Raw genomic sequence first — 72089 nt, forward strand, 5'->3', positions numbered from 1 at the left:
ACTTTATGAAAATGTTTTCTCTTAATAAAGTGAAAAATAGGTTTTTCTAGTTCTAGCAAAAAGTGTACATTAAAGTGAATCAGTCCAAAATTAAGAGGACCTTTTTTGCTTGTGATTTCTGTAAAGAAAGAAATGATGTCTTTTAACAAAAGTTTTTTTTTACAGACCTTCCTTTCCTACAGTGAGATGCACTCTTTCATACACATATCATTTAAATAATTGTTTCTACTCAACTCTGCAGCAAAAAATAACTATAAAAATTGCCCGAAATTTACCACACCACTAACTTTTTAAGTCACTCATTTTTCCAAGGCAACCCTAGTTCCAAAAGAAACACAAGTCATTAATAATAATAAAAAAAAGACTACTTTCTTAACCATAAATAATTTATTACTCAGGAGTGACATTTTGAAAAGTTACAGACATTGCATCTCATGGTCCTTAGTCTTTTCCTGACAAAAAGACAACCATTCTCTGGGAATCCCTTTACATTCATCCATTTATTAATAATTAACTGAACATCTTCTATGTGATAGCTCCTAGGCATATAGCAATGAACTAGATACACAAGGTCCCTGCTGCCACGGAGATTACATTCTAGAAGGGTGGACACAGATAATAAACAAATAAACAAGGTAATTGCAGGTAGTGATAAATGCCTTGATGAAAATAAGCCAAGGAGATATGACAAACAGTAACAATGGGTGTGGATAGACTTTTCAAAAGTTTTTCTTCTTTAATTTCATTTAAATGTAAACATTTTCCAAAGTTATAGATGTCCATCGTTTAATCAAATAGTACTGTAACTTTTTGGTATTTGTTATAAGAAACAGAAATTTCCATCTTTTCCCCTGAATTCTCAAAGCAGGTTACTGATGGGGTTTTCAGAGGCAGCCTCTGAAGTGACATTTGAGCAGAGAAGTGAAATGACAAAAAAGAGCTACCCAAGTAAGATCTGGAGAAAGAGCTTTCCAGAGAATGGCAAGTGCAGGTCCTAAGACAGAAATGAGGTCCTCAAGGTTGCTAGAGCACAAGGAGCAAGGGAAAAGGCCCAGGAAATGATGTGGTTTATCTTTTTAAATGACTGCTATTTTCCATGTATGGAATGGATTGTGGGTGTGGAGTGGGGAGAGTGATAGCAAAGAGATGAAATAGGAAGAGACTGAGAGATGCTGGTGGCTTGGACAAGGGTGTAAGTAGTGACAAGTGCACAGTTTCAGGACATATAGCAGTCAGAGAAGGTTGATGGGTTGGGTATGGGGGTGAGAGAAAGACTCCAATTTGGGGGCAACAGGGCGAGATGAAGACTAGGGATGTGTGGATATTTGTCACTGCTCAGCATCTCCATCCCTTCTTATATTTATAGAAGCTACCACTGTCTTAAGTTTCGGGGAAATGATGCTAGCCCATCGCTCTCTGACTCCTGGAAGCTGGGGCACAATCTGATGCTTCTGTCAGGGCCTTTGAGTCAGCAGTGATGCAGAGGAGCAGGGACGCTTTATAATGAATTCCAGTGCTGTATATGGGGACTATGTTTGGGGGCAGTGGCGGCAACAGCAGTACCCTAACGTTGCATAGCCTTGGTCGCTGTCATTCTGATCACCTAGCTTCTCTTAGTTCTGCTTATTTCCAAGTCTATTTCTCTAGCTTTCCCATTAAAAAAAATTACTCAAAAAAATTGAGGTATGACTTCCATAAAGGGCACAAATCTGAAGTATGTAACCACCTATGAAACTTCCACCTAGATCAAGATACAAAATATTTTCAGCGCCCTAACATAGCCTTCCGTCTGACACATTATTTTTTTCAATAAATACAATTTCTACCTGAGTTAGTCAGTTTATAGCTGAGTCAAATGCAACCAAGCACTCTGATTTCTGGCACCTCAACGTCTATCAAATATGAGCCTTACTGAATTCAGTGAGCATGCGGCAAGGAAAAGAGCCAAGGAGCATTCCTCTTTGTACCAACGTCCTAGGTCAGTAAGTAAGACTCAAGTTATGACTCTTTCTTATTAAACATAATAATTAAACTTTATTACTATCTAAGTAAATAAAAATTGATGTTTTTAAATGATAAAAGCCTACGCCTCATAGTCACTCTGTGGTCTGGAAACAATTCTTTTTAGGAACCACACCACTATCCAAAGCTGTTTCTTTACAGTCCCTAACATAAAGCTACACAATCGGAATTTTCCAAAGACAGCTACAATGTGGAACTTTGCTTAGATCCATATGAAGTCTTCCTGCTTTCTTATTCCTGCAATGACTCTACGGACATCATTACCAGTGCAGGAGCATTAGTACTTACAGTTAACAGGACACTATAAGGCATTTTGATAACTAATATATTAATAACAACATCCACTACAAGGAGCTCATTTAAAAAATACGAGTCATCTCCATGTCATCTGATGGTAACTCCATCCTTCAGATGCTCAGGCCTTACTTCTTTCAGAGTCCACTGGCAGATTCTTTTGGCTCCTACTTCCAAAATATACGTAGAATACAACAATTTCTTGCCACCTCTATTGCTTCTTGCCTGGTCTGAATCACCATCTCTCTCGCCTGAATCACTGCAAAACTGGATGCTAGAAGATTAAAGAGGAGAAATGCCTTCAAAGTTCTAACGGAAAATGAGTTTGAACCTAGAACTGCAGGTCCAATCAAAATGAGGTAAGGGGAAGAAATAAAGGCCTTGTCAGACATGCAAGGACTCAGAGTTTATCTCCCATGCACCCTTTTTGTGTGTGTCAGGGGGGAAGTACTTATAATATACTTCAGCAAACAAAGAAAACGAAATCCAGAAAGAGTGGGATACAAAACAAAGCAGAACATAGGAGTGCAAAAAATATATATCCCAGGATGACAGCTAAAAGTTACTTTGTCCAAGTCTGATAGACTTGATTAAGAACCTTAAAATGATCTCAGGGTTATAGTGAAGAAGATATTTTTCTTCTGTCAAAGAAAAATATACAAAGGCAAGAATATGTATTAGAAATCTCAGGTTGAGAGCCAAAAGCACTCTGAACAAATCTGGTAATTCAATAGTATAAAATAAGTGTTATAGTGAAGAAAGCATTTTTCTTCTGTCCAAAAAAAGGAGCAATTTATTTGCTCCAGGAAAAATAAAAATCTGCAAAAGTCATGACCCAATTATGAAGCAAATAACACACAGCATGATTTAGAGAAGTTGATGGCTGTAAGATAAAATAACCCATTTGACCTCTGGCTTGGAACATTCTGCTTAAACCAACACAGACTTCAGGATGTAAGACCGGATATACAGGAGACAAAGTCACCTGGTTTACCTGTGAATACTTTTGCATAATCTAGCACATAACTGCTAGTTGTCAATTTGCAGTTTTTAGAATCAATATATAAAGGAAAAGCCTAAGTCAAGTATAGTTTCCCAAAATAATATACATCTATTAATGTTTATTATATAAACTAAGAGTGTAACTTAGAGAAGTTAGGAGGTAAAGGACAGTAATCGGTTGGAAAGAAAGCAGAGGGTTGGTCATTTCCACAATGGTGGGGAGTCAAGAGACACTGCTTAAAACTGATGGATCAAGAAATAAAGATTACTAGCTAAAGTTACAAAGGAAACCAAAAGAAGAACTAAAACCATAAAATGGGGAGGAGGAATGGAGAGAGATACACTGCTTATCATCCATAATGGACAATCAACAGACAATGACAAACCAAGAAACAGTGGCAATAACCCTGGAGGGAGGGAGGCAGCTACCCGAAGAACAAGAAGCGGCCATTACCTCGGAAACGTGAGCTTGGCGTGGAGGGCAGCGAGAGCACTTCTACTTTTTATTTTCTATCCGTCCGAACTGTTTTAAGATTTTTCTTCAGGGACATGCACTAAAATTAAAATTGTTTGAATCCTTAAAAACATTAGGGCTGGTAGTCTTGGAAGGGAATGCCAGTTGACAGCCTAACAGTCTAGGAAGACCTCAGGAGTTTATAAAAAGCAGGTATAAAAACAAAAAAGATTTGAAGTGAAAGGCCATTTAAAATAAAGGCATAAACTTATTGAGCACTACTGAATACAGGTGAGTCAATAAAAGGTTTATAGTTACGACTTGGTGATTTAGACAACAAAAACTGTGTAGTATTTTCTATGTAAGAGAGCAGAGATTCATTTTAAAACTATTCCCATCCAAAATTATATAACAAAGTAAGTGTGGCCCTTAAAGTATTTCAGATTCTGGAAAACTCAATTTTGGACAAAAAGATGTTATTACATACATTTATGGATACTAAATGATGGTCTAATACTTTAACATGTTGGTTTAAAAAGAAGGACCTTAAGAGAAATGATCCTTAAACTCATTATGATAATTAATAGCATGACACCAAGCTTATAATATTTTAATAAAACGTTCACATTGCTGGAACATCGTATTCAGTTCATCCAACAGACATGATAAAGCAAACAAAGGGAAGAAGACCGAGACAGTCCTCCCACAAAACACCTGAAGTACATTTCTTTTGACTGTTTACTCAACATACATACCTGTCACATACTCTTTTGGTATTCTTCTGAATTGCTATACAAAGCTTTAAAAAGTGAAAATTTCATATAAAAATAGTTCTTTATCTGTTTTTTTAACAATTGAGTTTTCAAATTAAATAACGAGGTGTTCCATTTACCAACCTATATTGCATAGAAATAGTTAAATACTTCAATGTTTAGGAAAACATCAAGAAGTCAGTTTTTTTAATGGCTGCTATGTCTTTAAGTTGGTAATTCAAATTTTATTTATAATTTAAAAAAATTACACATTCTGTGGGTATAAAAGTTAAAAAAATACATTCCAATTTAATAAAAAAGACTTCTCAGTTTACATTTTCAAACACTGCAGTGATTACTATAATGACTACCTTGTAGATATACTTAGCCAAAATAAGTTATCTTTTAAAAATCAATAACATGTAGTATGCTGGCAAGATTTCTTTAGAAACAAATGAGGGTAATTATAAAGTCATTGTTATAAATGCACTACTACAAATAAATACATTTTAAGTATAATTACTTTGTTTTATAAAGCAGAACATAAAAATGCATAGAATAGGTAAAGATTATTTTAATCTAAGTTCCTAGTGCAGAAATCTGGGCACTTAATCCCTTAAGAAGTTAGAGGATTTCAATTTAAAAGATGACTTCTCACTGGGGATATTGTGACTTTCAGTGAATCAAAAAAAGAAAGTCTATTATTTCTATTCAGATGCTTCTAGTGTTTTGGTTCAAGTGTTTCTGTACAGCTCCTCCTTTAACTTAAAAGTTCCTTCCCTGAAAAAGATATTTTAAGCTAATAATTTTGGCCTCATGACATATATACTTTAAAGATACATGTGATTCTGCAGCAAATCCCTCTCCCCATTCTACTACCTTTACATATAGGCACTTATAAATATATACATATTTTCAGGATTATAAAAATATTTAATTTTATAAGCATTTAAATAATTACGGAATGTTAATACATTAATATTTGTATAATTTTACTTTTATTTATAAGAAGGTTTTCTTATAGCAGCATTTGCATTGCAAATGAAATCTGATCAATGATGTTGCAGTGTACATGGACTCATACCGCAAATCAGACTGCGCAGCTGCAGCATTCCCCTAAAGGAAACATCTATTTCAGCTACAGAAGAGCAGTTCCTAGAAAGTACAGAAATCTTAAGGGGCTAATAACTTCTCTGAACCTTACAAGTGCATTTAAAAGTTATCTCCAAAAAATTGGCAAGATTCATTAAAATACCCTCAAGAAGTCCATGTTATCTTTACCCCAAGAAAAATTTTCTAATGAGATAAGTAAAAATTCTAATAATGAATAGTTGTTAATTGAATCACATGAACTTAGAAACTAATTGAAGGTTTCAAGAGTAAAGTAAGAAAAACGTCACTGTGAGAGGTATAAGAAAGTGAGAAAGATTGATTTGACAGGTTAAAGTATTATGAAAAACCAAATAAAAACTCTCAATCTCACACACTCATATTAAGCTTGTTTTTGTTGAGCTCACGCTCCAGATTTCCAATCAAAGTGTCAATACTTTCTTGTAGATCTTTGAGATTGGCTTTTCGATCTGCTGTAGACTCAACTGTCTGCATTGTCAAATATGTCTGCAATGTGCACTCCTTGGACACGGGACTTGGCTGTTCAATCACTATACCTGGTCCATACATTTTGCTACAATTTTCTCCATCTTCAGAAGGGACATCATCATAATCCACATCATTTAAATGTTCTTTCGTATTTAAAAAGTAGTTCTCTCCACAGCTGCTCCAGTCCCCTGCATAGCGATTGCTAAGAGGACTGTCTAATCTGGTTTGCCTGGGCCTAAGTACTCTTGATGACTCAGTACCACTCAAATTTAACAGGTAAGGTCGTTCTTTCTTCTGCCTCATATAATTTAGAGAAGACTTCTGCTCTGGGAACAAATTGTCTGTTGATTCTTTAACAGTTAAATGCTGCACTGGAAACAAACAATAAACTTGCTTTAGTAACAGTAATCCAACGGACCTTAAAAAAACAGAGCTAAAGATAAGCCATTTAATAATCAACTACAAACATGCAATAAAACAAAAAACATGCACACTATCAGAAGAAAGCATTCCACAATTATTTTTTCTATCACCAGACATAATTAAGATTAGGGACAGAAGCTAGTAGAATGTTCAGTGGTGCTAATTCATGCTATATCATAACATCCCAAAACAAACCAAATTTCCAACATTGATTAACTTCCTGTGCAAGTTAATTATTATCTAGCTATAATTCAAACAGTAGCTAAGCTGGTAGCTCCTTCTAAATTAAAAGCCACAGCAAAAAGCAGGCAAGGCATGTTGGTGTACAAACAAAACAAAACAAAGTTCCTTCGTCTGCAAACATCTAAATAAGGCAAAGGCATCTAAAGTGCTCACTCTAAAAGTTCTGACCTTTGTGTTTTTTTGCAATTCTATTAGCAGCAGAGTCATAATTTACTTTACTAAGCAGCCCAAATTTCACTTTGATAAAATGCAAGAATACTAGACTTGACTACTTATTACCTGAGTTTGATTATACAGCATTAGCTACTAATAGTCTTCATTTACGGCCTGAAAATAGTACAGATATTTTATTTTCCCATTCTGATTAGGTATCTAACAATCTCAAAAAGCATTCCTCATACTAAGACTAATTTCTTCTAAGAGTATGCATTGTACTGGCCACACAGATTACCACTGAGACACATGTTACTTCATAACAAACCAAGGCTTTACCACTTACTTTTTTGTTTAGTATATTGAACACAACATTTGTCTAAGGCTATTCTGCATATAAAATGGACTTAATTTAAATGTTGAGGAATAGTTATTAAATGTTGTCCATAATACGTTTCTCTTTCTGCTTGTTTATTCCCCATTAATAAGTGCCTCTCCATTTATACTTCCCTTCACTAAGATAAAGGGAACATATTATCAGTGATAATGCACCAACTTTACATTCCAACATATAACGAATGCTTGCTGCCTATTGTACAAAATAAGATAACTGAAAAATAAAACAAACATGTATGAGGTTCTAGTTTTCCAGACTTGCAGTTATATCCATAACGTTTTCCAGAGATCAAGTAATTTTTTTTACTTAGATTTTATTAAAATGCTTGATACTTGTATACAGGGATGTTTTTAACATTTCTATTTATCTGCATTTTTATGATGGTTATTGTATATCATTATGAATAGCTACAGGCTCTTGATCTAAAGTTTTCTAGAAAATAAAAGTCTGATATTTACTTTAAACTGATCTTTAATAACCGTATTAATGCAGAATGTCCCATGCCATTCACTGATGTAACTGTAGAATGGATTCCCCTGCTCAATTATTCACACTCCTTTTTCTCCTCTAGCTGCTTCTCTCCACTAAGCCTCCTTGCTTCTCTCCCTTCATTTTCTGTGCTATTCCTGTTCTTCTTAGATAAACCCAGATTCATTTTGTTGCCAGTTGCTTAAAGTTGTTTAACCACGTCCCTATTCGAACATTCTTTTTGTATATTTTCTTGGAAAACATTAAGAAACCAATTATGATATTTTATATCTTTTATATTAAAATTCAATTTCTGAAAAATCAACTTCACTGGCTTTTTAAACTAATGATAGTGGAATGGTTTCCTATTAAATAATGCAGAGAAAATGGCTAATCTTAACCCCAAAAGAAAAGTTCTGGTTTTCCCAGCGCTGTTGACTACTCCTCAACAGAATAAAATGAAAAATGTAGTCTATAAGGTTGCTGAAAAAGTTTCAAAGTCTAATGATAACTACTAAGAACCTTAATTTTCTTATCTTTTCTACCAAAAGATTTAAATTTTTAATTAACGCTTTATTAACCTTTTCTCTATAGCATAATTACCTTATTTAACAGAATATATTGAATGTCTAGTTAGTGTCAAGTATTCTGTTAGGATCTGGGAGTACAAGAATAAGCAAAATATAGACCTTGACCTCATGAAGCTTAGTTTACTGAGAAAAATAAAACAAAAAGGATTAGCAAAAAATGTATAGCTTTTCCAAAAAATCCTGCCCTAAATCTACTCATCATGCAAAAGGTGACACAGCAAACAGCTGGTCTAGGAGTTACGCTCTCTCTAAAGCTATTTCCCCATCTGTAAAGTGAAAGGTGGCCTACTACTAATTTTCAATATTCTTCTTAAAATAGAAAATCCATTTTCAAAAAAGCAACAATTTTGTAAAAACTCAATGCATAAAAAAGATTAAATGAGACTGTTCTGGTCAAAAAGAAAGTGTGTTTCCACTTTGTTCCCCTACCTATTGTCAATCTGACCCCAAAGCTGCTTCCGAAGAACCTTAGGGTTTGGCAGAAGACACTCTGACAAACCAATGGCAGGACGGTTTTCACCTTTCAGCGCCAAGGTACTAGGGTTCTACCTCATCACTTTAAGACAAGATTTTTCAAATAGAAAGCTCAAAGCAAATTATATTCTTGCCCAAAATTAAAAAACAGAAAATACCACAAAAAGAAAAACTAAGAAAATAAAAAGGAAGGTGGGCGGGGGAAGGGTGGAATCAACTCTTTTTATCTTGGGAGTGGGGGAAATTCCAAAAAGAAAAATAAGTAAGAGATGCATAGCAAGGAGAGCCAAAACCTTCCACTGAATGCACAGAGGTGGGCGCTCGCCAAGTTAACATGCCAGGTATGGCCCACTCTCTACAGCAACATCAACTTTCTCAGGCTCAGTGACTGCATTACCTCTGCTTGATTTCTGCCTTTTCTTGACTAAAAAAGCAAATGATTTAGAGGGCAAAACCAACTGCTGTTCCCTCTCATCTTTCTGCCCTGTCTGTCCTTTGTCTCAGGTACTACAGCTAAAGAAAATAACCGGTTATGGAAAGGCAGCAGTTATTTTTAAATCCAACAACACAAATCTTTGGAATAAGGTGCTATTCGCTAGCAATCAGTTGTTTAAGGTTGTCATTGAAATAGAGTGAATCTGAAATCTGAACCTGCCTTTTCTATAACATAGGATATAAGGTGAGTTTTTGCTCCTATACCCCAAATTAAGGCGGCTATTACAAAATAATGAAATGATATTAACCTCTGATACAGAACTGATAAAGAACTCAAGTACTGACGGTAAACTTAATGATATTAACTTTTATTTTATTTGTGATTAGAATGAGAAGATGGCTCCTCTTGCAATTCCTGATGTTTATTAGAATTAAAGCAGTTCTAGGAAAAGCTAGGAAACGTACATTTAAAACTTTAACCTGACAGATCCCTTATCTTGAGTACCAAATGCAGAAATCAGATCAATTATCCAGAGAATCTTGATTCAGGATTTTTAAATAATTAAAAATATGCACTACTTCAGTTCAAATATAAATTAGAAATACTTTTTAAGCTTGTGTTTAAAAGAAAGCAAAAATTTTCACTCTCCAAACTTAAAAGTTGAAAACTTCTATTAGCTTTATTTTTAATTGACTCTTTAAAATTAATTAGATTTACGTATTTTAAAAGAGCAAATCAAGCATTCCTTTGTACTTTGGTCTATCCTTCGCATATAAACAAATGAGTAACAAAGCACATTTACTGAGGGCTCACTTTACACTAAGCAGTGTGCTCGTTGCCTTAGATGCTCTATCTAGATAATTCTTCAACACTGAGGTAGGCGCTATCTATAGAGAAGCAAACTGAAGCTTAAGGAATTAAATATTTGCCTGAGCCCACACTGCTGGTGAGCGCCACAACCCAGATCTGAATTCAAGCCTGGCTCCAGGGCCCAAGCCCTTTACCACAGTGCTACACCAAGCATCTAGTACTTTCACCTCTGGGATTATGCTGGGTGGGGGAGGGGAGCAGAGGTTACTAAAGGATAAAAATTTTGGAACTTAGATACAGCATCCTTTGTAAAACATCTAACTAAATCCATATTCCTTTTAGCTCTGAAACTATATAAGAGATATATTAGGAAAATAACTGTCCGTCTTTTGTTATTGACTGGAATAAGGGATGAATAAGAAAGAGAGAAAGATCAAAAATAACTGTTAATTTGAGCCTGGATAATAGGAAGAATGACCATGAATACAGTACAGATGTCAGGAAGAAACGATTAAAGGAGAAACACAAATTCTGCTTCATACCCATTGGACCAAAAATGAGAAGAGTAAAGAAATTAACATTTTCTGAGTACCTATTAAGTGCCAAAAGCTGTTCTGAGCACGTTACGTTTTTTCATTTAATCATTTTGTAAGCCCTATAAACATATTATTAAATCCTTGTGACAAAAGATGATACTGAGGCTCTAAGATGTTAAGGAACTTGCCCAAGGTCAGACTGCTAATAAGTGACACAATCAGCATTCAAATCCAGATCCGACCAGATCCCAAATGTGTACACTGATCTATATGTTTATAATATTATCAGCAAAAGCAGAAACTTTAGATGGAGAAATCTAAAGGGCAGGTATCAATTCACAACTGTTTGAAAAAGCAAAATCTAGAAAAGATTTTCTTCAAACATATATGGGCATATTTAATGCTAATTCAAACTAAGGCTAATTTAGTGCTAATTAATATTTAAAGCTAATTCAAACACCCTATCATTGAAAGAGAAAAATATGTCCATAGAAGTATTTACCTGGCCAGAGTTGAAGTAAGTAATGAAGAACTTCAATATGTTTTTTAAAATCCAAAGCACTTGCAAGTTCTTCTGAATCAGTAAAGACTCTGTTGTTATGGGTGGAAGTCTCTTGCCTCTGACTCAATAATACTGGTCCAAAGCACACGGCCAGATTCTGACAGGTCATCTTATTCACTTCATAATAAGAAGCCACCAATTTCAAGTGATCCAACAACATCGTTAGACTCGCCTAAATTAAATTAAATTAAATTTCACTTAATGGAGTTATACAGGGGCAAATTCAAGGACACAATTTATAGCAGAAAATACAGACAGGCATCCTGTCACTTTTAAAAAGTTTGTTTCAAAGATGTGCTTGTAAGTTGGATTTTTGGAACTTGAAATATATTTTCTTATAGAAATGTTACACAGGACCCTTAGGTTCCAACAACATAATCTCATCTATTAAATGGTTAAAATATATATTCTTTATAAAATGCTCATGGGGCCAGCCTGGTGGCCTCATGGTTAAATTCTTGCACTCTGCTTCGGCAGCCCGAGGTTTGTGGGTTCAGATCCCAGGCACGGACCTACACACTGCTCACCAAGCCATGCTGTGGCAGCATCCCATATACAAAAAATAGAGGAAGACTGGCACAGATGTTAGTTCAGCAACAATCTTCCTTGGGCAAAAAGAGGAAGATTGGCCACAGATTTTGGCTCAGGGCCAATCTTCTTCACCAAAAAAACCCCCAAAAATGCTCAAGAAGGCATTCCAAATTTCAGCTAGAGTCCCTAGGAAAATATACCATTTTCCTCTCTCCTCTCCTCTAAAATGACCACAGCAAAGGCTGTGATGGAAAGGGAACTAGGGTAAGAGTGTTCATTTTTAAGTACAGATAAATTCTGTAATCATAAGTAGGGGACTACTATCCTTAAATCTAGGAAGGTAACCATTTCAGAACATGGCCAGGTTCTATCATGATCCAGATTAGGAAAAATGCCAATGTGCTTCTTAAGTTATAAATAATTTTAAGTAGATAAACCATGGAAAAGGGAAGAATAGTATAGTTTGAAATGAAAGAAAAATTTATTAAAAAAATACTCTATTTTTTAATCATTGAAGAATGCTTACTCATTTGCTCAAGTAAGGGGTGTTTGCTCAAGAAGTAGAATGGTTATTAAATTAGGTTTACGCAATTACGGCACGGAATGTTTTTGAAGTAGTGGCACATAATCAATCATTTAACAAATAAAATGAGTGGGTAATTTCTTCTTCATAACTGTATTGAAGAAACAAATGACAAAAACTGTAACTTTAAAAAATCATAAAAAAAGAAAAAATCAAAATGACATGTTATTTCTGGAGCCAAAAGTGACAAATGGATTTGGCGATTAGAAGGTCATTAGTAACCCTGGCAAGAACAAGTCCAGAGAGATGGGGTGGAAGCCAGGTTGCAATGCACTGAGTAGTAAATGAGTGGTGAAGAAGTGATGTCAGCTGGGATAAGCATTCTTTCAATGTTTGGCTGTGAAGGGAAGGAATAAAGAGAGAATGAAAGCTAGAGAAGACTATAATTGATATTTTGAAATCAAAACCAGTCAAATATGTGAATCCAAAAACAGTGTAAATAATATTTGTTCCTCTTTTCCATTCACCCTACATTTCCTAACACAAGTGGGACTCCACATACATTGACTTCTTAAGGCTATTATCACCATGTTATATTGTGAACAGCACACACACACTCAACCACAACTGGTTAAATATATTGAGTTCAATCTCAACAGCAAACCAAGAAATGCAACTTTATTTATTAATAAGAAAATCTTCTTCTGATCTACTAAATAAGATGAGACAAAAAATGTAATTGTTGTGTTCCTTTTGAAAAGTAATATGAAAACGTAGTAAGACGCTTAAAATGTTCACATCAGTTAAATCAGCAATTCCACTCTGAGATTCTAAATAAGTAATTCTAACTGAAAAGAAATCTCTGTGTACAAATATATACAAATAAGTTCAAAACCTAAACACTATACAAAATAGTGACAAATTATGTCAAGTCCACTCAATGGTATATTTTGCAGCCTTTTTAGAAAGGATATTAATAGCGTGAGCTTTAGGGACGGAAAGACCTAAATTCATGTGACAGACTACAACACTCAGAAAAGCTATATAACCTTAGGCAAGTGACTGAAATTCCCTGACACTCATTTCTTCACTTATAAGTAAAATGACACTGACAATTTTACCCTGTATTGGAGACAGAATATTTCTACCCCTTCATCCCACCCTTCTGCTTCTGCCCATCTGTTTGTAGCTGTTCCCCTCCCCCCACCCAAAGGAGTAACAATTGCTAATTTAATTGGACAGAGCAAGGACATTCAGAAGACTACAGTAAACTTGTGAATGAAGTTTCTGGGCTTATGTTCCTACCTTAACATTCCTGCACTCACTCTTGCACTTTCTACCCTCACATGATAAGAAATATGTGCAAAGTGAGTCTCATGTGGACAAATCCAGCCTCATCTCTCTCTCTTACTTTCCCTTTTGTCCTAAGAAACAACAGCTAAAGTTAGGCTAAGATTGGTTCCTCAGACCCAGCCATCCTTCTGTCTCTGTTGTAGGCATACCTAAAGATCCTGGTCCCAAGATTTAGATTGTGGGGAGGCGGCAAATGGGAAGAGGCAAGAAGGAAGGAAATGGTGGTGGTGAGGGTTGCTTAAATTTTGAGGCCAAGCCATGTGCACTAAAACAGTTACCATATTTTTAAAATATTAAAAGGAAATAGACCAAAATGTTAAGCATAGTTGCCTTTGGATATTAATAATTGCAATTTTCTATTCTTTTCTATATCTTCCCAATTTTTCTATAATAAACATATATTATTTTAATAATAACTATTCTCTTTAAAAATTTATAGGGAGTATTGTACGTAGACTAAAATCATATACAGAAAAGATAAAATTATTTTCTAGATTTATTCTGTTTAAGAAGTAGTTTCTAGATTTATGCTGTTTAAGGAGACTTTAGTAAAGGCAGAGCTTAAATTCATGAGTGCCACAAATGTCAAATACCTAAAAAATTATTTGTAGTTCTGGAGCTGACTACATAATTCATTAACTGGCTTTCAGGAAAAATGTACAACAACTACGCTTACCTTCTCAACATCAGGCAGACGATCCAGCAGGTCAACAGTGTACTTAGAGTCGCTGAGGTCATTCTCACAACCACTTGATGACATTTTCAAAGGATTTTTTGCCATTGCATCTAATACAGCCTCATAAAGCTGCTTTGTTATCAGAGGAGAAGGAAGTTCTCTTAAATAATCCTTAAGAACACCTTTAGAAAAACAAAAACGACAGACAGTCGGCAACTGGTCTTCAGAGTGAAATAAAAAACTGCAGTGAATTTTTTTTTAATTTAAGTATTATTATAGCCAACTTTTAATATTCTGAAAACAATAAAAGCAACAACATAAAAAAGAAACTATTATAACAAACACTAGCATTTTGTATTGTTATAAACTGCCTTGGTAATCGACTTTTTGTTTTGAGAGCATGCTAAAAATGCACACACAAAATTTCCAATTATCATACGTTAGGTTTGTTACTCATAAAGTAAGCAATTCTTGATACATATACCCTATTGATTCTGTCCCCCTATGAAGAGCTCCTCTAAATGCACATAAAACAAAAGTTAAGAAAGCTAGGCATACTAATGGCAAATTATTCCAATTACATGAATTTTGAATTTCTAGATTTTTAATTGATAATTAAAGAATACCAATGGTCCATGTACAACATGGTGACAACAGTTAATAATACTGTGTTGCATTTTTGAAAGGTGTCAAGAGAGTAGATCTTTTTTTATTTACTTATTGACAAGATAAAGAATATTCTTCCTAACACTGCTTTGAAGATTTTAGTGGGTGTTGCATCCAAAGAGGAAGCTGGATCAAAATACCCGTCTGAATAAATTGGAATCACATCTTCCTTCTATGCCATACAATTTTTAAAACTAGAGATGGGAATTTTGATAGCTTTAGAGTAATTTATCTTGCGAAAGGATAAACTTAATGTCTGTTTTGTCTTTTTTTTAATTGAGATATAACTGCCATACAAGAATAGCTCTTAAAAGTTCTCATCACAGGAAAAAAATTTTTGTAACTGTATGGTGATGGATATTAACTAGACTTATTGTGGTGATCGTTTCACAATATATACAAATATCAAATCATTATGTTGTACACCTGAAACCAATATGTCAATTACACCTCAATAAAAAAAAGAAAAGAATATCAATGGTCCAAAGCCCTTGCAAATAAGTGAGCTATATAAATATATTTCCTCTTTAATACAGAAGATGTGTTAAACATATATACTGGATGGCTGGATAATTTCTAATGCTACACTATTTTTAGAAGAAAAAAATCATTCCTAAAACCAAACAAATGAAATCAAAAGCCAACAGCAGACATCGTCAGACTTGTTACTACATTAGGAGTGAGGGAAGTCAATTCCAAACACACCACAAGTGGTTATGATTCTAGAGAGATGACCTGTGTGGCACAGGAAACAGGAAAGGTTAATTAATGGTTGTTACACATAAGCAAGGTAGGTAAAATACTAGCTAAAGGCTGGAATGTGATCACAAGAAAAATAGGAGATATTCCTGACATCAAAAACCTAAATATAGACAACACTGATTCAGAACATGCTCTCAGCTTAACTGAGAACTTACTTTGAAAGCTTGGTTTGAACTTGAACATGATCACATAAGAAGCTTCCCATCTGATAATCTGTCTAAATTTTGACAGTAACGTGGTTCATTAGTTTCTTCCTCATCCTTCCAGTGTTTTTTTTATGCAAATATAATGTATTACCATTTGTTCCCCTTTATTAAATAAAAGTATATACCTCCTGTTTTGTTTCTTGCTTTTTCATTTAACATCATATCCTTCAGATCTTTTCAGTACACAGAGAGCTTCCTCAATCATTTTTACAGTCACATGATAGTATTCCAAAGTACAGATGTCCCATTGTTTTATCTAGTCAGTCTCTACAGATGCATACCTCGGTTGTTTCTAATCTTTTGTTATTCCAAAACATGCTACAATGAATAACCTTGCACATCATTACTTTGTATATATGCAAGGATGTCTATAGGATAAATTCATAAAATAAGACCACTAAGCCAAAAATGCACTTGTAATTTTGAGGGAAAAGGAGGAGTAAGAATGTTTCCTAGGTTTGGGGCTTGAGCATCTAGGTGGATAGTAGTGGCTTTACTTATAGGAAAAAAAGAGGAAAACCAAGTTTTAGGCGATAGAAAGGAGTTTCATTTTGAACATGTCAAACTCAAGGTATCTATGGGACATTCAAGGCTGCTGGATACAAGAATGTGAGGCTCAGGAAAGGGATGGCTGGAGACACAGATCTGAGAATGATCAACTTAGAGATGATAACTGGAAACCTGGGAATGATTGAGATTATCAGGGAGACATACAGAGTGATACAAAAAGGCCCTTCAGAATATCAGCTCTTAAGGGTGAATCAGAAAGAGGATCTTCCAAAGGTGACTAAGGAAGAATGGCTAAGGAGGTATGAGTGGTAAGAAGAGGCGGGGATGGGATTGGGGGAGACTGGCAAATATGCTGCCAAGGAAGTCAAGGAACAAATGTTTCAAGAAAGAGTCTATGGTATCAATTGATACCCAACAATGGTTAGATTAGGTAAGAACTATGTTAAATATTATGGAGAACTGTATTTCTCAAACTTGGCTACATACTGAAATAACCTGAGGAACTTTGAAAAAACGGATTCTAGAGCCCTACAGCAGCCCTACTAAATCATAATCTCCAGGGTCAGGGCTCATGTCCCTGTATTTTTAACAAATTCCTGTTGTGCTTCTAAGGCAGCAGGCTTTTATAACTAGGAATAAGAAACAATGAGATAATTTAAGACAAGGACCAAAAAATGTCCACCAGAGAAGAAAGTCAGCCACCTTGGTAAGCATAGTCTAGGGAATAAAAGACACAGAAGTCAGGTTGCAGTTTGTTAGGAAGCAAATGGATGTTAAAGAAATGAGAAAGAGAAAGAAAGACAGGTAACCTGCTCCAGAAATCTGGCTATGAGAGAAGATGATAACCACAGAGGATCAAAGTAGGGATTTTTTTTTCTAAGATGGGAGAGACTTGAACATTTAAATGTTAATGTAAACAAGATATTACTATGGTTTTCAAGGTCCAGGAGAGAGGAATATAGTCAATTGAGCAAAGACTCCAAAGAGAAAGGAAGAAGAGGCTTCTGACAACACATGAAGGAATTAAAATTAGTCCAAAATGTACAGATGATCATTTCTATACTGTTACAGAAAGGATAGTGGAAGAGTGGAAAGGATGTATGCCAAAGAAGGCATGTTGGCAGGTTGGATCACAAAGTAGAGGAAGTTCCCATCTGATGGCTTCTATCTTCTCTGTCAGGTTAGGAGGCAAGGTTATCTGCTAAGGGTGACATGGGTGAAATAAGATTTGAGGAATAACAAGATATTAAATAGACACTCTGGAGAATGAGACAAAGAGAGTGAGTGAGCAGATAAGAAAACATAATTATTAGCAAGTGCCACTGAGAGCCTAGTCAATTTTGAAGTTCACAGATTTATACTGCTACCAAGATATACCTTTGTGTGATGCTTTTCTAGTAGCAACTGGCAACCCAGATACAGGCTAGAAAAACAGACCAGTGCTTCCAGCCAAGATGGAGCGATAGGGACTAAATTTACCTTCCTGCCTGCAACAACTGGGAACACTAGACAAAATAGCTGAAAAAAACTATTGGACATCAGGCAAAGGACAGTGATCTCTGAGGTATGGGAAACAAACAAGGTGTGCCCATAACTACCCCCAGCTTACTCCCAGGAAAGACTTTCCAGGTCACAGTGAGGAAGTGGAAACCCAGGAAGCTAAGAGGTCTAGACCTGTTAGATAGATACTGATAGATATAAGCTGAAGAGAGAAGGCTAGAAGTCTAAGGAGGTCAAAGTGGCAATAGCTTGCAGGACAGAGTATTAGAGAGTAAGGAGATGCCCAGAAAGAACTCTGGAGATCTGCAAGGATCTCCTGAGTCTTCGTCTAAGTACTGATCAGCACATGCAGGTGAAGAAACCACCCAAGGCTGGGGAAAGAACCACGCGAAAAGGATTAGAGGGAACAATTTTGGGAGCTTAGCAATAGCTCCTGTTCTGAGCAATCAAGTGGAAAACTTGATAATTCATAGGATTTGGGTACAGTCCTGTTATAGGCTGAATTGTGTCTCCCACAAAAAGATATATTTAAGTCTTAACCTCCAGTGCCTTAGAATGTGACCTTGTTTGAAATAGGATCTTTACAGAAGTAATCAAGTTAAAATGAGATCCTTAGGGTGGGCCCTAATACAATATGATTGGTGTCCTTATAAAAAGTGGAAATTTGGACACAGAGACAGACATGCATAGCGGGACATGCACACAGGAAGAACACTATGTGAAGACAGAGGATTGGAGTGATCTATCTACAAGCCAAGGAATGCCAAAGATTGCCAGCGGAATACCGAAAGCTAGGAAGAAGCAAGGAAGGATTCCTTTACAGGTTTCAGAGGGAGCAGGGCCCTGCTGACACTCTGATTTTGGACTTCCAGCCTCAGAACCATGAGACAATAAATTGCTGTTGTTTTAATCACCCACTTTGCAGCACTCTGTTACAGGAGCCATGGGAAACTTATATAAGTAAACAGAAGGGTTTTGCTTCAGAAGTGAACCAAAGAAGTAGAAAAAGAGGAACTTCATTTAAAAGCTGCTCTCATTCTGCTTAAAAGCACAACTAAAAAAGAATCAAACTCTTTCCAAGTAACGTAACTGCATACCAGAACAAAGCTCGAAGTATTTATAGGAATACAAAAGTATCCAGCACCCAAGAAGGTAAAATTCACAATGTCTGACATCCAATACAAAACTACCAGGCATATAAAGAAGCAGGCAAAATATAACCTACAATGAAGAGAAAAATCAACTGAAGCTGACCCAGAAACAACAAAGAGGATAGAATTAGTAGACAAAGACATTAAAACAGTTATTGTATGGTATTTCATATGTTCAAGAAGGAAGAAGAAAGACTGAACATACTAAGTAGAAACATAGAAGGTATGAAAAAAAATCAAACTTCAAGTAAAGAAAACTAAAATGTCTGAGGTTTAAAACACAGTGGAGGAGACTAATATCAGAAGAAAAGATTAATGACTTGAAGAAACAGCAATAGAAACAATTTGAAATGAAACAGATTAGAAACAAAGGCTGGAAAAAATGAACAGAGTATCAGTGAGCTGTAGAGCAAATTATAAGTGACCTAATATATGTGTAACTGATGTCTTTAAGCAAAAGGGGGTGCTAGAGGATGGGTGGTGGGTGAAAACCACAATCACAGTCAGAGATTTCAACACGCCTCTCTCAACAAGTCAAAAGAAAACAAGTAAAGACATGGAAGATTGGAACAACATTATTAATCAACTTGACTGCATTGATAATTATAGCATATTATATCCAAAAACACTACAATACACCTTCTTTTCAAGGGTTCAAATGGGACATTTACCACAAAAGATCATACACTAGGCCTTAAAATAAGTCTAAATAGATACAAAAAGATTCAAGCCATGTGAAGTATGTCCAATGATTTTAATGGGATTAAATGAGAAATTAATAATAGACAGACATCTGGAAAATTCCCTAAATATTTGACACAAACTAACACACTTCTAAATAACCCATAGATCAAAGAAGAAAGCAAAAGGAAAATGACAAATATTTTGAATTGAATGAAAATGAAAACACAACACACCAAAATTTGTGGGATGCAGTTAAAGCAAAGTTTAGAGGGAAGTCTAGAACACTAAATGTCTACATTAGGAAAAAAGGAAGGTCCCAAATCAATGGCCTGTTTCTACCTTAAGAAACTAGAAAAAGAGGAGCATATTATACTCAAAGTAAGCAGAGGGAAAATATAAAGATCAGAGTAGCAATTAATGAAATAAATAATAGAAAAATAGTAGAGAAAATCAATAAAACCAAAAGCTGGTTTTTGAAAAAATCAACTAAATTGACAAATCTTCAACTAGGCTGACCAAGAAAAAAAGAGAGAGACTCAAATTATTACAATCAGGAATGAAAGAGGGGACATCACTACCTACCTTATAGAAATAAAAAGGATTATAAGTGAATACTATGAACAACTGTATGCCAATAAATTAGATAACTCAGGTGAAGGTTAGAACACAGAAAGACATAAACTACTGAAATTGACTCCAGAAGAAATATAAAATCTGAACAGACTTATAACAAGAGATTGAATTAGTAATTTTAAAACTTTCCACAAAAGAAAGCCCAGGTCCAGACAGTCTTACTGATAAATACTACCAAATACTGAAAGAAGAATTAATACCAATTCTTCACAAACTCTTTCCAAAAATAAGAGAGAAGAGAACATGTCCCAACTCACTCTACAAGGCCAGTATTACCAGACAAAGACATCACAAGGATACTACAGACCAACAATATCTTTTAGGAATATAGTCACAAATTTCTCAACAAAATACTAGTACACTAAATCCAGGAACATATTAGAAAATAAAAAGAGTATACATCATGACCAAGAGGGATTTATCTCAGGAATGCAAGGTTGCTTAACATCTGAAAACCAATTAATATATCAATAGACTAAAGGACAAGAACCACATGATCATTTCAAAAGACTCAGAAAAGTCATTGAATAAAATTCAACACCCTTTCATGATAAAAAACACTCAATAAACTTGGAATGGAAGGGAACTTCCTCAACTTGATATAGGAGATCTATGAAAAACTCAGTTAACATCATAACTAATAGTCAAAGACTGAATGCTTTTCTCCTAAAACCAGGAAGAAGATAAGGATGCTCTCTCTTGTCACTGCTGTTCAACATTATATTGAAGGTTCTAGCCAGGGCAATTAGGCAAGAAAAAGAAAGAAAAAGGATCTACTTCGGAAAGACGGGAGCAAAACTATGAGTCTCTATTTGCATATGACAATCTCAGATGTCTAAAAACCAAAGGAATTCACTAAAAAGCTAATAGAACTAATAATGAGTTTAGCAAATTACAAGATCAATGTGCAAAAATTTATTGTATTTCTATACACTAAAAATGAACAGTCCAAAGAGAATATTAAGATAATTCTATTTACAATAGCATGAAAAAGAACTAAATGTTTAGGAATAAATTTAACAAAAGAAGTACAAAGCTTGTACTCTGAAAACTAAAAATCATTTATGAAAGAAATTAAAGAAGACTTAAGCAAACCGAAAGCCATCTCGTGTTCATAGATCCGAAGACTTAATGCTGTTAAGATGGCAACACTCTCCAAATCGATTACAGAGTCAACACACAAGCTATCAAAACCTCAGCTGCTTTCTCACAGAAACTTACAGGCTGACCCTAAAATTCACATGGAAATGCTAGGGACCCAAAATAGTCCAAAAAATCTTGAAAAAGAATAACATTGGAGGACTAACACCTCCCAATTTCAAAATTTGCTACAAAGCTTCAGTAATCAAACCAGTGTGATACTGGCATAAGAACAGACATATAGATCAATGAAATAGAATTGAGAGTCCAGAAATAAATCCTCACGTTTATGCTCAGTTGATTCTTGACAAGGTGCAAACATAGTTCAACGGGGGCTAGTCTTCCAATAAATGAATTCTGGATTGGTCATTTGTATGTTAAAATCACTTAGGATGTGGCAGAACATTGGTTGGAAATATAACCGCAGGCGAGATATCAAAGTCTTCACTGAATAAATGGGAATGTCCAAGAGTTCTGTAGATGACGTTAAATAGGAAAGTAAAGGTGGTATAGGAATATGCCACGAGCTTCAAGAGAGCTTTATTCCTCAAGAGAGTATAAGTTTCTACTCAACAGTGAACAGATAATAATCTGGAAATAGAACTGGGGAACCAAGAGAATACTGACCAAACTTCTTCCTTGACGTATATGAAGAGATATGATCAAGTGCTTGGCATATCATAACAATCAACACATGTGATAACGATAAAGCCTTTTGTACACAGTAGGGCATGCAATAATTGTTTATCCCTATTTCTTAACTTATACCATGTGATCTTTACTACTATCATGAGTTTTGCAGTCTAAACCTACCCACACTGAATAACAACATTCAGCGTAAAGAGGACAAGTGAGTTACAATTAGAAAGTGGAAATGCAATTTTCTGTAGCTGCCAAATAAAGAAACTACTAACCCTCTAGTGCATGATTTTTAAAAAAAGGATTCCATATTTGTTCCTTGACAAAGCTCAACTTGTTAGTTCTAACAAAACTCAGTATGCCCTGGTAGTCTGAGACATGCCCTATAATGCAATTACATTAAATTAAAACCTAAAAGATCTCCAGAAAAGATAACTTTATAACTTAGTGAAACATATATTTCAAATATCATTATCTTTTATGTAATTAATATACTAAACAACCATAATATAAATGGAGCTTTAAATTAATCCAAATTCAAGATCGTTTCACTATAATTTGCGGGCAAATAAAAAAGAATTATTATTAACAAATATTAAGCACTTAAAGTATGCTCAATGCAAATTATGTTCAATGAAGTAAAAGTTATAGTTCCTTTTCTACAAGCAGACAAAGAGTTTATAGGAAAAATAAAATATTTTATAAAATGATACAGAAAGGAGGTATTTACACAGTGTTTTGACATATACTAACTACTCATAAACGTAAAAATTAGCTATATGGCCTTATCCCCAAAACTTAGCGATAGACAGGAGCATCTTAAACCATACTGACTTCTTAGTATCTTTCAAACACTTTGGCGACCTAAAAACCTTGAGATAATAAGTTTATGGTGATAATCTTTAATGCTACAGGAGGTACTTAAGGGAGACTTGGGGAAAACTTATAATGGAGAAGCTTAGTGCAACACAATAAATCTTGCATCATGTAATTGAAGAAAATGCAGGCAATAATTGGTAAATAAAGAACTGGTTCTGGCTATACCTCTGAAGCTGCTCATAAGTTTGCTGTGTAATAGATAATACGAAACCATATGTCTCTCACCTTCATATGCAGAGGGCCAACTACACAGGAAAATTCTATTCATCCCCATGATGGGATATACATGTATCATCACAGTAAAGGAAACAAAACATTCTAATCACTAAAACTACTTCTACCTCTCAGAGGCTGGTTTGTAGTATCTGTATTTTATTAATTCTCAATCACAAAATTCACCCTGTTCTCTGTGCCTAGAACTCTGGCCCCAGATCCTCCAACAGTTAACCATAGGTGCTCCTCCTCATATATTATAATTAGCTATCTCTATGTCTGTCTTCCTTTTTAGACTAATATTCTTGAGGGCAGAGATTATCTCTTGCACATCATTGTATTCCAGATGCCTTAGCAAAGTACCTAGCATATAGTAAGCATTCAATATGTGATGGTTGGATGGATGGATATCATCTTTCTACTAGTAATAGCAGGACTATGAAGATTAATATATTAAATAACCTCATTCTTCAGGTGAGACTCTGTCCCCTGGGAAAATGGCCCTTATCCTCTACCGGCACCTACCATAACAAAAGATTAACTCACTAAAACCAGAATATTGAATATACAAGTAGAGAACCATGAGAATCATTCTTTCTCAGGTAAAACTTACATAGATAATAAAGATACACTAGAGTAGGTAGATCTGAATGTAGAATCATTGACATTTCCTGAAGTTAGTACTACAAATTAATTTTTTAAATCCATTAATCTACCCCACCCTACCTCACGTACACTTTTTGAACTTACTGCTTTCTTTAGGCATACTCTATACGTATTACTCAGATCAAATGGCTCTCACATACTGCCTCAGTATATTTTCGTTTCTAAATCTATGACCATTCCTCAATGTTTTGCATTCCTTAGTGTTTACATACTTGAGACGTCTGTGTTCAACTCAGATGAAGACAAACAGAAGTAATTTGGAAGTTAGTGTGCCAGAGATCAGAGAACATATACTATATATGATGGGAAAAATGTATATTAAATATGTGTAAATGAAGAAAATTATTAATGATTTGAAGATAATTTCTGGCTTATTTCTGATCAAGTTTTCTTTCAAAGGAAAATAAAAGAATTGAGGTAGGATTAAAATCAGAAAAAGGTATGGCCAAATGAACTTTTAAGTACTGAACCCAGATACTGATTGTGTAGCACTGACATGTGAAGTCTATTTTACAGTGGGCAGACACATTCAAACTGAATTTTCCTCCTCAAGAGATTTATTCTTTTCTAATAATCCCTAAGTAATAAATATTTTGACTTTTCTAATTTCTTCTATTGTTCTGGTAAGTAAGCCCCATAACAAGTGTGAATAGATTTCATATCTTAAATTTTGCATCTGATTGAAAAAATCTGGTTTGTCAGGAGCACTTCATTCTGTATTCCAGACTAACTACTAAGAACACATTAAACTGTAAGTAAACTCTTTCATTCACTTCATTAATTTCTCATTTTTTAGACCTACTGAACTGTTAATTATATTTCAAAGTTTACTCAGAAATGTGAGTTCACATGGAAAAAACACATGAGGCAACACCATTACTGGCCAATTTCCCAAATCAACAATACCCTTTATTTTGAGCCAAGATGAGACCTTCTGTATAATTTATTGCATTTCCAATGATCCTTCTCAGACAAATATTAAATCATTTCATTGGTTTTTTATCAAGAAAGAAAACAGCTCTATGTTCTTTTGAAAAACAGCTTCACTGAAATGGAACAGTACAAAAAATAGAGCCACGAAATAGCCAATTCATAAATTATGGAAACTCTCAATTTTAGATAAGAATGATATAAACCTAATGTTCATTGACCTGTTGTTCATATCTTCTGCATACGCTGTAAATTTCCAACTACGGACCTTCTCTTATAGCAAGTAATCAATTCAAACCACATCACTTCATCTTTTAAAATCATACATGTTTGACATAATTTTTATTTCTAAGATAAGGCTTCACCGAGACAAAACTTCCTTTCATTTAGTTGTAGAGTGTAGTTTCCTGAGAATTGCTATTTATAAAACTTCTCTTCAATGAATTTATAAAATGGATTTTGTTAATTACATATTATTAAGGAAAAATTCTACTATTTTGTAGAAATGATATTTTTCTTATAGAAACGATAAGCCTTCTTCTTTTACAAAAATAAAAGTAACCATTATTTCTGATTGGCTAACATTTATAAGAAAGAAAAAGTGCCTTGGTTTGTTTTCTCTTAGAATTAAAATGCTTAGGATCAAAGTTTTGGTTATCCAAGAGTATACATTAAATATTCTATGAGAATATAGTCATTCAGAGTTCAGAGATTGAGAACCTCAACTGTTTAGAAGGCCTCAATTCCAAAAGTAAGGTTTAAGAAGATTTCAACTAAGAAAAATCTCTTCAATATGTGCAAGTGGAACTTTCCTCAAATTCTCACCTAGAAAATTAACTGTATGTAAAATAAGAAAGCAAATTAGAAGAGAGAAACACCCTATAACATGGGAAAAAAATGGCAGTTGACAGTAGAGAGAAGGGAAAGAGCTATCAAAATACACAGAAGATCTGGAGATCCATAGCAGAGCATCTGTAGGGGAAAGGATATGATATCTGAGACATGCTTCATAATAATCCAAGTTTGCAGAGAATCAAATGAGAGGTATAAATGAGACAGGTTTGGTCATGTGTTGTTTATGGAAGCCAGGTGATGGATAAAGAGGGTTTATCACAGTATTGTCTCTACTTTTGTACATGCTCAAAAACTTCATTAACAAAAAGTAAAACAACAAAAACAAATATGGAATTATAAGCCAGTAGTCCCTGAAGATATCAATTAGTTATGAATAATCTCCTAATAGCCCAATTCAAAGGTCTTTTTTCTGTTCTCATCTTACATGATCCCTCCACAGAATGACACTGCATTACACTTTTCCTTAAACTCTGTTGTCTTGTTCCCCAAACTTTCTGACTCCTTTTCTCTCAGTCTCTTTAGCTGTTTCTTCTTCCTTTGCCTGCCTCCAAAGTTAGGAGATCCTCAAAGTTCCTGTCTTTTCAAACAAATGGACAATTGCAAGGCGTTAATTACAACTACATCCCAATGTCCCTCAAACTGCCATTTTCTACCCCCAGCTCTCAGGTGCACTGGAAGCGTGTTTCCCATGCTCACCTTGGATTACGTTCACCACTTGGGTAAATAAAAAGACCCCTCAAATTCTACTCCATCCTCTTCTTAGCTGTAGATGAGTACTCTCAACTTTGCTTTATATATCCACTTAGGTCTCCTATTGGTACCTCAAAGTCAATATATAAGTTTGAAAAGAAACCCAATTTATCATCGTTCTCTCCATTTCTCCACTAAAAGCAGTAGCTCTCCTCCCAGCTTTCTTCTTTCTTCTAATGGTACCCAATTACCCAGGTGTCAAAGTCATGTTTGTCGGGGCCCTCTTTCACTTCTATTCCCCCTATTGCTACCGCGACGGGACTCCTTCAGCTCTCATTACCTCTTTGCTGGGACTACTGCCAAGGCTCCCTCACTGGTTTTCCTTCCTCTGGTCTCTTCTAGCTTCAACCCATTACATAGAGTTACCAGATTAATATTCCTGAAGACTATCTCTAAAGATTTCACTCCCTGCTCAAAAATCTTTGATGCATCCCTGCCTAGTAAATAAATCTAAGTTCTCTGACCAGATAGTCAAGCCTTTACATCACCTAAGCTCCAGTCAAACTGAACTCTGATGGCATTTTATTTATCCCTCTATGAAGAAAAGGTACCCTTTTCCTTCTGCTAGCTACCACAGCTAATTCACTGTGGGTCTTACTTCTGCCCAAGAATTGAAGCTGTTGAAGGGCGGGGACCTCCCCAGAGAAAATAACACAGTAGTGTTTGTGAAAGAAGGGAAATAAGACTTCAGAATAAAACCAAATTAAATTTAGGCTACAAAATAGTATTTCAGTTCTCTCTCCTACAGATGTTGTTTTTCCAGTATGTGTACATAAAATCTATTTCTTACCTGTTATTACATTTATATCTGGGTACTGGTTTTCACAGAGCTCAACAGCTTTACTATCCTTCTCAAAAGCCTCTCGAAGTTCTTTCTTGACTGCTGCCGAACCACATAATCGGTAAAGGCCTACTACCTAGAAATAAAATTATGGCCACATTCTGTAAATTTGATAAAAAGAAAATGTAATTGTACAGTATGTATAAATCACATAAACTTGGCAATCAACTATGTTCTAATGGCATTTAATTAAAAATACCTCAAACACAGCTTTTGAAATCTCACCACAGACTATATTCATTAGTTTAATTAGAACATTCCGTTCTTTCATTTAAATTCAAACAATATACTATGATTTCTGTAGTGCTGGCTGTCTTACCTTAAACAAAGATAAATCTCTTCCATTTAGTTTTATATGTTCAACCAATATCTCCATGTCCCAAGATGCCCTTTTATATCTTTTGCTCTAGACTGAAGTAACACAGCACAGTGGTTAAACAGGGGTTTTGGATTCGTAAAGAAAGCCCCACTCCATCACTCCTCGCTTGGTGAATTTGGGCAAGTTATTTAATCTCATTAAAACTCAGTTTATGTATCCACAAAGAAGTATACACTACTTGACATAAGGTTCCAATATACTATTTGCATGAAGTTACCTTTTTAGGGAAAAAAAAGATTCTCAGGAGGAAACAAAAGCAAACCTAGGATTTTTTAACTTATCAAATTAATTGACTATAAAGTGATAGAGGAAATTCAATTAAAATAACATATTAAAGGTAAAATAAAATCTCTAGTTCAAATGTATATAAGCTGCATGACACCATCCACCTTCCCCTCAAGCTACACTAAAACAATTTGTTTTTTAAACAGTTCATACAGGTTCTAAAATAGCAAGTCTTAAGAAGTTCACTATGAATTCTTGAGAAGAAATCAACACGGTATCTGTAAAGAGAAAACATGCCTGATTAAGCAATTGGAGTTTTTCAAAAGAATAAACCTTCAAGAAAATTAAGGAAAATAAGTGGGTGTCACCTATACTTCATATTATAGACTATTTAGGAAGTTCAATCACCTTGAAGTGAAGGAAGTTATGGATAAAGAAGTTATTTCAAGATAGAAATAAAGTAAAAACAAACAACGGGGATCCCCAAGGATTTGAATTAGGAATCACTTTAAAATGTTATAAATGATCTAGAGGAAGAAATCACAAATGAACTTTCCAGGTTTACTTATGACACTAACTTCTTCTGAGTCATCAAATAATTGATAGAATATACTATAGAAGGTGGGAAATACAGGATATATAGGAAAACTGTCAATATGGATACAGGGATATTTATCCAAAATATTTGAGATGATAACTATTAAGTATTAATTGAAAGATAGTAAGGAACCTACAGTTATTTCTAGGAGAAGGTAATGCAAGGTGCTGCTACATTCAAAAGGATCAGTATAATATGGGAAACCAGGGAATGTACTGAGGAAAAAAAATTCAAATTTCCTACTCTTATCCACATTCACAGTGCATTCACATTGAGAACAGCATGTGCTATGCTGGTCACATCATCGCAAGAAAGACATGGTAGAACTGTAGATGATCCAGAAAAATGAAACTAAAATATTGAACAGGATCAAAGGAAACGCTATCACATTAGACGAAACTAACTTGAGTAGAGCCTTTCTGGTGTAGGCATACTTAAGTGTCACAAAATCCCATAATAAGGATGTATCCCTTGAACTTGAGAAGGAAACGAGCCTAGAACAAATTGAAGAAAGGAATACTTCAATAGTAAGTAATAAATTATGGACCATGTTATCCCAAAAGCTGAAATTACAAATACATATTTTTTAAGGTGAATAAAGGAAGGAAGATCTAATATAGATATTCCAAGGAAAGGATATTTTAGGATATATCCCTAACTTCAGAGGCTGACTTTTTGAATCAAACACTTGAAGTACGTGCTTGATGCTTCCATCAGAGAGAGACTCTCTACTGGGTAGACCACGAGTATGATTTCTATAGCAATTTTTCCCTTTGGAAGCAGGAGATGGGTGACAGTAGCATTCAAAGCATTTGGAAGATGCCACAAACTATTTTGGTATGACTATCAAAACCTGATTTGCATGGTAAAAAAAACAAGAATAATTACTGACTAAAAAGGTAAACAATAGATGACTGGAAATATGGAAGGAAGCTGGAGCATTAGGAGAAGCCGCTCTTAATAGAATGCGGCATACACTTAGTAATTGTTGAGGAGGTAAACGGAGTGAATGTATTGTTCTTCAAGCTTCCAGTTCTCCAACTAAGTAACGTGTGCACAGAGTAAAGAGCTTACTGTGAGAATCAAATAAGAAAAATGCAGGTGAAGCCTCTTTGTATACTGTAAAATACTACAGAGATAGGAGAGCTTGCTGTTACAAAAGGCTGATTGAAATCTATAAAGATCACTAGCCTTAAAATCAGAAAATTTAGTTTTAAATTCCAGCTCCACCATTACTAAGTCTGTGACATGGGTATTACTAATAATAACTAATATTTATTGAGTGCTTAAAAAAAAAAGGCAAACAAGAGCCAGCCCTGATGGCCCAGTGGTTAAAGTTCGGTGCCCTCACTGCTTCAGCGGCCTGGGTTTGGTTCCTAATTGTGGAACCACACCACCCACCTGTCACTTGCCATGCTGTAGTTGCAGCTCACACAGAAGAACTAGAAGGACCTACAACTAGAATAGACAACCATGCACTGGGGCTTTGGGGAGAAGAAAAAAAAAAAGAAAGAGGAACATTGGAAACAGATGTTAGCTCAGGGTGAATTTTTCCCTGCAAAAAAAAAAGGTAAACAAAATTTAAGTAGTGTGCTGTTCTGTAAAATGCAGTGTAAAATGCAGGCACAATAAGCCTCTTTCTGTGTGTGTCAGAGTGCAGGGGGCTTGGAGAAGCAAAAGAGATAAAACAAAAAAGGTGTTTAAAAAGTGCAGTTTCAGGGCTGGCCCTGTGGCTGGGTGGTTAAGTTCAGCATGCTCTGCTTTGGTGGCCCATGTTCACAGGTTCAGATCCTGGGTGTAGACCTACACCACTCCTCACCATACTGTGGTGGCAGCCCACATATAAAGTGGAGGAAGACTGACACAGATGTTAGCTCAGGGTTAATCTTCTTCAGCAAAAAAAAAAAAAAAAAGTACAGTTCCAACTGTACCTTTTTTACTTCACAGGAAATAATTCTTTATTAAAATAAATCTTTCTAAATGTTAAGTATAGAAATAAAAAGCACTGTTTTCTTGGCATTTAAAATAAGTTTCAATAGTCTTATACACCTGCTCTTTTAAAATATTTCAGAAAATAGACTGTAAAAGTACAGTGCTATTTGAGTTACTTAATTTAATATTCAATTGTAAAAGTTTCTGTTCAGTAATTAGCTGTAAAACCTGCCTAATCTCTGACTTCTCTACACGCTGCCTGAAAAAAATATGGAGGAAAAATAGAACTTTATGAAAAAACTAACTGGACCCAATGTTGGATTGCAAACTAAAGGCCTCATTCCCACCGAGACAACACAAACTCAACCTGATAGATTCACATATCTGAGAAGACATTTCAAAAGTTTAGGTGTCCTACTTAGCTTCAGGAACCTATTGCATCTATTTTAGAGATACAAGCAAATAACGCCCACAGAGATTAAGTGATTTGCCCAACATCACACAGCTAATAATCGGAGGAGAAATCAGAATCCAAGTCTCTTGCATCTTAATACAAAACTCCACTAACTTATGCTGTTTCTACAGTTTCCATGTTAAGTTCAAGGAAGGCTATTTTAAAATCCTTTCTATATATAAAGAAATTCACATTCCAGATTTTGTGATATTTACCCTTGACATTTATAACGAATGTTTTAAATTCTGATAGCACTAAAGTAGAAATGTCTCAGAACATGGTGATTTTTAGGCTTAATTTGTGTTGCAAAAATGAGTATAAACAAACATTAATGTACAATTGAAATTTCACAAGACTGTAACCTATCAATAACTCAATAAAAAAAAATGAGTATAAACAATTACTTGTACCTCAGAATAATATCCTCAGTGATATGCTGATTCTCACTGTCATAATCTATACGTATTAATGAAAATAAAGAAAGATAAGGTCTACTAACTGGTTAATATTTACATATCTTGTTATAAATAAGACCAGGTTTTCTGTTTGTTTTAATGGGCTGTTTTCACCTTATTTAAAAGGAAAAGAGAATGAGATGTGTTTTATTAGTAGGACCTCTCCTCATCCTCCATGCTATCCCAAAGTTAAGACACAGATAAGCTTCTGCTTTCCAAAGATGAGGCAAAGTAGAGAATAAGGGCAGGGAGTCAATTTTAAAAGTGAAGAGGAGTTACAAGATTCACTGTTGGAACTCTCTACCACAGGAATGTCAAACCAGCAGAAACATTCCTTAAATTAATTAGTTTTTGCCTATGTTATCAGCTCTGGCTTTTCCCAGGAATGCCATTGTAAAGCAATCTTGATCTCTAGGCATATGGTGCCTGCAGCTCTGTATCAGCATAAACTGTGGAACCATCTAGCCTGCTCTCCATCATTGACAACATAGGAGAAGGTATGAATTACACCCTAAACAGTAACGCAATAAAAATAAAGAATAGGAATGAGAAAATGTCTACATTAGATTTGTTATACCTTACCTTGAATTCCTTCCCCTAAGACTTACTATAAATAAATTTAATTAACTAATTAGGCAAAGAGATAAGGGGGTAGTAGAGAAACACAGTGAAATAATACCTGACAGCCTCTTTTTTCAATTTCCATAACACATTTCTGTATCAGGAGTGGCACCATCAATCCTGTATTCTCTTTCTCTACAACTTTTCGAATATCAACACCAAATATTTCTGGCTCTCGATTTATATCTAGTCCATGAAGAGAATTCTCCCACTGTTCCAAAAGAGTCACTTTCACATAAATAAGACCTCTCGGTTCAAGTTTGACAGCCAACTGATGTGTCTTTGTCACTCTGAATAAGGTGGGGAGAACAACAGTCCCGTGACAACACACTCGATTTTTTCTTGGAGTGGGTTCCCAACTGAATACTACTAATTTCAAATGCTGCGCATTTTCAATTTCTATGTTGAAAGTGTGATCCATGTCTAAAAACGTTGTCCGACACGTGAGCAAAGCTGTTCTTGCTTTGTTTACTGAATCCACCTGAATTGCACAAAAGACATCTTTCGAATCTATCCGAGGTGGTTTTAAATCCTCAGCACCATAGAAATGCACACTCATGAGCCCAGAAATATACTGTGAACACTTAGGTTGATCAGAAAAGCTATAATGTCTAAAAGCATCAATGTCTATTTCATTCTTGCTACAGATGTTTGGAATTATTTCTTTTCCTTTTCCAAATTTGTTTTCAGATCCATGTTTGCTAGATTTAGTTATAAGCTCAGGTGAATCTCCATCACTGAGGTAACCTCCTTTGCAGGAATACTTAGAAGTCACAGAGGTTTTCTTCTGGTAGCTGTGCTGAGAAGATACACTGGTATCTAGATGATATCGACTGATAACATTCCTCCTAGCAGCTGTGGTTGTGTTCCCAGAAGAGAGAATCACACTACGATGAATTCCTTGACAGTTACATTTAGACAAGGAAGGGGCACTATCTGCACCGTGTACGTAATTCAAGGTTCCCTTAACGCTCAGTTTTCGGCTAAGTTCTGGCAACCTTTTCATTTTCATGGAAAGTTTCCTCACAGTTCGTGGAGATTTTATTTTATCTGGGAAAGACCAATTAATTGGACTGCCTTTTTTCATAGGGCTAGGGCTTGGAGAAGATGGTTCTATAACTCCCAAATCAGTCTTACTTGTAGCAGCTAGGATCCCAGGACCTTAAAAAAAAGAAAAGATATTATAAGTTGATATGTTTTCATTCCTACTTTTACTCCTACTTTATAAACCATCAACTTAACAGACTCACAGGGACAAAAATTCCTCCCTTGTCTCATCTCAATAGGGAGACTTAGTTATCAGTTTAGGTGCCTCTCCGTTAACATATTTAAGCAGAATATCAAGGATCTCCAAATGGCTTACAGTGAGCAGCAGCATCTTCCTCTCCATCTGCATTTCTATTCTGAAGGTCTGGAGGAAGGGTAATACAGGCACCTTTTTAAAGCTTTCCCACTGCAATATACTTCAGTGAGTACGTTATTTTATAACTGTAAACAGCGAATATCAGGGGAAATTTGGAAAGCTTCTTATTTTAATGTTTATTTTAACATATTAAAACACTTATTTTAACACATTTCCTATTTTAACATGTTTACTTAGAAATCCTAAATCTTACTATAAGAATGTTTCCTCTACAATCCTCTAAAAACTAAATTTTATCGCATAACAGTGCTGGTTTCAAAGAAAGTTAAAAACAAGTTTATAATTTTGACAACAATGAGCCCCTCCTTATTCTAAAATTCTATTAGAACACTTCACCAAATATTATATAGAATAAACTCTAGACAACCAAGAATAACCAAATATTGAACATCATAAATCTAACTAAATAATTTTCAAAACGGTAAAGACATTTTCTTTCTTGTTTTATTTGTATACAATAATTCCCTAGAATTTCAAAAGCTAAATTAGGGCCTTTCCTTGTAATTTCAACATATTAAACAACAATGCAGAGATATAAATAAGTTTTCTTATAATTTTCAGTTTTCATAAAGAACAATGCATTGAAATGTTTTTGAATTTTTCTCCACACAAAAATAGCTTCATTTTTTTCTTAACGTCAAAATTATCGAGGTTTACAAAAAGTTTTTAAAAGATACAAAAAAGTATAAATAAAGTAAATAATAACCTAAACTGCACTACTAAGAGATTAAGCATTGTAAATACCATGGTAAAATACTACTACAAGTAGTTTAATATGAAATGATTAATATTTAATTATTAAAAATTAAATATTTAATTATTAAATTAATATTTAATTATTAAAGCCAATAACACCAGCCAACATTTATTGAGCTAGACAACATATGAAAAATTAATTTAATACTTAGTATCCACAGATTCTCATTTAATTCTCATAATAACCCTATGAGTTAAGATACCACTAGCTCCCTATTCTCCAGATAAGGAACCTACGCACAGAGGTGTCTAATTTGTCTAAGATAACATAGCTAGTAAGTGGCAGAACCAGGATTCAAACCTAAGCATAGTTCTTCAGAGCCAGTGCTCATAAATACTACACTTTCAGCCTCTCCATCCTTCTAAACATTTTTCTGTCCATATTTTTAAAGACGTTTTCTCAACTATTATTAAGAAGTTATTCTATTTAACCTTAAACTTTCAATCTCCCAGTAAAAAAAAAAAATGTACAGACTAACCAGTTTCATTTTTATATTTGAACCTGTTCCTAGTAAGCTTTCAAACAAAGCAAAATTAAAAATCTTCTAAAACCTATTATTATACAAATTTAAACTGTTGCATTAAAGAAACAAGCTAGTATTATCCCAATTATTTAAAGTTTAAATTAACTTTTCCTACTTTATCTAACTATTCGTTATAAAGATCCCTAATGACCCTAATATTGGAGGCTACTCTACACTATACTAGAAATGAGAAAAAAAGCTTTATTCATTTTAAAAATCAATAGGTTAAATACCCTTTCCATAAAGTATCAATACAATATTCTCCCTCCACCCCTCTTTATGTGTCCAATAACAAAGAAGTGGTTTCTTTAGAGAGAAAGGACTATTTTAAGTATGCCTGCTAGGCTTTTCTGGTAAGCAACTAATAAGAAATGGAGTGTTTGATAAACTAGACAAAGCATTGCCTTGTACTGTAAATTGCAGTACAATTCTACTGGTTTACTGCTCTAAAAATTCTATGGTATCAGAGACCTGCTTTAGTCTACAAGCTATCTATTTTGTCACAGCATAAAAAAGCTCCCCAGTATACTGAATTGCTCTGTTTCATTAAATTATTAAGGAGTTTAATCTAACATTCTGACTTCTATTTTACACATTGTACATTAAATATTTCCATTGAAGTCCTTAACTAATTATTAAAATGAAATACTGTATATGTTAGCAATTTCTACTGCAGACAAGACTGAATTTATTAAAACATAAATGCTTTGTTTTTAAAAAGTCCAAGAGGGAAAATATTACCAAATTCAACAATCACTTAAAATTAAACTACAATTGTACTAATCAAATTACAGACTTGCTATATGGGGAAAGCACAAAATGAAAATATTTAAACATAAACTTATGACGCAGGCTAGAATCAAGTGAAACTGGCACACTCCTTCAGCACCTGGAACAGTAACGGGCAAACCGCAGAGACTCAGCATTTATTGAATAAATGAATTATTCAACCAACCAACCAATTGTTGGCTGCCTGCAAATTGGTAAACATTTTAGGAAATACAATAAAGGAATTACCAATAGTAGTTACCGGCCATAAAGACCCAGTAATGAATCTAGTACTCAGTCCCAAGGAAGCAAAAAAGATCCTAACGAAAATCATTGCCACAGTAGTGGAGGAAACAATCTATTAATGCCCAACATTAGGGAACCGGTCAAACAGACTAGGGCACGTCAACCCAATTAAATACTATAAAGACTGGGAAACAATAACATTAATTTTCATGAATAATACAGGATGAAGATACAAGTAAAAATAGCAAAAACCAAAAATAGTCCACTATGATTGCAACTAGACAAAAGACACATGTACATCTAGAAGTTAATAAGCAAAAAACAAGTCCTAATTCTGTTATGATTAAAAAATTGTTTATATTCAAAATACTTTAGCTCTCCTATTCCTTGATCAAAAATTTATTTTGAAATTCGACCATTCTCTTTGCCGATTTCTCAACAGTCTTCTGCCAATATTGCTAAAGAAAACAGATCACTAGATAACTTTTCTGATCAAACTTAAACAAAAGGAGACAGCATATAAATAAACTGTCTAAATACTTCCTTTGGTTAATTTAGGATTGTGCTTATTATATTTTAATAATATGTTTAAGAGAAGAATGATAGTAAGGACACATAAATGACAGCCCTACTGTACTTACAAGTTTTGGGGGGTCTTTTTGTAATGTCTGTCAGCCTTTCCAGCTTCACAATTTGCCACAGACATAAAAAAAGTTTAAAGGCAGTAACCTAAATCAAAGTGTGTATCACTTTAGACAGTGGCTTTCTAGCTTTGCTCTTGTCCTCATTCCCTCTTGCCTTTTAGCAACATTTCACAGGCATCACTATCTGCCATACCCCTGCACGCCTTCCCATCACTCCATCCTGATCACAGCCTGTGTTCCAAACTGTTATTTTACATAGTATTTGTTCCTCTCTCCATCCAGACTACAAAAGAAACAAACATTAACTCTGGAAAATCAGTCTACAATTAGAAATGCACACACACACACACACACACACACACAGTTTTAATTACCTTCAATCCCAACACCGCCGGGAGGGGGGTTAGACTAATATTTCTAGTATAGTTTTCAGTGCTTCTTTTAAAATTGACATCATACGGGACACACTGTATTATAACTTGCTTTTTCTCTTAACATAACATTTACTCCGCCTCCTCATATCTCAGAGAAAAGGATACCAGCCACAAATACCAGGTGAAATTCAAGGTGAATTATCAAGCCTGCTACCACTATGGGCAAGTGGAGCCTAAACGCATGAGAAAACTCTGAGAAACAATGCAGATTTATCCCACTCAAGGGCAGAGAAGCTGGCGTAGTCCTACCCAACTCCTGTCAGTCCTGGTTGAGAGGCCCTCCTAGGCTCCCTCTACCACTTCCAGAGAGAGCCCTCCAGCAGAGATGCAGATACTGATGGTTGGAATAGGCTGTCTCCATTTAAATAAGTAATAAAACCCAAGGGATATGGACACGGTACTGACAGCATCTGCTATACCTCACATCTTCGAATATTCTGTATCATTTCAAATTTTATAAATTAAAATGACTTCCTATAAAACATAATTACTTTCTATTCAACATCTGATATTTGCAACTAAATGTGCCATATGCTTTGTTTCCTGGGTAGGGTACCTGGGACTAAATTTGAAAAGAAGCACATCACAAAACCGCAGGCAATCAAGGAAGAATAAAATCATTAGGATGAACCACATGAAATGCTGTTTTTTGCAGATCAAAAACAGTTGAATATTAGCAGCTTCATATGGTTCAATGTACTATGAATCAAACTTCAATTACTTGCTTTCTGGGTTCCCTAACTATTGCAGAACCCATCGGCAAGGTATTTACTTCTACCTCTCATTTCTTTTTCTCTTCTCCTTTTCCTTGTTCATGAGGAAACATAGGCGTAAAAACACAAACTAATGACTACTGGTACACTAAAAGTACAACTTCTCACCTGTGGCCAGACTAAGTGTGAGCAAATGAATGAATGAATGAATGAAGCAAAATATGATTTACATAAAGAATATATCTTTCTCTTCTACTCCTCATGTTTCCATTCTTTCAACTAAAAGAAAAATTACTATCTCAAAAGACTGACATACTGGGGCTGGCCCCGTGGCCAAGTGGTTAAGTTCGTGTGCTCCGCTGCAGGCGGCCCAGTGTTTTGTTGGTTCGAATCCTGGGCGCAGACATGGCACTGCTCATCAAACCACGCTGAGGCAGCGTCCCACATGCCACAACTAGAAGGACCCACAACGAAGAATATACAACTATGTACCGGGGGGCTTTGGGGAGAAAAAAAGGAAAAAAAAAAAAAGACTGACATACTAAAGCACACCAGAAGACAAAACCAAGACTGTGATAGGAATAATTAAACCACCACATACATAAAAATGTTTATAAACTTTTTTGAGTTTATTTTCATGAAAATACATTCACTTTGTAAGATAAAGTACATAGCTATGACAGACATCTCTATTTAGTTTTAGCTACTACCAAAGATTTGGAAAACGGAGAAGAAAGAAAAGGCAGATACATGCTCATCTTTACCTGCAAATGGAGATTTCACCAAGGGAGTGTCCTCCACCGTTATACCTTCTTGCGTCTTGTGTCCAAGCCTTTGCTTGTACTGCTGCCCAAACCCTGTGGAATGGATGGAATCTACAGAATTCGTTCCATTTGACTGTGTGGTCTGAACATCGCCTGTGTGTTCAGAGGAGCAGAGCGAGTCTTCAGTACGCTGCTCTACTTTCATTAGGTTGCTACCAGGTAATACTCTCAAACCGACAGCAGGAAACTTCAGAACAGCAGAGTTGGCCTCACCCAAACTCAAAGCATTTGATATCCCAAAGTCATCATCCTCAGGAATGGGGTTGTACCATATTTCTCCTTCATCATCTGCATCATTTTCCTCATTAAAGTCTAGAGAACAGTTTCCTGATAATGAAGAATTTGTAGCATTACACACCACATATGTACAATATTCTTCAGATGATTTGAGGAAAGGTCGTGATAGCTGATGTTTAGGTAGAGAGAGGGGGGAGACAGATAAATTACTTATATCTTGGCATTTCTTATTTTCTTCTTCCAAATTAAAAGATCTCAGAGTACTCTGATATAGCCAATTGCGTTTCTTTGACACAGTAATGCTGTTAAGTGGCTTATGACCTCTGAACCCAATATTATCCTTGAGATCTTCAAGTTCTCGTCTCTTCATTGTAGACCCATACATATTTTCAAATAAATCTGTTTCAAAGAAAAAAGGAAGGTAGAATGTAACGCCTGTATACCAGGAAAGACATGTCCCTTGAGACCGGTTATTAAAATACTATCTTTAAAAAGAAAAAAGAAAAGTAGTATTAATCACATTCAAAGATTAAAATTGAACAAGAAAATTTTTGGATTTTTCTACCTAAAAATGACTTCTATTATTTAGAAATCAGATTGCTGGTATAAGTGTCACAAGAATTCTAAGAAAAAGGATGAACAAACTCTGAGACTGCCTTTATAAACAATCACGTTTATAAAGAGCTAACAAAGCCTTCTCTAAGCAAAACACACTTTGTAAAAAGCTTATATAGGATGCTTTGTATACAGCATGGCTTCAATTAATATTTAAATAATTTTAAACTCACTACTACAAGGACCAGAAGTCTTCAGAAAACACAGGTAATGTTCTTACCTTTTCAGACAAAGATTAACTTTGAATAAAAATAAGTGTGACTTACTTCATACTAAATGCCTTACTGATTACTAAAATTTCAAAATAACATTTATTTCTTAACCATAAAGTACAGTAGTATCTTATGCAGGGTTTAAGTTCTAAATATCTAGGGCAAAAATAAAAATAAAAATCCCTTAAGCAGGCCCAGATTAGAAGCAGGTATCCTGTCTCATGAAGCACAATACAGCTATTGCTATTGGCCAGGCACACACCTAAGCAGCAAGAATATATGGATGAAGAAAACAGTCTCTGCCCTGAAGGAATTTGCAGGGGGGAACATCAAATACTGAGATATGTGTGTGTGTTAATATAATGAGATAAGACTCTAATAATGTATATATAACATTAATTCCACATAAAGAGGAAAAATATTTATGCTTCCAAAGAGTGGTGTAAAGCTGGCTCCAATAACAATCAATAAGCTAAATATATATCATAATACTAATTCACTACATACAATTAAAAAAAAATAACATTTCTTAAAATTTAAGATCATGCCAGGCTTGTGAATTAAGGAATTATGGTCTTATACTACTTCGGGAATGTGGTTGATTCATCTTAGTATTACAGCAAGTAAAATATAATAGTCTAATACCACAGAGTGATAAAAACATGTTCAACTATGAGGAGCTTAATAACAATAAAAAAATCAGCTTCATGCATAATCATGGCTTTCAGTAACCTCCCTTCTACTGAAAAAAATCCTTTAAAACATGTACATTTGGGGGGCCAGCCTGGTGGCATAGTGTTTAAGATCGCACGCTCCACTTCAGTGGTCTGGGGTTCGTGGGTTCAGATCCCAGGCACAGACCTACAGGCCACTTATCAAGCCATCCTGTGGTGGAGTCCCACATACAAAATGGGGGAGGACTGGCACAGATGCTAGCTGAGCAACAATCTTCCTCAAGCAAAAAGAGGAGGATTGGCAACAGATGTTAGCTCTGGGCCAATCTTCCTCACTGGAAAAAAAAAAAAAAAAGAGGTAAATTTGCCCTTTTTTAATCCTATACATTACCCAACCAACCAGATTAATTACAAAAAAACCCCAAAAAACCTTAAACACAAACTAGTTTTCAAGTTCAATTAGTTCCAGAGGCAGGAATAGACTAGGAATCAGAAGGGAAGGAAGCTCCCATGAACAAACACCTACTATGCCAGACATTTATTTACTCAGCAAATACTTACTGATTGCCTATTACGTGCCAGGAACAAGAGAGAAAGCAGTAAGGAAGCCCTTAACCTCATTTAACCTCCTCAACAATCCTGAGACAGGTATAATTATTTCCATGAGCTTCAAAAAATATGAGGAGTATGGTCAAGGTGTTAGCCCTAGGATTCAAACTTAAGCCTGTCTAACCCTGAAATCCATGCTCTTACCCATCTCCCCACACCATGATATCCACTAAACATAGGGAAGTAGGCAACCCTCTGAACATGGCAATAATGTCAACCAGTTAACCCTGTAGGGTGGCTGCTGGTAAGGATTAAGTGAGATAATGTTCAAAATACTTTGAAAACTATATAGTACTATTCAGAAAAGTCAAGTAACTTGCCCAAGATCACCCAGATGGTGAAGGGAAAAGGCAGCACTCAAAATAAACTCTTCTGACTGCAGAGTTCATAGCTGTACACCTGGGCTACCACTAAGGGATACCCACCTCTCTCTCCAGGATTTAACATGCAAACACGTAACAGATATTCAATAAATATCTTGAATTGATTTCGTTTGATTTAATTAATGAAAACCTGAAGATTCAAGTCTTTCTTTGGTTCTGTGTCCTTTACACTTAAAATTCAGAACTGAAAATCAACACATACTCAGGCATCATTGAGGCTCCTGGGTTTTAATGACCATATCCTCTTGCCAAATGCATTAAAATCTAGATCAATTTCACATTTTAGCCCAAATCCCATATTATTTAGTACCATTTCAGACCTTCGCAGAATACTATACGTAGTTTTGACACAATTATAAACTTGAAACAAAAAGTATAAAATCATACAACTTACAATGGCTATGAGCCACATCTAACATTACCTTTTTCTCAGATGTCTCTCAAAACATGCAAAATTTTATATAGACACATTATTTTGAGTTCTATTAGAGTTTTTTGACATACACTATATATAAAATAAACAGACTTTTACTAGTACTACACTCCAAGGAACCGCAATGAGAAAAATAAAGCTAACAGCATCCCATATTTAAGCCAACTGATACTTCTATTGACATAAGCATTTAACGAGGGTGTAATATTAAAAGGCATAATTACACTGTGAGATACACTGCAACTATTTTTCATGAAACTCCAAACTGCAAAAACTTGAAACCAAATAGTCTGACTGCTATTGCTGAATATTTCAAAATACATGATGCTGAAGTTTAAATTTAGAGACAAACAGGTGCATTATTAAAATTTCTGATAAAGGCCAAATTGATTTAGTTATTTTAAGTGAATATAAGCAATACATTATTTAGGGCGGCAAATTTTACTGAGAAACTATTTATAAATAATTTAAAGCTTTTCACTTATATCTCAGTTAATTAAATAGATGCATATAAATGTAAATTATACAGAAATGGAAAGCTATTTGCAATCTTCCCTTCACTCCCTTTTTGTGCTAAAATTAATCTTAAACCCTACTGGCATAAATTTAAAAATTACCTTTAGCTTCAGATTTTACACACACACATGCATGCTGAAAGAAGGCACAAGTAAAAAAAATATAAAAATAAATGTGCAAAGTTGCAAGGCAAAAAAGTCTATTCTCTTGCAACTACACATTACAGTATAATTATTCAATTCTATCTAAAGTCATTTTACTTTGAAAACCTAAAAGAAAATGTAGAAGTGGCAATTAAAAGTTTTCACTCAAAAAAATATTCTAGGGGCTGGCCCAGTGGCACAGCAGTTAAGTGTGCAGCGGTTAAGTGCACACGTTCCACTTCGGTGGCCCGGGGTTCGCCGGTTCGGATCCCAGGTGCGGACAGGGCACCGCTTGGCAAACCATGCTGTGGCAGGCGTCCCACGTATAAAGTAGAGGGAGATGGGCATGGATGTTAGCTCAGGGCCAGTCTTCCTCAGCAAAAAGAGGAGGATTGGCAGCAGTTAGCTCAGGACTAATCTTCCTCAAAAAAAAAAAAAACTCTATATAGTGGTGAACTACTCAAGCCAATTTTATGCTCTCAACTATTATTTCTTAATAAACCTAGATGACTTACTATTACCAAACATTTAACTAGTGAGTGCCCAGCTCAAAATCATCAGCAAACTTTCTGAAAAATTATGTACTTGAACTCTCATTGAAAATGTACAGTATCTACAGACATCTTTTCATCATTTTTAACTTTCTACTGCAGAAACAAACTCTGTTGCTTTTGCTTACTTCTCATTAAAAATCCTAAATAAAAGTATTCTTATGAACGTCGTGTTAGAGTTTAAATAAATACAAGCAGTGCTGCTTACAGAGTCAAGCCTGGCTGCCCAGATGAAATGACTAGAATAAACTTAAGCTTTAGGTTTATATGAGTGTGTTCAGACATATGTCTTTATCTTTCCTGGATAAATCTAAATGGGGTAAGGGGTACAAGAAAAAGGAAAGAAGTGCTTTTTGTATCTTATTTTTCCTCCCTTGTGACTAGCAATAAAATCCCTTAAGAAAAAAGCTGTGTGCTAGCTTTGGGGACAGGAAAGTAGAGAAGAAAACTTTGAGACTGTTTTTAGTTCCACAAAAGTAACGGGGAGGAGCAAGACAAAAGCAGCACAGAAGGAAAGATGAGCAGAATTAATAAGTGTCCCTAAAGGGGGGAACTCTAGTTCAATTCCCAAAGCTCCTCAAGGCAGTACCCCGCAAGTGATCCTTTCATTCTCCATCCAGAATCCTGCTGATGTGGGGCAAGGCAGTACTCTCCTCACAAAGTCGGCTTGCCTTTCTCCTGATAACAGTTAACTAAGCACCAGGCATGGAACCAAATGGATTATCTTTCTTCATCCTCACAGCAACCTGAGGACTGAGGCAAGGCAGGGCTATGCCTGTCCAGTAACAAGCCTGGTAAGTGGTGGAGTCTGATCAGAAACCAAGAAAATCTATTTTGTTAACCACTGTTCTACGTGGCCTCCTCTCTTGCAGATTCCAAAATATCACTTTTCTTAGTACCAGATGAGACCAATATGGAGGGAACTGCTTAAACTTGTCACACACAAGTAGTAATCATAAATTCACACAAATAAAATTGAAGCAGAAAGAGCTCAAACAGTTTGCTCTAATAGAGGTTAGTATAAGCATCAAGTATCAGAATAAAGTAGAAAAGTAGAATGCTTTTACAAAACTTTAACAAACTTATCAAGATAGGTAACTGGCGGCACTGAGAACCTTAGAACCTTACTACTCAAAGCGTGTACCAAACAGCAGTACCTACACTGCCAGTTTATTAAAATGCTGAATCTCAGGTCCCACCCCCATACACACTAAATCTGCAGTTCAAGATTTTCAGGGAGTTCATATGCACATGGATTTGAAAAGCACAGCTCTGTAACAGTCAACCACAGTTTGAGTGGCACAGGTCTGGAAAATAGCCTTAGTAATTCTCAAAAACTAAACACCACTTAGAAATATAGGACTTTCAAATCAACACAACATTATTTTCTGCTGAATTTGTAGTTCTCAGAGTTTTCCTGCCACCAGCAACTCTAATGTTCTATGGCACTCTTCCCCCCGCAAAAAAACCCAGAAAACTGGACTTGCGTCTAAGGCCACAATGACAGAATTTCTCAGAGAGGAATTTAACACTAGAAGACAGTCAAAAATTATATGCCTATTGCTACTACTCTTGAAGAGGGCTAATACATAAAAGAATTAGTTGGAAAGGTTCATCAAGATAATGCAGCTCACAAAGATAATAAATTAGAGATACAAATAATTGAGAAAAGAGAAATAGATGGCAATCTGCATTATAAGTGTCAACTTTCTTTAAGATATAATGCACAAGATCACACATCTAATTAATACTATTTTACAAGAACTGTCTAAAGATTTTAGACAAAATATTAACAAGTTACATGCCCTAAATTTTTTCTTTCATAGATCATGAAGCAAGAAAAGTAGAGTCAAAGCAGGCTCATTATTTTCTGAAGTAGTAAAAGGCCAAAATAGCTCAACCTGGTACTTTTGAATTTATTTCTGAGTACTATATGCTAATTAAAACTTATTTATAAAGACATAATGAAGTATAGTTAGCAAATAGGTTAAAATTCCTTTGTAACCTTAAGACTTGCAGAAATTTGATGATACTTACTATGTGTAATGACTTTAGATTTCTTAAATAATCATCTCAATTAGGAACAAATTGGCCAATCTGTGAACACTACATACCCAACTGCATCAAATCACTGACATTATTACAATATCAAAAGTTTTAGTGGCTCTTAGTAAGAGCCAGAAATCAAAACAAATTTTGGCTTCCATTTGTTAAACAGTCTCAAAAGTTTCCAAAATATCTAAGTAGATTACGTATCTCTATCCCATTATATAGTTATTCTGTTTTACAAATTCTAACTATAACTTTATTTTGAAAAAAATACTCACAAATGATATCATATAGAAAAATGTGATATAAGCCTTTTAGGCTATTTAACATCTTTATACAACCAAGAATGTACTGTTTCATCTGGACTGCCCAATTAATTTTTTAGAAAACATGGTTTAAAAGTAGAATCCAAGTAACATCAATTTGAACTAAGTAAACACTTAAAGGTAAAAGTTTAAAATGGATGTAGCATTAATTAAAAAAAAAAGTCTTAAAACCTATTGTAGGATTCCTCCATCTTCTTTGCAACTTTGGGGGAGTTACTTACCCCTCTAAACCTTGTTGGAATCCATCCATCTCCTCAATTCAAGCAACTTAGCAGAATTAAGTGAATCAAACCTCTAAAGAAGTTTAGAGTCTCTTTGACCTTATACAAACAGGGGTTTTGGAATCATAAAGACCGGAGTTTGAATCCACATAATAGATGGAATTCAGATACTAGCATATACAAACCACATACTAGTTTGAGTGGCCTAGGGCAAACTACTTACCCCTCTGTTTCTTTTGTTGTTGTTGAATGACATCTGTCATACCTCCATTGGGGGGAGTAATAAAGATTATATTCGAACCACAAGAAGTATCCAGAATGGTTTTAATAAGTACAACTAACCTTCATGAAAAATAGTGTAAAAAAAGTAAATTCTCCAAATCTATACTAGATAGACATTGCACAAATTATTTTTACTTTTTCCTAGAAGATGAACTGGTGCTAGGAAAGGAAATAACATCTAAGAAAGTTGTTTAAACCAAAGATTATTGAAGCTTTTGCTTAGATTTCTTGTAAAATATCTAAAATACTAAAATGGGGTAATTCTAATGTTTCATTTTAATTTCTTTTAAAGTTAGTTTCACTTAATTAGTGTCTCAATGAAAAAAATCAATGAACTCATTCTTAAGAGTTACTACATTTATTATTACTTGAAAATCTTTGAATGTTTACACTATAACTGAAGGCATTAAAAGTCATCATATGGTACATGTTTAACCTTTGCAACAAGAGTAAAAAATACCTGACTAAAGTTTTATACAGATTTGTGTTATGGCCAACATTTAACCATCGTACAAAGGGTTAACTAAACCAAAATCAGAGAAGGTAAAGATATAGTGGCAATAAAATGTAATAAATGATTACAAATACTTGACTCTTGGAAATGCACATTTTAATGTGAACTTAGCAAAAAGTACATGTCTCGTCGCAAAAAATTTACATTCTACTACTCTTTTATTCAAGTGAAATGGAATAAATTTGAAGGAAAAAATTGACAGGTTAGATTGGATTAGAGATTTATAGATTCGAAAAACCTTTTCAAGTCTGTAGACACTTTAAATGAATCATTTGAGAGGGCAGCCCGGTGGTGCAGTGGTTAAGTCCCAGTGCTCCACTTGGTGCCCAAGGTCAGAGGGTTTGGATCCAGGATGCGGACCTACACACCACTGTCAAGTCCTGCTGCTGTGGTGCCCCACGTGAAAAATAGAGGAGACTGGCACAGATGTTAGCTCACAGACAATCTTCCTCAAAAACAAAAAGAGGAAGATTGGCAACAGATGTTAGCTCAGGGCCAATCTTCCTCACCAAAAAAAAAATAAAATAAATGAATCATTTGATTTGTCCTCATTGTATAATTAGAAGTTTTGTGAACTTTGTTTCTCCCCACTGTTTTTGTGTTTACTGGTTAAACAAGGTTAATGTGTATAAACCCAGTCCTGTAAGATTTCTAATTCTTACCAGAGAAACTGACAAGTACTGTGAAAACTTTTTACATTTCAGCATTTAATATTTTTAAAATTATCACTGACACCTCAGTTATTATGTTCACTAAAAGTCTTTACATTTAAGAGTAGTTCGAAAGATCATGTTGGTTTTGGCTCAGTTTGAAGGTACTACTTTTAGAAGAGAATTTTTGCTATTTAGAACATAATTAAGAGATTTCCAGAATTCATAACCTAAATCTGGGAAAATTAAAAATCACGACATACAAAATAGGCAGCAAAATCCTATTGGAAGGACATATATACTTAAGTTTACAAATGACTTTAAATGTCTGCACTTTCTTAACAAGTACATAAGGGCCATTTGTCTTTTGATTAAAATACTAGGGCCCTTGATTTTCCACAATAAAAAGCTTACTGACTTTGCTGGGTTTTTTGTGGGGGGGGGGGGGGGGGGGGTGAGGGGATGGAAAGGTGGAGAAAAGAAGCACAGGAAATCCTACCTGACTAAAAAGAAATTTTACTCTGGTAGATTTTTGGTTTGGTTTGGTTTGGGTTGCGTGTAAGTGTCTGTATGTGCGGGTGCCTGGAAGAGACAGGGAAAAAAGGTGTAATGAGAAAAATGACAGTTTATGAAGCCCATAAAGTCTACCTTGGATCAAATTCAAATGCACAAACTTTACAAAAGTCTATGGATTTGCCTAGAGCTACAAAGAATAAAAATCAAGGCGGCCCCGCCCAACTCTAAACCTACTAAAAGCGTGTGATGAACTTAACCTTTACTCACTGTTGTGCTTAGGAGTAGAAACACGGGTTCTTAGAGAAGAAAAAACAAAAACTCCAAGTTCCTCATGCCACTGTCTTAAAAAAAAATAAAAGGCAAAACGAGTGAATGCATTATCCAAGTACCCTCGACATCGAATTAAGCTGCCACTTACCTGACACTTGCTTTGGCACGGACACCCACCTGTCTGCAAAAACAGAACCTATTCTTCGCTCTTTAGCCAGAAGCCCAGTTGGTAAACACTACGGCTCGAAGTGTGCGCATTTTGATTGCAAAGTGTCCTACCTGTCAGCGTAATTCTTTGGTCTGGAGGCACCGCGAGGACATGGCTTTCTCGCATTTTCAAAGCGCCCAGGTGTGAAGAGCTTGCCTGCGTTCCTGTGACTTCGGGGGCTGTCCCACGGGCGCGACCCTTCATTCCCAGGGACAGCAGGCGCCCTTTGTACATCCACTTCTGCAGCTTCTTGACTGTCACCGCGGGCGGCCTGAGGAAGGGCAGCCCCTCCTGGCCGTCCCCTTCGCCGCTGCGCAGCCCCGAGGACCCCGCAGCGTCCCCGAAAGGGCTTCCCGAGGAGCGCCCGGGCTGCGAGGAGCTGGGAGGCGGGAGGCCAGACGGTGCCGCGGCCCGGGCGCTGCCTCCGCTCCAGCCGTGCATCCCGCCTCCACGTGGCGGGGGCTCGTCCCGGTCCCCGCGCCCGCCGCACCTGATCCAGCTGTCGCTCGGCCACCGCTGGAAGGAAGGCGGCTGGGCGCCCACCCGGAGGCTCTCGAGGCTTCTGCTGCAGGACAGTCGCATCCGAGGAGTCCGCAGGCGGCCTCCCCCCGACTCCCCCGGAGGCGACCGGGGCGGGGACACCTGCTGCCAAGGGCGGCCGCCGCCTCCCCGCTCCCAGTCCCGAGGGCGGGCGGGGCGGTGGGCAGCGCCGCAGGGGGAAGGCGGCTGGCCCCGCGCCCCGGCTCCCGCAGGGCAGCTGCGATCCGCCCAGCCGTGGCCGCCCCGCCGCGCGCCCGAGTCAGGGGGCAGGTCGTGCATGGCCTGGATCAGCAGATAATAGGCCTCTCGCAACTGGGTCTGCAGCCTGCCCGTCTCCAGGCGGCCGCCCTCCGCCCGCGGGGTGGAGCCCGCCGACGGGGGAAGCGGGGGCCGCCGCTCCGCCTCCGCCCCCTCGGGCGCGGGCTCCGGCGCGGGCGCGGGCTGGCAGCCGCCGGGCAGGTTCTCGTAGTAGTCGGCACCGTCCTCGTCGTCGTCGCGGTCGTCCTCTCCGCTGCCCTCGGAGCCCGGCGCGGGGTGCGCAGAGGCGCGAGGGCGCCCGCGGCCCGGGGGGGCGGCCTCCTTCCCGCCGCGCGGCCGAGGCCCGGGCGCCCCCGCCTGTCCCGCTCGCCCTCCCGGCCCCCGCGCCTCGGGACCCCACGCCTGAGGCGACGGCGGGGGCTGCTCCCGGCTCGGCCGGGCTCCGCCGGGGTGCGCGCGCGAGGGGGCCGAGGAGGCCGCCATGGTAGCTGCCGCGGCAGCCCGGAGCCCGAGCCCCCCGGCAGCGCGGGGACCCCGCCTCCCCCCGAGCCTGCACAGCGTCCTCCTCAGAGGGTCCGCCATCCCCTCCGCCTCAGCGAGCAGGCCCGCCCCTGGCGCGGGGAGAGGTCGGGGCCCCGCTCGGGAGAAAGCCGCGCTCGCGGAGGCGGCGGCGGCGGCGGCTCCCCATGACCGGCGCTGGCCCTCGCGGGCTCCTCACATACTTGGCATAACTCTGCCGCTGGAAGGGGGAGGGTAGCGGCGCGCACGGCGCATGCCCCGGAGCCCGGGCCGCGACGGGGCGCGCGGGCCGCGGCTGCGGGACTGCGTTTGGAGGGTGGGCGCGGGGCGCGGCGGGACGGTGGGTGAGGGTGAGCACAGGAGCTGTGGGGCGCAGGGCCAGTTGAGGCTGCAGAAAGAAGGAGCGGGAAGGGGTCTGGGTTTGGAGGCTGCAAAGCCTCGGTGGGGGAGACGGAGAAAGGGAAAGTGCCCTCCTGGCTGCCTCTCCATCACCTTCGCCACCCTCCCCATTGCCACCGCGGCACGAGGTGTGTCTAATACAGCAAGTCCTAGCTTGAGAGAAAACTAAGATTGTTGTGACGGACAAAGTATGAATACGAGTGTATCCCACTTAGTGCAACGTGTTCGAGAAACGTTCCGAATCATTTCAATTGCACAGGGAGCTAGCTATTTAAAGGAAATTTGCAGCGATTTCTTTTCATAAAGAAGAATCGTTTTGTCCAAAAAATCATCACCGGTGTCTCTTTTAAGTATATTTTTCTTTCTTTTGTTTTCAATTAATGTATACTAACGCTAAGTTCTGACGTCAACCAAAACTTTTAAAATGAAGCCGCAAATATCGTAGTGCCCCCCTATCACCCCGCTAACACTTCATTTTAATTAAAACTGGGTTGAGAAACAATTGGATTGAAATTGAGAAAGCATGCTATTTGGAAATGCCAGCGCTCTCTCAAAAACACTGAATCCCGTGCTCTATGTAACAGTTGTAAACTGAAGTACCACCTGTTGCCACAGATCAATGGACCTATCCGTGATTGGGAAGAATCAGTGTTGTCATCATCCCTGATTTCAGAGTTGCATTTTTTAGTGTTTACATATTTAAAGGGGCTGTTGTCTGAGTATCTCATGAATGTACTCCTAACTCCTAGCACAGTGCTCACACATAGTTAGCACTCATAGTAAGCTTGCATAACAGAGTAAAAGAATGTATTACTTACCCTATTTCCAACTACATTTATCTAAATTCTTTTTTTTTTTTCCGGCACAAGCCGAAGACTCCAGTCTATAAATGTGCATTGATCTATACTACCTTTGTCAATAGCTATTCTCTGCATCTGGGAATAATTTTACCTGCATCTCTATTTGCAGAAATCTTACCGATCCTCTAAGACTCCATTCAAATGCCTTCTCCAAGAAGTCATCTCATCTCCCACATGGACATGATCTTCCATTCTTCCAAACTCCAATAGTACTTTACTCATACCCACTCATAATATATTTATTGTTTTTTGTTTTATACAAGGCATGCCCTATCTCCCGTACAAGACAAATTCTTAAACTCCTTAAGGGCGGAGACTGTCCATAATTGACTTTTGTATTTTCCACAGAGTATAAGTATAGCATCTTATATACTGTACATGATGAATAAATATTTTTAAAATTAGTGTCAACTTTAAAGGAAACAAATGACTTTCATTTCCAGTCTGTTGCCAACTCTGCACTAAACCATGCTGTATTAGTGTTGTTTTAAAATTCTTTCAGTGATGAATAAGAAACAGTTTGTTAAATAATCTTAATTCTCATCTAGGAAAATACCATGAAATGTTACACTATAATTTGCATACATTATTATTTATAGTTCTCATTATCTTTATTCCATGGAACAGGCTATTTAATAAATAGACAAAGCATAAAATTATGTTCCAGTGAAATATTCCCACAGGAAATGACTGAGAGTAAATCTGGCAATAATGGTGTCTATAAACACAATTTGATCTCTGTCTCAGAGATTGTTTCCATTCCAACTCCCAGTTGCAAAATCTTTATTTTTTTTTTTTTTGTAATTAACATAGTTGTTAAGAATACCCTAAGTTGCATATATATGTCAAAATGAATAGAAAAATATAATCTTGAAGGTCTAGGTTGAACTTCATCCTTAATTTCAAGTTGTCAACTTGTTAAATTCAGGAGTTATAAAACACATTGGCCAATATAAAATATTGCATTGTTCTGGGCGTTGCTCAAAACTAAGTGTGATGCTGTACAGCAAAACTCAACTTAATGCTGCTTTAAGGTTGAGAATGTTCTATCGCATAAATTCACAATTTTTAAGAAGTATTTGGGGTCACAACAGAAATTAATAAGGCAGTTATGGCCTTGTGGCACTACTTAAGGGCCTTAAAAATGCAAATCCCACTTTTCTGTATATGTATTACACTTCAATAAAAAGTTTATAAAAATCTAATTGTAAGAAGACAGTGCCCATAGAACTTACAATATACATATTACAATTAAAACAGTGACAAGATATAAACATAAGCTATGCTTTGTAAAATCCTTTTTGAGTTTTAACAATTTAGACTCTGTTCCCCCAGTTATCTCAATTTTCTAATATACTTAGAAATAAATGTATTCTATATAAATATATATTCTAATATACTTCTAATCAACAGATTCCCATGACTGTTAGGGGGTGGCGGTACATTTTCCACTGTTTGTACTTGTTTCTCACTGACTTGGAAATCATTTTGATGCCCCATGAATTAACAACTATGTGTTGGCACAATCACAAAAGATGCAACAACTGTGAGATAACAGGGCTTCAGTAAGGCAGGGAGCCAAACTAGAGATGGGTAGGACCAACTCAGTCTGGGGGAAGCGGGGAACAGCAGAGCAGGTTGAGGCAGAGAGCTAAGTTTAACACTAATAGAGGGCAAGTGTCTAGGTATGTTATGGTTATTTTCTAGGCAATTTAGAGTGCATTTCTGTCTCACCACTGCTCAGTCTTCCATTATCCTCTTAGTGGAAACAAAGGCAAATTTAGCTCTGGCATTGGTCCAGTTCTCTCTCTGCACTGCCTTATAGGGATCCTCTGGTGTAGACCTGCCTGGTCTGCCATGTAGTTCCATCTGTATTGAGTGAAAATGCTTCAGCCTAAAGCTGACCACACTACCACTGCCCTAAGAATCAAGGATGACATGTCCTCAACACAGCAATTTTCACTGTTAATTTTGTCTAATTAACAATATCTGGCAATTGACAATATTCCTTACCTCAACCCCCACCCCCAACTAAAGTAATAAAAAGGGGGCTTTTGCTAAATACATATGTATTTTCTAATGTTTTAGAAATTTATAATGTTTTAGAGTATTCGCTGATATTTCGGACTCTCTTGTTATATATTTGGGATGTATAGAGTAATTTGCTCAAGGTCACCATAATAAGTGAAGGGGAATTCAAACCCTGTCTATCTGATTCCAAAGTCATTACAGCCATGGGACATTTCCTTGTATAGAATAAGAGAGTAAACATTTGCTAAAATAGTACTTGCACTGACTTGAACCTTTGTTTCCATAAATTATTTAGTTGGTCACCTTTCAGAAAAGACTTTAGTATTTCAGGAGCTTTTGTGAAATGCAGCTGACCATGGGAAAGCTGCGTATTGCACGTTGAATGCTTCTCCGTGCATTCCTCTTTAAGGGTATTAGAACTAAATCCTGAAATATATTCCATTTAACTGTAAATATTAATCCATAATGTGACACTGCATCCTGTAAATGTAGTCTAATTTTAAAAGTAGGACAAGCTACAATTAAGTACTTTAAAGGCAAAATATATGCATCCTTAAAACCACAGGAGCTCTCAGATAAACCCTTTTCAAAAGTGAACTGTTGGTATAGCCTGTCTTTCCTAAATGACTTGTACCTCAGGGTAACCTGTAGTTGATGAAGGGAAGTTGCTCTCTTTCAAAAATTGTCAGTCTAATAAAAAGAATTGATAGACTATCACCATTTTGCACCCTAACCAGATAATGGATCTAATAAGGGATCTAAGCAAAAATCCCGAGTGGCTACTAACATCGCAAAAAGAGAGAGACAGCCTGATGTTACACGGCCTCTGATCGAGTACACAACACCACCTACGAGGTTTTCTTACCAAAAATGAGACGTGAGTCTGGTCAGCCTCAAGATCTGATTACCAATTTCTGGAAATTTCAGAGAACAGAGCAGCATGATAAACACCACCATGGGAATGCAATCACAAAATCCAGATGCTGGGAAATTACAGGATCTAGTTTCTTCAACATATTAACCAATTGCCATATATGGACTTTTTTTATTTTAACAGGAACCCAACTTTTAAAATAGATCCTGGCAACTGTCTAAATCAACACAACTTTGAGGGCAGTCCAAATGGTTTACTCTGCAGGGATGGCAAGAGAATATTGAAATCCCGGTCCAAGAACTATAATTCCATTCCAGACTTGAGGTGGTATAATGGAAATGATTTGAAATCAGATAGAACTAGTTCAAATCCTAATTTGATCAGTCATATACCCCAAAATCACTAATCATGATGAGCTCTTGCTCATCCTTGCCAGTTCCAGATCACTACTCCTCCTCCTAAAACTCCACAGCTCTTTTGAAGTACATGGCATTAAATACTTGCCGCTTGCTGCCTCTACTTTTCGTAGTCGTCTACAACTTGTTCATTCATTCCAGCAGATGCCTCACTATCTCTTTCTCTCCACCATTTTTCTTGTTATCACATTTAGTGACTCCATTATTCACAAAAAGGATCCATCCAATACCCTGGCCTATTGTTTTCTTGAACTTCTCTTCTCTAATAATCTTGTCCTCCACACACCTCAGCCACCCAATCCCAGAGTCACACATTACATTTTGTAGCAACCAATAACTGCAAACTCTCCAGATACCACTTCCTATTTCTGCTTGCTCTCTCCATCACCAAGGTTCCAACAATGCTTTGATCCCACTGTCCCTCCAGTCTATCACTCCCCCTCTGTCCTTTCTTCATGCCTTCCCAGTCTCAATTGCATTCATGGTCCCTGTGTAGTCATTCTCTTGCATACATCCTCAACTCTCTTGTCCCTCTTTCCCATCATCTTACTCACTCTGCAAACCCTCAATGCTGGTTAAAACTCACTTTTCTACATACTTTGCATTGACAATTAGGCAGCTTAATGTGGCTGGGGAAAAGCACATTGCAAACTTCAAGTGGTCCCTCAGTACTGCCGAACAACTCCACTAAATATCCTTAGTCCATTCATTCTCTTCTCCTCCTCAACTTTTTGACAGCCTCTCCTCCCTCAATTAGCACTTTTCTTTTTGTTATACTGAAATAACAGAAACATTCAGGAGAGAGCTTCCTCATCCTTCCACCACCAAATCGACCAGCTGGCATTATTTATTCTCTGATACTCCACCTCCCCTGCGCCCTCATTATAGATGAGCTGCCCGCTCCCACCCCCACCCACCCCCCGTGCCCACCTGAGGCCAACTCTCTGACCTCCTCTCCTCTCCTTCCTCCTCTCCTGCCCTCCAGCCATGCTGGCCTCCTTGTTCCTTCAACACACCAAACACTCCTGCCTCAGAGCCTTAATTTACATTTGCTGTTCCCTCTGCCTGAAATGATTTTTGCGTGACTTCCTCCCTCCCTCCATCCAGGTCTCACCTCGAATGCTACCTCCTCAGAAATCCCTTACCTGACCATTCTATCTGAAAGAATACCCCTGACTCTTCCTATCCATTCAGTTTGCTTGTTTTTCTTCATTGTACTTATTACTATTTAATATTACATTAAATGTCTGTTTATTTGTTTATGAGACATCACCACCACTCCCAAATGCCATAACCTCACCTTGTAGAATAGTTCTGGCATGTGTACGTGCTCAATACATGTTTGTTGAATGAATGTGTGATTTGCATATCCAAGAGCAAGTTAATATATGTTTCCATTTCCTCCATGGTAAACACAGTTTGCTATTGTTTCATGAAGTATTGGTAAGAGGATTAAAGAGGTAACAGACAACATAGATGAACCTTAACAACATTATGCTAAGTGAAAGAAGTCAGTTGTAAAAAGCCACATGTTGCGTGATTCCGTTTATGTGAACTGTCCAGAATAAGCAAATACATAGAGAAAGAAAATAGATTAGTGGTTGCCGGGGGCTGAGGGAAGGGGAGAACGAAGAGTGACTGAGGGAAGGGGAGAATGAAGAGTGATTGCCAAAGTGTATGCGGTTTCTTTTTAGGATGGTAAGAATGCTCTAGATCTGGATTCAGTTCTGCTTAGAACTAGATTGTAGCAATAATTACACAACCTTGTAAAACTACTAGAAATCCCTTAGTTGTACACTTTAAAATGGTGAATTTCATAGTACTCAAATTATTTCTCAATTTTTAAAAAAGGAGCATTATTTTCCTGCTCTTTTATCTTTAACTATACTCCCAGCTAACATTCATGGAAAATCTCAATGAAAAAGAAAATATTTTAAGGGAAGCTTTAAAAGGAGATTGGAGATGCAAAGAACAGCTTGTACGCTGCTTCACTGGGCAATCGCGGTCAGAAATGCTTTCAGATACCAAATCCTAGTTTTTCAACAGAGCTTTCAATTCTACATATTCAACAAATAAATACCAACGGCTTCTTTCTTAAAGTTTACTTTTCTCTATCAATTACCAAATGAATTCAAACCTAGACTTACAAAATTAAGTAAGAAACAAGACTTTTCTGACCCCTTCAACCTCTGACTACCACCAAGAAAACAAACAAATGCATTTTTAGTATTTAGAAATAACTTCCTTTCATTTCTTACTGGAAACTCATGGTTCTTTCATGTAAACAAAACGAAAGAGCATCATTTACACTTATAGCAAGAAACTGCTGGGAAAAACCATAATTACACTGAAAGAGATAAGTAAGTAAACACATCTTTAGCCCTTTGTATTTTTTTTACTGGAGAATTTTCTCTGAGGCACAGGATAAGGCGCTACATATTACCTAACGTTTTGGAATAACAGGGAAACAATTTAGGGCAAAAACAAACCAAAGACTACCTGATAACTTCTTTCCTGATTAAAATCATATTCTGATGATTCAATTATATGTACAGAGGGAACTTCAGGTAAGCACTTATTTATTAACTATTTCAGGTAATCAAGAAATAATGCTGGACTTTTTTTACTATACATAACCAGTTATTTTCTTCCCAAGCCCATTTTAACAGGTGTACTTATAACCGTTAATATCTCCATGGTTTTACTTTAGAAAAATCTCAATTTTATTTCAGTTGCTATTTTAAATTGTGATGTATGCATCAATTATGACACATACAAGAAAGGAGAACATAGTATGTGCAAGGCCATAAATGTCCATTCAGTGTAGAAATGGCAGATTCCAAGAAATACATTTTAAGCAGTGTTATGGACCGAATATTTGTGTCTCCCCAAATTTTGTATGTTGAAGCCCAGTATGATGGTGTCTAGAGATGGGGGCTTTGGGAGGTGATTAGGTCATGATGGCAAGGCCCTGGTCTGATGGGATTAGTTTCCTTATAAGAAGAGACACTAGACAGCTTGAACCTTCTCTGTGAATGCAAAGGAAAGTCCATGTCAGCTGTCTTAGTTCATTGGGGCTGCTATAACAAAATACTACAGGGGGCTGGCCCTCTGGCCGAGTGGTTAAGTTTGTGTACTCCACTTCAAGGCCCAGGGTTTGCTGGTTTGGATCCTGGGCACGGATCTATGCACTGCTCATCAAGACATGCTGTGGCAGCATCCCACATAGAAGAACTAGAATGACCTACAACTAGGATGTATATTTATGTGCTAGGGTTTTGGGGAGGAAAAAAAAAAAAGATGAAGATTGGCAACAGATGTTAGCTCAGGGCCAGTCTTCCTCACCAAAAATACCATAGACTGAGTGGCTTGTAAACAACAAACATTTATTTCTCACAGTTCCAGAGGCTGGGAAGTCCAAGATCAGGGCATCAACAGATTTGGTGTCTGGTGAGAGCCCACTTCCTGGTTCATGTAGGGCTGTCTTCTCTGCATACTCACATGGCAGAAAGGGCAGAAGCGCTCTCTGCATCTCTTTTATTAGAGTGCTAATCCCATTCAGGAAGGCTCCACTCTCATGAACTAATCACCTTCCAAAAGCCCCACCTCCAAATACCATCCAAATACATTGGGCATTAAGATTTAGCATATGAATCGGGGGCACACAAACATTCAGTCGATAGTATGAGCACACAGTGGGAAGGTAGCCCTCTGCAAGCCAAGGAAAGAACCCTTACCAGAAACTGACCATACTGGCAGCTTGATCTCAGACTTCCAGCCTCCAGAATTGTCAGAAAATAGATCTCTGTTGTTTAAGCCATCTAGGCTATTGTATTTTGTTACAGCTGCCTGAGCAGACTAAGACAAGTGATTTTTTTTTACAATAGGAGAGTTTTTAAAGAAACTTGTTTTCAAAGGGTTATAGATAAGTAAATTGAAGTGGCAAAAGATTTAGGTTAATGCATACTTGTGATAATACTGATAAATCACAGCAGGAATTTAGGACAATTTCTTTGCTCTGAAGAGTTCTGCCTCGGTTATTAATGAGAACAAGACAGTAATTGCCAAAGAAATTCTTCCTTTCATTATACTTTCCTCGAAGACTGGGATCATGTGCTGTTCTGTGAACTCACAGAGCCCAACATTGTACATCTTTACTCGTCTTTTGAAATCTGGACACCTGTCTCAATTCACACTACTGTTCACAAAACACACCTTCTTACCATTTTGGCTAACCAACTTATCCAAGAGTTGATGAAATTCTTTCACACACTAACAATGAATTCAAGATGAACAATAGGACCATCTACTTTATCACCAGAGTAAACAAAATCATCCTCTCTGTTGACTCATTTAAGATGAAACATGGTAACAGTTTTCCTAGATGGACCTGGAGATGCAAATAAGAACATCTTGAAAGCTGTTTCATTGGGCACTCACTGCTAGAAATTCGTTCACATATTGTATCCTAGTTTTCCAGTAGAGTCCTCAATTCTACATATTCAACAAATAAATATAAGTGGCTTCTTAATTGAGAGAAGAGAAGAGACTACAGAGTCACCATCAACACTGTGATGATCAACAGAGGGCCCAGTACCCTATGAAAACTCAGTAATTGCTCTGAAAAAAACTAAAGAAGAGTTTCATGCACAAACAATTTGTCTCGCACATCTACGATAGGGTTCAAACTCAGCGCCCACCAGGATCAGGCATGTCCTTCCAGTGGGGTACCAGTCCTGGAAGAGCAACCAGAGAACCATGCCTGCCTATTAAAAGGGAACAACTGCTTTCTCAGCGCAAGGAATGAAAAGCTACAGAGAATCACCCTCTATCCTTGTCTCATGTTCCTTTTTTTAACCTGTTGGGAAGGAAAAAACTTTTTTCTACCCTTCTAGGTTCTTTTAGCTGGTCTATTAATTAAATCAACATAAGACAGATTAATAGGAGAAAAACAAATTTAATTTTGTAGGTATGGGAGTCTCACATAGACATGAGAGATTCAAAGACAGTCAGGTAATTGAGGCTTTTGTGCCATCCTGAACTAAGGAGGAGCAGGTAGGGGTCTGGGACTTCAAAGGGAAAGAAGACAATTCATAAGAAGAAGAAAAGAACAAATGTTTGATAAACAAATGTTTACCATGCTATGCAGAGAGAATAAGACACAGAGAGGAATTTGAATAAACAGGCCCTGCTGAGCTCCCCTCAGCTTGCCATACCTAGCCCATACTCTTTGTAGTTATCTCTGGTGATAGCTCTCTTCCTGGACTAGGCTTTCTATCTAAATTCTCTTAGGCAATTAAAGGGAGAGGTAAAAGTTTTTCTTGAGTCTTCTGGGTCTTGATTGCCTTCAGTTCAAAATAATACATGCCAAGGTGGTATATTTTGGGGTGACAAAGTCTGCTCCCCTTCAAACCCTTTGGCTAAGGAGATGAGTTTCACATTTTAAAAAATCCTGTATAGGCTAATTCTGGGTGGGTCACTCAAATACATGTACTATTTGCCAGTTTTTGACCTTTCACCTTCAGGGAATAATACACAAAATTGTTTCCAGAAGGTCAAGCTAAGTACCATAATTTTAAATAATCTATTGTCAACCCCACAACGCAAAGGGCCAATGTCTATAGTGATGATCAAATTTCCTTCTCTTGCCTTAATTTTCATCATTATACTCTCAGTATCCATATGAGTCTCATGAGCTTTATGAATACTGAAGTGTTTTTCCTTCACCTCCTAGTCTGATTCTCACCAAAAGCTTTTGGGAGTAGGTAGAACAGAGATTGTTATGACCATATTCATATGGAAGAGCTGAGACCCAGAAGGAGAAAGCCATTTAATCATGGCTATTTAGGCCTGAGGAGGATCCAAGCCCAGTTTTCCAAGTTTCTAATACAAATGTCTTCATTTTTAAAATCATTTTTCAATCTGATGAAAGTGATTCTTCTTTTTTGTCCTGCTTTTTCTCCCCAAATCCCCCCAGAACATAGCTGTATATTTAGTTGTGGGTCCTTCTAGTTGTGGCATGTGGGACACCACCTCAGCAATGGCCTGATGAGCAGTGCCATGTCTGTGCCCAGGATTCGAACTGGTGAAACCCTGGGCTGCCGAAGTGGAGCCTGCGAACTTAACCACTCAGCCACGGGGCTGGTCCCAAGAGGTGCATGGGTCCACACCCGGGATCCGAACCAGCAAACCCTGGGGTGCCAAAGCAGAATGTGTGAGCTTAAGCACTGCACCACTGGGCTGACCCCTTTCTTTAAAATCATAGATAACTTGGAAATATATAAAAAAGCAAAAATAAGTGAAAAAAATCTCATGTAACCACCCCCCCAACACACCCCCCCCCCCAACAACTATTAAAGTGGAATTCAACTTCACATGAAGGACAGCTGCTGCTGAGAAACTACGTTTTTCAATATTTCAACAACATCATTAGTAGTATTAAAATAATATTCTGGTAATACAAAACAATTATCTTAGAGCATGATGTTTTATTATAAACATCGATATGGTACTTGATAGCATATTTGATCTAACACGTCTGAGGAGGGAAAAAGTAAAAACTTATTTTACAGCAAGAATTTCAAATGACCCAATAGGCAATGTCCTTTCTACCAGGATCTCTGTGAAATTACATTAAAAAAAAATGCTTTTCTTTAAATGCAGAAGAAGTTCACTAATCTGAAAACTTTTTTTTTTTTTTTTACTATGCACACCAGTCAGCAACCTCATAATTACATACCCAAAGATTGTTCCAATAAAAAGGGAACAAAGCTCCTACAGAAAGTTCAATGCATAAGTCAAGACTGCCTGGAGGTAAGAGAAGTTTTATGTCCCTGTTTACCCCAGGAATAAATTAAATAAATGCATATTTCACATATGAATCACGGTGATATTTTGTCTACATGTTACAGACAGGGAGAAACGAGAATTCTTTCTCAGATAAAATGTATTAAAGAAAGCTGAATGTACACCCACAAGTCTGGATAGTTCTCCCTAGAACGCAGTCTTGACAAGTACAATAAAATATCTGTGAAGCACAAGGCAGACTAGAGTTCTGGGTAAAATGCACACTCTCTCTCTTAATTATAAAACACAGATAGAAGGCATGCAACACCTAGTCAAGGACTCTGAAAAGTAAGTAGTAGCAGGTGGATTGGCGAAGATTCAAAGGATTCCCAAACCTATGGTGAGTGTACCTTTTCTTTTTCCTTCCAGTATCCCTTGACCTAAATACAATGCAACCTCACACCTGGAAGTGGCACTGGGGCCCAAAAGGGAGACGTCCAGGAGAAGCCCTCTGGTCTCTCTCATGGAGGTGGAAGGGAACTCCTAATGCTCAGAGAAAATGCAGAAATCCCTGGGTTTTTTTTTTTTCCTCTCTGTTCTCTTGTGCTCAACCTCTCCAACAGTCCTGTGGTGATGATGGTAGAGGCCACAGTGGGAGCCTACAGGAGCCTTAAAGAGGGAAACTCTTCTTTCTGAGTGGTGGAGCTGTGGCCCCAAGAGGGGGTGACAAACCTCCATTGCCTATTTCTCTCTCTCCATCTTTCTGCTGCTTGGCTCTGGATGCCAGTACAGTCATAGAAGTGTGCAGCAGGGTGAGCTAACTAGAACCTCAGCTCCACTACCCAAGGACCAAAAGGTGGAGAACCAGGGAACTGAAAAGCGACTGAGAGATTGTGCCATAGGCTGGATGTTTGTGGCTCCCCAAAATTCTTATGTTGAAGCATAACCCCCAATGTGATAGAATTAGGAGGTGGGGCTTTGGGAAGGTGATTAGGTCTTGGGGGTGGAGCCCTACGAGTGGAATGAGTGCCCTTATAAAAGAGACCCCAGAGAGCTCCTCACCCCTTCCACCGTGTGAGGATATAGAACAAGAAGACAGCTGTCTGTGAAGCCGGAAGAGGGTCCTCATCAGACACCAATCTCCTGGTGCCTTGATCTTGAACTTCCCAGCCTCCAGAATTGTGATAAATAAACTGTGAAGAACAAATGTTTGTTGTTTAAGCCACCCACTCTATGGTATTCTTGTTATAGCAGCCCAAGCAGACTGAGACAGAATTTCTGTGTATGCCTGGGCTCACCATTGAGTTATGCACGTGTGGATCTGACCCTAATCAGCATACCAAAAACTTTGAGAACTGAACTAACAGATATACCACCACTCAGGTCCAAACTGACCACTAGATGACCTATATGTGGGACAGATCTGAACAGTGCTGCAAAGGCTCGAAGAGCTGAGCTGATATGGGAACCACAGCTCATAGAAGGTGGGTTGAAACTTGTAGTCTTAACCTAGCCAGATCAATTGTCTGTTTAAAAAAAGAAAAATCAACATTCTCTACTGGGTTTAAACAAGACCTAGAGTTTCAGACATAATACTCAATATGTCCAGGATACAAACCAAAATTGCTTAGGGTACAAAGAACCAGTAAAATCTTAACTTGTATGGGAAAAGACAATCATTAGACACCAACAGCCTGGTGACACAGATGTTGGAATTACCTAACAAAGACTTTAACACAGCTATTATATAAATGCTTCAACAAACAGTTGCAAACACTCTTAAAATGGGAAAATAAAGTCTCAGCAAAGAAATAGAAGATGTACAGAAGAACCAAATGGAAATTTCAGAATTGAAAAATATAGTAACCAAAATAAAAACTTCACTGGATAGGCTCAACAGAATGGAGATGACAGAAAAAGAATCAATGAACTCGAAGATATGTCAATAGAAGTTTTCCAATCTGAACAACAGAGAAAAAAGTTTCAGAACAATGAACAGAGCCTCAGGGACCTGTGGGTTAATAACAAAGGGTCTAACAGTCACATCATCAGAGTCCCAAAAGGAGGAGAGTGTGGTGCTGAAAAAATATTTAAAGATGTAATGACTGAAAACTTCCCAAGTTTGAGAGAAGAAGTAAACATACACATTCAAGAAATTCAGCTATCTCCAAGCAGGATAAAGCCAAAGAAATTCATGCCCAGACATCACAATCAACTTACTGAAAACTACAAAGAAAACATTCTTAAAAGCAGCCAGAGAAAAATTATGCATTACCTATAGTCAGACAATGATTCAGATGAGTGCAGATTTTTCATCAGAGCCATGGAGAAGAGAAGAAAGTGGCACAACATTTCCAAGTGTTGAAAGAACTATCAACTCAGAATTATATACCCACCTAGGTATCCTTCAGGAGTAAAAGTGAAATAGAAACATTCTCAGATGAAAGATGAAGAGGTTTCATATTGCATGGGGGAGAATGTCTGAGGCAAAGCTGTATATGAAAAGAGAAGCGAGTGCTTTTTCCCCAAATGGAAATCACAAAGAAATAAGGAGCAGTTACTGCCAAGACCTGTCAAGGCTGAAGGGAAGCAAAGATTTCATTCCATAGCATTATGTTAACAGAAGAATGAGCCAAACTATAAACAAATTCTCCATGTAAACATTCCAAAACTGCTCTTGGAGAAACACAAGGAGCTTGGTATGCTAAAGGATCCTAGAAAATGTGTGAATGAGGTCAATTACAGGTCAAGACAGAAAGACAAAGGAGAATTAGGAAGATGAGTTATAATTAGCACGGCAATCCATGAAGAACCCACTCAAAGTCTCCCTTTGGGAAGATGTGGGGCAAGTATTCATCAACATCAGTGAGATGAATAGCAGCAAGTGCAAAAGCTAAAACTGAACGCACAATTTAATGCAAGGTGTTTAGGAAAGCGTAACGGATTTCTCTCTGAACGCTTAGACATCCTAGAAATATAAAATTCCATCCTGGTAATGCAATTTTGACACATAGAAATGGGTACTTTCACCATAAATTACCTCCTGCACCCTTTACAGAGGAGACATTTCTGAACCAATAAAAATAAGAAGGATCAAAAAAAAAATAATAAGAAGGATCACTAATGATTTCTGATTACCTCTGGCCAGAGAAAAGGAAGGGAACGGTACTGTTTTGTGTCCTTTGAAAGATAAGTTATGAATCAAAGTTTCTCTCTTGGTTCATTTAATATGTCCTCTGAGCATGGTGAATCAATTTCAAAAAAAAAAAAAAATGAGTTTGATTTCACTAGCATAGTGCAATGTTCCAAGGGGCTTTGGACTTAAGGAGCTGCCATTTCATTTTGACTAGTGACAGAATTTTGGTATAGAAAGCTGCTCGACTTAGTCACCATATCTATTTCCATACGAGATTCTAAACGTGAGGCTCTTTCCTGAATTTTAAGAATTTTGCCACACTTTTTCATATCTTCATATCTTGGCATGTGACTGTCCCTTGACCCTAAACACCTCACCCCTCCACATTCACCTGACCCTCCCCTGCTTAAGCCCTTCCGGGTCTTATCGGTCATAGAATACATTCCTAACTTCCTTCCTCAGCCTACAAAGACCCGCATGATGTAGCTTCTACTTGCCTTTCCATCCTCATCTCATACCACTCTCCCCCTCACCCTCCAACCGTGATAGCCACCTTCTGTTTCTCTGACCTGCAAAGCATTTCCTGCTCAGGGACTTGCACAAGAATTCCTCTTTGCAGACAATGCATGGCTGGCTCTTGCTCATCCTTCAGGTCTCAGCTGAAAACCTGACAATACTTGCCACCTCCCTCCATCACAGAGCTAACAATGGGAGGAAATGTAAAGTTATTCCAACTTGAATATAAGCCACTAAGTAATATCCTCAGAAAGACTGTCTTTTAAAAAAAGGAGGGGGTAAATAAGTCATTGTTTAACATTGGATAATTAACTATTTTCCACCACAAGGGAACCAGTTCTATTAAAACACATCTCTTAAGAAGAGGGTACCTTGCCGTATATATCAAATGCTAAATATTTTATAAACAATTTGTAAGTATAACTTCTGTTTTGCTTTATAGAATATTAACATTAATAAATAATCAATGAAATGCACATGAAGGAAGGTAATGTTTTAATAGTTTATATCAGTCATGATAAAGAGCTGAGACCTCAGAAGGCAGAACAGAAGGACCCAGTTGTTACTCTCCTGCCTTCAAAAGAAGAATGCTATTCTGATAAGGGCTTTGTTATTAGAAAGTGCTAAGTGCTGGAGATATTAAAAATATTTACAATATTTGTTGAATGAAAGCCCTAATCTCTCTTCTAATTACTTCCCCCCCCCAAATAACCTGCCAATGGTCTTTATAATAATAACTTACATTTTCATAGTGCTTTCAAGTTTTTACCCAACTCCTCTCCCTCTTAGAAATAAAAGAACAAATTTTAGCTAGGAATTTACTTTCCAATCGTGAATGTCAAAGGTCACTCCAATTTTAGAGAATTGTGTCTTGCAAATTGAAAACAATTCTCTAAACTATCAAGAAAAAACTAAAAATCTGTTTTTTAATGGAAGCACAAAGATCATAAATCATGGTAGGCAGAGATGGTAAAATTCATCTCAAATGAGTAAAACACAATCCCCAAGCACAGGACACTTGAGTTCTGCCTGAAAGGGCATCCATCAAGTGCACGTGCTGATTTGTTGTTTTAGGGCTGCTCTAGAGAGCTGGGGTGATAGGCAGGGACTTGTTTCCATTGGCTGTTATAAATAAAATCTGAATCATTGTATCATCTCTTAAGAGGGTTTTATAGAAATACCAGGCATAGTTTCAAGCATAGCAATTTATACAAGTACTTCTCTAAATGTGTGTCTTGGGATTGTTGCTAAGCCAGGTAATAAGAGGCATTACCACTTTTGCTAAGACATATTTGTGTGACAGATTAGACCTTGCGTAGGCACCTATTTACAGGTCAAAGCCTGCAGGCCTTGAAAGGAGAAAGCCAGTGCTCAGCCAGCCTGGCCTCCAGCTCCCCGGCAGCTGTGTAATCCCACTGAACCTGTTTGGCAGCTCTCTCAGTCACTGCGGCAGCTTGCAGATAAGACCCTCTTGGAAAGCCTGATAGCCCTTGTTAAGAAGGAAACTACAGAGAGCAACTGGAATTTTCCAGATCATCAAAACAGATTCTCTGATTTGATGGAGTGTTGATGCTCAGTCATTACAGAGAGCCCTTTAAAGAAGATTTTTGTTAAGAAAAGTTGGATAACAATTCTTTTTGCTCCTTTAAGTCATATGCAAATCTCAAACTTATCTTGATCATAAGCAACCATTGTTTACCTGTTTCATCACTGAAGCAAAATGAGTCACAATAGCCATAAAACAAGACCAACATTGGATTTCCACAGCTCTTTCAGCAAAGGGTTGGAAAATGCTATAAAAACATGGCTTAAGTTTCACAATTTCCCTATTGGTACTGTACATCCCATTTTTGACATTAGCTGAGTTTTCTTGCCTCTAGAAAGGCAGAATGGGCCTAGATCATGGAGCAAAGAGTGCCCTACCCACAACCCCGTAATAAAGTGAGGCTTCCAGCCAGAGGAGGAACGGAGTCATCTAACGCTGACCTGATCCACGGCTCCGACTAACATGTCCCTCTCAGGGACAACAGAATGCTCCAGAAATTCTGCTGGGTCTATACTCTTTGCTTTTCAAAACCCTGGTCACTGAAGAGAGAATACTATTTATTAAAACTAGCTACTAATAAGCCTCTCATTGTGAAAGGAAAGTTCCTGGAACACAATACTCCAGAAAACCATGAAGATGTTTCAGTCAAAGAAGAGAGCAAAAGACTGAGTGGGTAGACAGCGGTCAGAGGGCTGGAATGTAGAAGCCCAAGGGAGCCAGAAAAGAGAAAAATGTGCTGGATGTGTCTAGCTAAGCTGTTGGAAACAGTGCCCTGTCTCACTGTGTCTAATCACTCATGGGCCTATTCTGATGGTGCTTTCACCTCCAGCTGTCCTTTCCCTGCGATACCACTCTCTAGGGTGAGGGGTAGGGTTCCTTTCAGGGTTACGATTTAGCTCTTCTTTTACGAACAGCCTTTCATCTGTGTAAAAGAACTGACATATACATGTGAATGGCCTCACAAGATAATAACTGAAAACACTCAATTCTTTGTGTCGAGGCCCTAGAGAGCCCAAGTGCTCTAACGGTAAGTTTGCCATAGTAATTTGGTTACCACAAAACTCAATCAAATTTGAGAAAGCAGGGTGGAGGAATAAAATTAAATTACTTAGCAGGCCTCCAAAAGTGAGGAAAACACCAGGATCCAAGGATGTGGGCCATCGAAGAAAGAAAATTAAAGAATTTAATTAAAAGTATGAAAAGAAAATAAATCTTTTAACAAATAGTGCTCTTTCAAATCACATTGAAAAATTTCTCTCTCGATAACAAAAACTCAGGTCAAATGAACTGAGGTTTTTTGCTATATTTTATTACCCAAGGGCAAAAACTGGAAAAAAGTCTTTAAAGATACTTAAACATTTATTTTATTTTATTTTTTAAATTTTTTAAATTTTAAATTTTTTTTTTTTTTGAGGAAGATTAGCCCTGAGCTAACTGCTGCCAATCCTCCTCTTTTTGCTGAGGAAGACTGGCCCTGAGCTAACATCTGTGCCCATCTTCCTTTACTTTCTATGTGGCATGCCTATACAGCATGGCTTGCCAAGCTGTGCCATGTCTGCACCCGGGATCAGAACCGATGAACCCTGGGCCGCCGAAGCGGAATGTGTGCACTTAACCGCTGCGCTACCAGGCCAGCCCTGATAGTTAAATATTTTTAATGTTTTAAATCAGATTTAAATAAATTTGGAGATTATTCAATATTACTTAAGTATTTCCATGACATTTCATTTCTCCCTAAATTAAGATCTAATTTAATTAGAAATTTCTTGATTTTCATTCATTCCCCCTCTAATGAAAATAGTTTTATTTTTTTCTGATTATATAAGTAAGACATTTTTAAAAATCTGAAGACAATACGTAAACAGATAAGCAAGAAAATAAAATGACCTGAAATCTCATCACCCTGCCTGAGGTAAGCACTATTAACATTTTGGTGCCCATCCTTTTATGCATCTCATATGTCTATATTTATACAAATTCATGTAAATGGAATATCATATGTGCTATTTTTGTTGTGCCACTTAAAAATTTAAGTGGTTGGTTGTTTTTTCATCCTAGGGGATCAATATAAAAATATGATGTGGATATATCCTTTTTTTTCCCATGCTCACAAAATCAGATACATTTATTCTCTGTGTGTGTGTAACAGACACTTGTCTGCATTTCATCTGTCTCACATAAACTATATCATGGGGATCCCTCCAAGAAAACTGGGATAGTTCTCAACTCATTCTTTTTAATGACTGCATAATTTTTTCATTGTATAGATGAACCGTATTTAGTTAATCATTTTTCTACCTAATACCTAATTTTTAAGTTTTTTTCCAATGGCAAACAAAGACACAATAAACATCCTTGTATGTATTCCCTTTCATGCTGGTGCTTTTATTGAAATGGGAAAATTCTTCCTATGAGTTGGACTGCTAGGAAGAAGGTATGTACATTTTTTCATTTTGCTTTCCAAAATTCTGTAACAATTCACATTTCCACTAGCAATTTATGAGACTGTCCCTTTCTACATGGAAAGCAGTAGCTGTTATCTCTTTTTTATTTTTGCCAATCTGCTGTCTGTAAAGGGATATCTCATTGTTACTTTAATTTGCAATTCCCTGACTCCTCATGAGGTGAGCATCTTGGCATCTTTTTCTGTGTTTAGTGGCCATCTTGGATTTGCTCTTACATGAATTGCCTTTTTACGTTCTTTGTCCGTTTTCTATTAGGTTACCTTTTTTTTTAACCTTTTTTTGTAGAGTAAAACTCCTAACCCTTCATTTTTCACATACAGTGGAAATATTTTTCTTAGTCTAACATTTGTCTATTGAATTTGTTTGTGGTATTTTTTCCACACTATAAATATTTCTTATGTTTGAATTGTTACCTATCTGTACTTTTACAGTTTCTGGGTTTCCTGCTAAAAGTTTCTCCAATGTCTAGGGCTAAATGTCCATTGTTACATTTTTTACATTTAAATCTCAACTCCATCTGAAATTTATGTTTATATAATATAAGGTAGTGATCTCACTTTGTTGTTGTTGTTGTTGAGGAAGATTGTCCCTGAGCTAGTATCTGTGCCAATCTTCCTCCTCTTTGTATGTGGGACACCACCTCAGTGTGGCTTGATGAATGGTGGGTAGGTCCACACCTGGGATTGAACCCACGAACCCCAGGCTGCAGAACTGGAGCTCTCGAACTTAACCACTACACCACCAGCCTGGCCCTGGTCTCGTTTTTTATTCTACCACATGTATAGCAAGATGTTTGTCAGTCATATACGTGAAATAAATCATCCTTAAGCACTGTATTGAAATATTGCATTTTGCATGTACTAAATTTCCATAGGTCCTGGGACCAGGGTATATTCAAAATACAAGCAGTCAAAATAACATGGGCACAGAGCAGTCAGAACAGATGCTGTCTGTAAATCACTGCTACAGGGACACCATGCAAACCTAGTGGATAGCAGTCCTGCCTTGAATCTATTTCTGGGTTCTCTATTCTGTTTCAATGACTTATTGGTCTATTCCCATGCCAAGATCATATGACATAATTTCTAATTTCAGAAATCATTAAAATTATTAGAAATAATCATCAGAATAATAATAGCTAACACTTATATAGGACTTACTATGTGTCATGTATGTTCTGGGAACTTTGTATATATAAACTCATTTAATTCTTATAAGAACCATATAATGAGGTACATTAAGCCATTTTATAAATGGGAAAACTGAGGACCAGAGAAATTAATTTAGCTTGCCCAAAATAAGAAGTGAAGCCAGGATTGGACCCTAGGCAGTCTGAGTCTAGAGTCAATTAGAGTTAGAGTATTCTTTACCACTATGCAATAAATACGCACTGAAAAAATCATCTCAATACACTCAGTAAAAAACAATAATAGCTTTTCTTTATACTACTAGGGGTTCTAATCACAGAAGCTTTATGTTAATTACTCTGGGGAACTTTCTATCTCCATACATTTGTTAATGAAATAATTAAAATTTCTATGTTTTAAATCACCTTTAGGGATTTTAGTCATGGAAATTTCTAGCAAGAGCCATCACAGTCAACAGATGGTGGGCATTTTGACTTTTTAATTAAATTCAAAGGCTTAGGTATTCTAGATATTATGGCAACTTGGTTATTACTCATTAGAAAAGGGTAGGTAATATGATAGTATACATATTCAGCGTCAGTACAACAAGGTTTATTTCTCATTCCACATGTCCATGGTGAGTTAGCAGGAGTCAAGGATGAGAAGTGGACCTGCTCCAGATAGTCACTCAAGGACCCAGGTCAATGAGGGCTCCATCATTGTATGATACTACCAGCTCAACCAGTGTCTTTACGGGAAGAGAGACCAGGGAGAATTCACATCCACTCTGAAATAGCTTGCACTAGATATCACATGCAGTGCTTTGACTCACTGCCCCTTGACAAGAACTAGTCACGAGGCCTCACCTAATTGCAAGAGGACTGGGATGTATATCCCTCCCGTGTTCCCAGGAGAGAGGAGAACTACGCAGAGGCAAAGAGTAGCCATCTCTACCACATCCGTTCACCTCACTCTTTGCAGTGATTTCAATCTGTTATGATGCTTTCTGTCCACTAATTCTTTAAAATGATGATATAATGGAGATAATCAGAATTTGGATAAAATTTGTCAATACAAAAAGTATTATAGTTGGGGTTTACAGTCTTGGTAAAGGTCATATCACAATTACGTTAACAACAGCAAAGATAAAACAACTACAATTTGTTAAGGATTTATTATTTAGTCAAGAACTTCTGAATTATCTCACATTGTGAAATACTTCCTAGTATTATCTGAATTTTATAGATAAACAAGTGAGGCTCCAACAGCTTAAGCAATTTGCCCAAGGTCACAGGTGGTGAGAAGCAGGGCCAGGAATTGAATTTATGAGGGCTGAACCCAAAGTCCAGGTCTTATCCATCAGGCCAGAGAGTAGCAAGTGGCTTGCAGCTGTGCCCAATGATACGCTCTATAAACACAGCTATCCTTCAAAGCCTCTGTAACCCTTTAAAGAAGCACAATTAGGCTTTGGTTCACATACGTTAGCGCTGGGAAGCTTCTTGGAGATTATCTGGTAGAACTGTTCTTGAAAAGAAACTGTGCTCATTAGGATAAAGTTAAACCTCAAAGTGGCTTAGAAGTTGCTTTTTCTCTCATGTAACAGTCTCAGTGTGAATGGTCCAGGTCTTCAGGGCAGCTTTGCTCCTCACGGTCACTCAGGGATCCAGGTCCCTTCCAGGGAATTGTCGTGCCCTCTCCTAGGGCTGGTCCTCAAAGCGAGGCTGCCACATCCAAGTTCCAGTCAGAAATTAGGGCGAAGAGAACACGCACAAGGTACGTGCAGGCTCAGGCTTCCAAGACACTAAAGAAAACTGAAGGGGGGAGGAGAAAGAAGACCCAAAAGACGCGATGTAGGTAAAGAAAAGAGAAAATGTCATTCCTTTGTTTCTGCAGTAGGAGGAGAGATTATGGGCTCAAAGAAGGGAATTTTATCAGCCACAGTTTAAAAAAATATATGTGAGAGGACAGTACCATTTCCTGCCTGTTCCCTCTTTTTCCTCTCTCTCTGCTTTCTCTCATTACAGGTGGACTTATGAGGAAGGAAAAGCCTGGAAAGTGTCAGTGAGCTAGTACCCTCATCAGTCAGCAGAGAAGACGACTCAAGAGTGGGACAAACTTGTATCCTGACATAGTTAACCAGGATGCCGGGACTGAGGGATTCTGGTTAACGGAACTTTCAATTTAACCATTAGTTAATTGGAAATATCTTTTGCTTGCTTTGTATTTTAAATTAAATTAAAAATTTTAAAGTAGGCAATGTAGCCACATGGTTTGAAAATCAAAATGATACAAAAATGTTTACCCAGAGAAATCTCCCACCCCTGTTCCCACGCCTGTTGTGAAAATGCACCCAATAACGGTTACTATAATAGGGAGAAGATTGATTTTATTCTGGCTACTACAACAGGGAGAACATTCGTTAATGAGGGATGTCTCAAAGAAGAGGAAGGGGTCAGAGAAACAAAGGAGCCACGAAGAGGGGTGAAGATAGGTCTTATTTCAGGCAGCAGGGCCGTCCTTTGCTGTTTCCTGAAACACAAAAAAGTTGAGGGATTTCTTAACATTCACTGTTTTCCTGGAACACAGAGCTCATGTAAAGTTCAATATTGTCACTATTTACCATAAACTTGCTGTGCCCTTTATAGGTGACTACTTTTATTGGTTTCTTGGGTGTCATTACAGTATTTCTTGATACGAACACAAGCAAATATAACTATATATTCTTATTTTTAAAGAAAAGACTTTTTTGGAGTAGTTTTAGGTTCACAGCCAAATGAAGGTGCAAAGATTTCCCATATACCCCCTGCCCTCACACACACACACACAGCCTCTCCCTTATCAATATCCCCCACCAACATGGGACATTTATCACAACTGATGAACATACG

General features: G+C 37.2%; 1 protein-coding gene across 1 annotated transcript; it reads right to left on the minus strand.

Annotated features, from left to right (window-relative positions):
- Positions 1–377: 377 nt before the first annotated feature.
- Positions 378–49207, minus strand: SYDE2 (synapse defective Rho GTPase homolog 2). The gene is made up of 7 exons (XM_046645589.1): positions 47800–49207; positions 38260–38955; positions 32046–33148; positions 27273–27399; positions 14299–14480; positions 11156–11387; positions 378–6494 (listed from the first exon to the last, which is right to left on the minus strand). Exons 1-7 carry the CDS (start codon positions 49106–49108, stop codon positions 6004–6006), a joined length of 4140 nt encoding a protein of 1379 aa, XP_046501545.1. The 5' UTR covers positions 49109–49207; the 3' UTR covers positions 378–6003.
- Between the last annotated feature and the right edge of the window lie 22882 nt (positions 49208–72089).

This window comes from Equus quagga, chromosome 18, assembly GCF_021613505.1.
Source record: "Equus quagga isolate Etosha38 chromosome 18, UCLA_HA_Equagga_1.0, whole genome shotgun sequence".
Taxonomy (NCBI): domain Eukaryota; kingdom Metazoa; phylum Chordata; class Mammalia; order Perissodactyla; family Equidae; genus Equus; species Equus quagga.

Coding starts and splice junctions, on each gene's coding strand:
- SYDE2 (XM_046645589.1), bottom strand. CDS start 49,108: ATGGCGGACCCTCTGAGGAGGACGCTGTGCAGGCTCGGGGGGAGGCGG. Junction 27,400..32,045: donor TTGAAAAAAGAGGCTGTCAG/GTATTATTTCAC, acceptor TTTTATTTCTAG/GTAGTAGGCCTTTACCGATT. Junction 14,481..27,272: donor AGATATAAATGTAATAACAG/GTAAGAAATAGA, acceptor GTTTTTCTAAAG/GTGTTCTTAAGGATTATTTA.